Raw genomic sequence first — 72089 nt, forward strand, 5'->3', positions numbered from 1 at the left:
TATAGATAGATATAGATTTAATATATTAAATAATTATTTAATTTTTAATTTATAAAAGTAAATAAATATTTTTAAAGTATATTTTTTTAATTTTCAAATTGACACTATACTATTTATTATTTTATTTGTTTTCTCTATTCTATTTAAAAATATATAAAAGATAATAATTATAATAGTAAATTATTGTTTTTAAAAATCAATAATCTTTCATTTATATCACATTAAATCATATCAACAACTGTATAGTGAAATTAAAGTTTCAATACAGTTCAAAAATGTTAAGTGAATGTTCCTTAAGTGAATAAGATCAACGATGGTTGTGTAAATTGTGGGTTAAATGAACCATTTGGAGGCTTTAATCTATATAACTAACTTTAGTTAAAAGGTAGGAGTTTTTATCTAAATTCTTAATTATATGTATCAATATAGATTGTCATGAACTATTAAGCATGTAAATAAGTTGACATGCAGTTGTTTTAGTTTAACCATTGATCTCAAGTTTATGCCTTCTATATGTAGTATTTTTAAATATTTTTAAATATTTAGAGGAAGAACTTTATTTTTCACAATAATGATCCCATTGATACATTCATGATTGTCTCTTGTAAAAAATACCCAATCTAAAAAAAACTCATTGACATAATTGAAAATTTATACAAATAATTTATTTAAAAGGAATAACTATCCTCTAACCTAAACCCAGCTGGATTTGAAAATTAAACTCACATATCTTATGTTAAATATTAATTTTATGCTTGAACATTTTTTATTTTAAAAAAATTATGCATATATCTTATACGTAAAATATGTTGGTTAAGGGCAAATATCCTTACGTGGTAGTTATAGTAGATTTAAAGTTTGGGTATTGTACCCAAAGAATTAAGGGCAGTTAAAAAATAGTCCAATTTTGCGATAAATTAAACAATTTAATTTTGATCAACTGTTTGGAAAAAAAAAAAGGGTTCAATTTTTTTTGCAAGAAATAGAATTCAAAGAGGAAGCAGTTCACAAGTCAAGATAATAACAAATAGAAAAGCTTAGGGTTATGATTTGAATCATGCAATGTAATTCCCCAATTTCTTATTTCAATTGATTTCTCTTAAAATAAGAAGTTGCAGAATAATTAAGAAATCAATTAACAATCTCTTAAAACAATTAGCAGGTTCTAATCAAAGCTAGGCTATGTATTAACCATCTTTTCCCTAATTTAATTCTTATATGGTCATTTTGGTTTCAAATTGGAGAAAACATAAACACAGGGAGAAAAATTAAAGATTATTAATCTGGTTAGAAATTCATCAAATATGTTTGGACATTTGCTATTTTATGAACCTGATTGTTCTACATTTCCTTCAATTACTAGATGGTCACTTACAAATAATTAGAGTGATTAATGTATTAGAGTGATCAATTCTAAAATAATTAAAATCGGTATAGAACAATCCAAATTGATTGAATAATATGAAATCTAATTAAAATAAATCATTGGGGATTTACAGGTATAATTACATCATAACCTAGAAAGGGGAAAATTAGTCGGCTATAGGCACAAGATGGTACAAAGAGAGTAAGAAATTTTATAATCCAAAAACTCCATGACATTCTTCATCTTCATTCCTACCCTTTGAATCTACCTCAGAGTCACTCACTCTAAAGTATTCTTATTTCAAAACAGAGTAGAGTAAAAGATAAAATCAATTTAGCTATCTTGCTCATTAATGAAACTAGTGAGTTGGGCTTCCAAACAAGTGTGCCACCAACCTGGGCCAATAAGGGATAAAACGTATTAAAAATTTGGACTCAAAATTCAATTGTGACAACTACCATATTTATTTAAAATGATGGTATAGGTGAATAATACTTTGATTGGGATGTCACATTTATTTACCGGTGCGTGTTTTAACTAGAGACAGATACAAGCACGGACAAATAGAGGCTTGGCCCCTCGCCCTTTAGAATCCTTTGTTAGATCTTATCTCTAATTTTATCCATATAATTAATAATAAAATATTTTTGAAACTATTATTTATTAGAAGTTAAATATATAGATAATTATGAAAAGAAATTCAGCCCCTTATACTCTCTTGGATCTGTTCTGATTTAAACTGGTATGACATATAATGTTGCTGATGCATTGTCATTCTGGAATAATTTGTACCCAAGAATGGACATTTATGAAATAAAATTATTTTTTGCCTTGTTAAAAAAATTGTGTGAAATGCCTTGCTGGGCAAGCTCGACATTAGACAATGTCCTCTTTTTAATTTTTATTTTAGTTTCTTATACTTTCTGCTCCAGCTTTTGCTTAAAGATTGTGGTTCCATCACCTGATTAATCATTTACCCTTCACAAGCCAAAAAAGTCAAAGTAAATCATGCAATTTTAGGATAAACAAACACAGAAACATTAACTACATGAATTCTTCGTTATTGGTCCAATTTCTCATCCATTTCCTATGAATTCAATGTTAAAGTCACATGATATTGTCCTCCTATACATCTATATAAGAATAATACCCATAAATACAATGAGAAGCATGCACAAGAAATGTAGAAATAATCTATGAAACAAGCCAATATTTAACTATATTATTACTTATTTCAAATAGAAAGTTTGTAATTATCTCTATATAAGAAGACGTATCTTATGGTTAAATTTGTCTCGCTAGCTTATAATCCATCTTGTGCAATTGTGGAGTTTCAAATAGAATAATTATTAAAATTTATTTTATTTTGTGATATATTTTATATAAAGGAATTATGAATGATTAATAGTTATTAAACTTTAGTATGTGTTAAATTAAAAAACAACGTCATCTTTATGATTAAAGTTGCCTCATTACCTTATAATCAACCAAGCATGTGCAGTTATGGAGTTTTAAATAAAATAATTATTAAAATTTATTTCATTTTGTGACATAGTGTATAGAAAAGGAATTATGAATGATTTAATAATTATTAGTATTTTAACATTTTAACTTATATTGGAGTAATTATTACATGAAAGATAATGTACTAATATAGCAAAAATAAATTTCAATTAAATAATAACACAAATAAAAAGAAATTGTTTTTTTAATAAAAAATATGAATACTTAAAAATTTTAAAACTAAAAACATACTGCATAAATAAAAAAATCTAAAAAAAGTTACTAATACTTAAGAAACTAATCAAGTGAAATTATAGGACAGATTTATTATTTTTGAAATTATTGTAACTGATCGTGATTGATAGATTAATGAATAATGTAACAGGTCTAAAACATGTTTTAACTTTCTTTTATATATTTTTGTCTTTATAAATTAATTGTCGAGTTTGTCTTCTTGTTCCTAATTAATATTTTTAAAGTTTTTGGCCCTTGGACAAATATAAAATTTTTTGTTTCTGATAAATTAATTGGCGAGTTTGTCTTCTTGTTCCCTTCAAGATCATGCATGTCTCCCTCTTCCCTTTGATAATTATGATGATGTAATAAGTACTAACTAGTATGAAGGTGATGTAAGAGAGTTAATAGATAAGGATGTATCAAACATGAGAACCTTTTCTATCCAATGGTTTTTGTGTTGTGTGACTTGCATGTCAGCCTTATGCTTGTTAAGAAGGATCACATAAGATTACTTATCATAAATTTTGTTGATAATGGGATTTGATAAGATAATTATTTTTGTTAGCCCTTATTCAAATTCATTCAATTTCCCTTGGTGCTGTTTCTTCCCACTAACGGAATACTTATACTTAGTAGATACAAGTGCCATTAAATTTCTGTATCACTTTACATTTATTGAAAAGAAACAAAAATGAAGTAAAAAAAGATTTTATGCATGTAATGTAATTTTCTAGACTTGAATAAAAGAAAACTCCAATAAATTATAATAAAAAAAGAAAGAAAACTCCAATTTACAACATGACATTCTCATATTGTTCTTTTCTCTTATTATAAGTTCAATAAGTTCAATTCTCAAGCGTAGTTTTGTGATTATACAAAGCAATTGAGTGTTTGTGTTTCCATCTAATTTTCCACAACAATGAGTTAAAAATGACACATAACTTAAATGTTGTTAACATGATTAACTGAATACTGAGCGAGACCTAGAACCAATCTATGAGAAAATTTTAACTTTAAAATAGAAAGTTACATGTTGAACCTTTTTCATTAACATATGTGTTTATTTATTTGTTGAACCTTTTTCATTAACATATGTGTTTATTTATTTATTTAATTTTTTTAGTTTACAAAAAATAATAGTAAACACATTGTTGGTGATTAGCTTTAGTTGTTTTACATTTGGGTCAACAATGATAGTTAAGATGTTTCATTATGAGTGACTCCTGTTCCTTCTTTGAGAACTTACCAAACCAAGTCCTTTTTTATCACTACTACAAATAGTGCATTCCACCTTCTTTGAGAACTTACCAAACCAGGTCCTTTTTTATCACTATTACAAATAGTGCATTCCACGACGTGAATTCAAAGTCGGTTGTAGAAAACCGCTTTGATTTGGGAACGATGATATTTTTGTAAATACCAATAATATTTTAAGGACAGTTTTTGCGAACCCGTTCTTAAATAATATAAAACAAAGGCGGTTTTCTGCGAAACCGACTTTAACTCTGGGTAATTTTAAATTTGACTCTTCCTCTCCTCGCTTCCCTGGTGCAGTCTCTTCATGTCTTTCTCCTATTCCCAATGTCTCATCTTCCTAGGCTCTCGAGAAAACGAGAAGACGCGTCCACCTTCCAAACCAAACCCGCGGAGGCTTCTAGGTTACCTTAAACCGAGGCCACTCCCTCCATGACTTCAGCGGAACAGCCTCTGAAGAAGCGAAAGCTCTACGAGCCTTTACCAGAATCGCCATCGTCTTCGCCGCCGGAATTCAAAGCAACCCCTCCCTCTCCGCAAACCCTACCTACGCCGTCCACTCCCCCGCTGTCTTAGGAGGATATTCTCACGAAGTGGTGGAACAAGGATGAAATTCGAAGCGTGTAAGAAGGCTACAAGCGGATTAAGCGTTGCTTGCTTTGGAAAGACTCTCGCTCCTCCATGTCTGAACTCCAACAGAGTTATCTCACTCTCATCACTTCTTCCGGAGGTAATAACCTTCTTTTTTCACTCTTAGCTGATCAAATAACATTTCTTACTATTTTTTTCTCTACAATTTTACCTTTTTTTTTATCTGTTCTTGTTCACTCCATGCTTTTGGGGGGGGGCGGGGGGGGGGGGTCATTTTTTTTATAATGAAATTAACCTTTTTTTCACCACGAATCATGTCTAGCTTGAGCAGAATTGCCTTCCTCTGAGGATCCACGTGATCCGAATAAAAAAAATCCCTTTCCTCTTTTGAAAAGTGATGATGTTTGTTTGAGTTTGTTTAAGACATTGATCTAGTTGACGTTATAGCTGGATTTTTTGTGGTTGCTATTCTCTTTAATAATCCTGCTACCTCAATCTATAACAACCTCATTCAACAGGTTGATTGATGTGCATTTGTTGTTGATCACAAATATTTACATTCTTAAAAAATACATATGATTAACACAACGTTTTATTTTATAACAAAAAAATAAAATTATATTGTATATATATGAAGATAAAATGGTTTGATCCATTGGCCTTCTTCTGCAGGAGAATTATTTTATATTCATGTGTATTTATTACAGTATTCATATTTGGATTTTGTTTAAGATAAAAGTGATGAATTGGGAACAATGTTTCAATTTTCCTGTTGACATTCACATAGTTGAAGTGTCTGTCCATTTGTGTTCTGTCTTAAATGTTTTCATTTAATTTGGAGCTTGTCTTCATATTTAAATCTCAGCCAATGTAAAGTGATAAAAAGACTAAATTGTTTGCTTTTTTTTTCCGGTCAAAGAAGGCAAATCCTAAGGAACTGAATCCATATTTGAAGGATAATGGAAGTGAATCCATATTTGCCTCTCCTCCTCTAGTTGTTCCTTATGCTCTTGCTGGCACGGTATGTATGTTTAATTCATAATCATAATGTGTATATAACTTGTTTTTTGGTTCTTTCTTTTTCTATAATATTATCTGATCTTCTTCTCTCTTTGTTTTTTGAGGCCCGAGCAACAATTCTTAAATGAATAGATTTTTAACTTAGCATGTGAAGTGAAACTGATCACTAAGTTAATAGATTTTTAACTCAGCATGTGAACTGAAACTGACCATGCAGTTTGCCTTATAAGATTTTCTTGTTGTGTTCCATAGGATATAGAACAGGGTATAGGCGTATGTGTAGAAGCAACGCTTCATGGTGAATGTGATTCAAAGGTGTTTTGATGATAACAATGATGACAAAGGTGATGAACAAAAAGCTCAAAGATCAAAGAACAACTCAAGTGAATAAAAGAACATCTCAAGTGAATCAATAACAAGTCAAGAGTTCAAGAAAAGAATCAAGAAGAATTCAAGACTCAAGAAGAAAGCCTAGAATCAAGAATCAAGATTCAAGGTTCAAGATCTCAAGAATCAAGATCAAGATTCAAGAATAAAGAAAAGACTCAATCAAGATAAGTATTAAAAAGTTTTTCAAAACTTTGAATAGCACATGAGTTTTTGACAAAACATTTACCAAAGAGTTTTTACTCTCTGGTAATCGATTACCATATTGTTGTAATCGATTACCAGTAGTAAAATGAGTTTGAAAAAGTTTTCAAACTGAATTTACAACATTCCAATTATTTTCAAAAGGCTGTAATCGATTACAATGTTTTGGTAATCGATTACTAGTGTCCTTGAACGTTGAAATTCAAATTCAAATGTAAATAGTAACATCTTTTCATTTAAAAGCCTTGTGTAATCGATTACACTAATTTGGTAATCGATTACCAGTGACTGTTTCTGATAAATCAAAAGATGTAACTCTTCAAAAAGGTTTTTGACTTTTTCAAATTGGTTTTAAGTTTTTCTAAAAGTTATAACTCTTCTAAATGGTCTTCTTGACCAGACATGAAGAGTCTATAAAAGCAAGGCTTTGTTTTACATTTCAATAATCTTGAACACATATTCATACAATCCTTTGCAAGCCTTGGATCTCTTTGAACTTCTTCTTCTTCTTTGTACCAAAAGCTTTCTGAAGTTTTCTGGTTTTCCAAACCTTGAAAACTTGTGCTATTCATCTTTTCATTCTCTTCTCCCTTTGCCAAAAAGAATTCGCCAAGGACTAACCGCCTGAATTCTTTTTGTGTCTCTCTTCTCCCTTTTCCAAAAGAACAAAGGACTAACCGCCTCTTTTGTGTCTCCCTTCTCCCTTGTCAAAGAATTCAATAAGACATAGTCTGAGAATTCTTTTGATTATTCCCTTTCCCTAATACAAAAGTGTTCAAAAGACTAACCGCCTGAGAATTCTTTTGTATCCCCATTCACAAAGTATCAAAGGTTTAACAGCCTGAGATCTTTGTCTCAACACATTGGAGGGTACATCCTTTGTGGTACAAGTAGAGGGTACATCTATTTGGGTTTGACTGAGAACAAGAGAGGGTACATCTCTTGTGGATCAATTCTAGTGGAGGGTACATCCACTAGGTTCAAAGAGAACAAGGGAGGGTACATCCCTTGTGGATCTTTGCTTGTAAAAAGGATTTTTACAAGGTTGAAAGAAATCTCAAGGACCGTAGGTCGCTTAGGGACTGGATGTAGGCACGGGTTGTTGCCGAACCAGTATAAAAACTCTTGTGTGTTTGTTTCCTTCTTCCCTACTTTTTTACTTTCCGTTGTGCATTTAATTTCCGCTTTTACTTTTTGTTAAGTTTCTCTTCTACTCCTCATTCTCTTAACAATTTAGTAAAAGCCTTAAAAGAGTAATTTTTTAATCGGTAAAGGTTTAGGAATAATTAATTCAACCCCCCCCTTCTTAATTATTCTGAGGCCACTCGATCCAACAATATGGGCTTGGTTGATTGGTGAGTATCACACATATAGTTTTTAATTTGTTCAAATTTCTCATAGACTTCATAGGCTGGTTTAATATATCTGTATGAAAGGTAAGGGTAATTTCTAGTGAATTTATCTTTTAAATGTTATAGGCTGAAATTCTAGAGAAAATAAACATGGAAGCAAAGATGGCAGAGTTGAGTAATCTGGTTACTGAGAACTCTACCAAAAAGGACCACACTCAAACAAATAACCAAGTAAGATGCCTTTTGAAATTGGCTATTCATTTGTTCATTCCTTCCTGATTAATATAGACATTTTTACTTTTAATTTAATTTATAAATTTTGGACTTTTGGAACATAATACTTTAGTTTCCTATTTGAAGTAAAAAATAATAAATCAGGTGGGGCTCTCATAGGAGGAGTGATTATATTACCAAGCATGAAGGTCAAATTTCATTTCAAACTATATTTGAAGTTTCAATATGTTATAACTTTTAGGTTTTATGCTTTTAGATTTAAATATGTTTTATTTTTAATTATTATCGTAGCTTACTATGGGTACTTGATAGAACATTATGGCGGAAGTTGATCCATGTAGCCAACCCCACCTAGTGGGATAAGGCGTTGTTGTTGTTGTTGTTGTTGTTGTATTATCGTAGCTTACTATGCCTGTCAGAGATGCAATCATTAAATTATTATGCTTTAACTAGGAATGCTCATTTTTGACCTAGTGTTGAAGATGCAGTAGTAAGGAGCTTCAATGTTTGCTGTCATTTGAAAATGGCTCAACTGGTATGCTACAAAGGTAGATCTTTACAAGGTCAATTATAGTCTAAATGCTGTAATATGTTACAGAAAATCATGGCCAAGAGCCATTTCTTAAAATTATTGAATTTCATGATATTAGATCCTAATGTGGCATCTCTGTGTGCTTTCACTACTTTTGAAGCCATTTTATTTCTAACATGCATGAATGTTGTCCATTTGTGCCTTGAAATAGAATTTTCACATTATAGAAATTAAACATGTATATAATTATGTCAAACATGTATATAATTTTTATTCTCTTGTGTTCGGCTTATAGATAAGAAAATAGACCAATTAAAACAAATATCTTTATTCTTTGTCCTACGCGTATTCTTCGGGCCACATACCAAATCATATAAAAAAAAATAAAAATATAAATTAAGTACTTGTTGAAGTGCTCATATAAAAACAAACCCTTATTTAAAATTTCTGCAGCCGGATTGGATGGGTTTTGCTGTTGTGTAGGATGAAACAAAAATAACACATTACTCTTCTTATTTTACTGTGCTAGATAATTCCATACATTGTTGAGGTAATTTTTTTATTCTTTGAAAAATAATGTGCTAGATAATTCCATATATTGTTGAGGTAATTTTTTTTATTCTTTGAAAAGCAATATCCTGGTCTGGGTACTTCTGAGCTAGTTGCTGCTGAATATATATATAAGCCATTTAAAGCTTAAAAATTGAATATGCCCTGCAGGTGAATGTTGATTACCTTACAAAGCCTCTTGATGTTTTCAAGGAGATGTGCAGGATACTTAAACCAGGTGTACTGGCCATAATGAGGTGATAATCTTGTCAACCATTTCGGAATTATTTCATATTAACAGTTTTGTGAAATCTGATGATAATTGAAAGAATATTTTCCACAAATCATTTCCATATAAAATCACAAATTTCTTGGATATTTAATAATCTGAACTCAGCTAAATAATCCGTACTCATAAATTTTCTGGACCCTTCTAACCATCTGGTATCTAGAATGAATATTTTAGATTAAGAATTATGTTTAGAAATTCCCTAATGCATCTAGTATTATTAAAATTTTATACTTTTTATGAAGTAAATTTTATATATAGTATAAAATTTTAGATTAAATAATAATTTTAGATTAAATAATAATTTTAGATCAAATAATAACTTGTACTTATAATTTTATATTGAACCAATATATAATTTTAGATCAAATAATAAATATATTAGATCAAATAATTTTGTATTAAATAGTAACTTGTACTTATAATTTTATATTGAACCAGTATGTAATTTTAGATCAAATAATACATATACTAGCTTTGCAAATTATAATGTCTTTTAATTTTATATTGAACAGTTTTATATAAATTATGCCAATGAGAGGATTCAACAAGTGATGATTTAAGATATTTTTTAAATTTAAATCTTGAATACCATATCACATCAAATATTAAAAAAAAATTTGCCACTGATACCTAGTTTCTTAAAAAGACTCTTAACTGCCTCTATATAATAATAATAATAATAATAATAATAATAATAATAATAATAATAATAATAATAATAATAATAATAATAATAATAATAATAATAATAATAATAATAATAATAATAATAATAATAATAGCATTTGTTTTATATTATTAAAAATTAAAAATCACATATTTATAATAATAAAAATCACAACTGATGGCACAAATTCTGCTCCATGGGACTCTTCACGCCACTGTCTATGAAGTCGATAAGCTCAAAATTGGTGGAGGCAACTTTTTAACCAAGGTAAGCTTTCTTAAACTTCTCTCTATTTTTATTTTTATTTGGTTGGTTGGTTGTACACGGTTAGATTTTCTTTTGTAGTTAGTTAAATTAACTCTTAATTAATTTAGCATATGTGTTTATTGATAATCTTGCAATGGTATCAGCACTCCCTCTGTCACTGCCTTCTCCAAAGAGAGAATAAACCTAACTAACTTTCACACGTTAATTTCATGAATGGCGAATTAACTTACCTAATCTATATGGTGCTTTATTTCTTTATTTCTTTCATCGTTAACTTACCTTCACACGTGGATTTTAAGCTCCTAGAATCTCCATTTTTAAGCTCCATATAATTGATCTGGTTAGGAAAACAAAAAGTTTAACATAATGACAATGGATGAAAGCTAAGTTTTAATTGCTCTGATTTGTCATTCTTTCCGTGATTTGATAAAATGATGAGTGATGCTTAAAATGAATTTTAATTTTTTTTTCTACTTTAGATAAAGAAGATATATATTAGATTTTTTGTCAAGTGATTTTCTTTTGCTTTATAAAAGCTAGTAAAAGTATATACTTTCGGTAGGACTAAAACTTAAGTTTTACTTGTTTTATTATTTTTATTTCTCAAAAATTTTAGAGGCACGAAGTTCCTTTTCCCGGTGCTAATAATTTTAGAGTGGCATATGATGATGCTAGACGATAAATAATGTATAGTTGCTTGTGAGTTTTTTCATAATTTATTGAGTATTATAATTTAATATAGATATATAAGTATTTTAAATAAGAATTCACTCCAATACTAAAATTATTAAAATGAGTACTTAAATTAATATTATGAATCCTATCATTCTTAAAAATATATTATTTGTGATAATATATTATTAAATAATTTTAGTATGTTAGTTAAAATTAAACAATGTATGTAAACAATGTATGTTGGTTAAAATTAAACAATGTATTTTCACTCTTTCAGACGATTTCCCTTTATTTTAAATTTTAGTAGAAATAATTTTAGGCTATTAATGTAATTAGATTGCAAGTGTAAATTAAGTTTCATAATAATTTTTATATGTTGTAAAAAATTTATATTGAAAAACATATAAAACTAAATGGTGAGTGAAACTAATTTTAATAAAAAAAAATTAAAATAGATCCTTGGTTAGGTATATTTGTGAGTGAAACTAATTTATAATAGCCAATTCATATGATGATAAACTCCTCTAGAATTTCAGCAAGGACGAAATACATGACCACATTAAATCAGTCTACTATATAATATTATGGAACCAATGATTGATAATTCTCATTTTTGTTCTCTTTTATGAATAAATTATATTTTTGTAAACTACTATATAGCTTCAGATGCTGGGAACACCTTTAGGACTAGGAAAAAAGATGAGTGAGAAGTTTTCAAACTTAAAAAGAAGAATATCATGCTTCAAACAAAGGAACAACTGAATCCATTTTAAGAGTTATTTAGAAATCATTGCTTGATCTCCTCTATGGACTAACCCTCTATTAGGCAAGTTCTTTGATTCTTCCCAGCAAAATACATCACATTGGAGATTATGAAGCTTGTACAAACCAAAGAGACAGAGATATATAGAGAAAATCCAGCTTGTAGAAACCATAGAAAGAAATAATTTTTTTGAATTGATTTTTTTAGTGCTTTGAGTTGCTTACTAATTATAACAAAATTTCACTTCTTTCACATTTGTGCATTTGCTGTCACATGAAGGCTTGTCTGTTTGGCCTTATTGTGAAATATTATGGAGTACACTCGTTGACAGCAATTTTGTGTGTCAGCTACTCTGCTGTCATATAAAAACACTAAAAAGAATTTTGCAAAATACCATGAAGAGTTAAAAGATATGTTTAGCTTTCTACATCGATTCAGGCCAAAATCGATGTAGAATTCTAGACATTCTACATCGATTATTAGAATGACTGATGTTGAAATCTGACATTCTACATCAGTTATTTGAACGACCGATGTTGAAAATCTGACATTCTACATCAGTTTTCAAGACAACCGATGTAGAAATCGGTTATCCTGAAAATCGATGTAGAATGTCAGATTTCAACATCGGTCCCTTAACCGTCGTTGTGTTTTAACGACACCGGGTTACAATGACGCGTGATAACCGATGTAAAAAGGCATCGATAACCGATGTAGAAAACCTATTTTCTAGTAGTGTATCTTAATGTATGAAAATAAATATAAAAAAATGGGTTATACACTAATAATTAAAAGTGTAAAAAATTTTACACAATCATCTAATCACAACTCATAATATATGATAAATTTGTTTTATACTATTAGATTCGAACAAACCTTTATCAAGAAAGAAAAAACAAACCGACGTGAAAAAGTATTAAGATAAAACTTACTGTAGATAAAACTTATTGTGTTCTCATTTTTTAGCTAATAGTGAGTGCTGATTGGTTGGATGGTTCGATAAATGTAATCACTTGTGTGGCTGACTTATTATTTATTTTATGAAAAAAAATGTTTGTGACTACGGTTTAGTTAGGGAGTTTAGGTAAAGAAGGTTGAACTTTTTTCTTTCAAATATTAGTTTCTTAACTCACTATTAGGGAGCTTAATGCTAATTTAGGTAAAGATGGTTGAACTTCTTTTTTCTTCCAAATATTAGTTGCAAATAAATGTTCTAGTTAAACTACGGTTATAGTATTATATCAAAAATAATTTTGACGAATATTATGTGATAACATAAATTATTTTTCCAGAAGGTCACATACAAAATTACGTTACAAAAATTAAGTCTATCAAGATGATCCAAAACCTGTTACTGATATAAACATATTATCTGTGCTTTAAAAATAAATTATCAACTTTTATATATATATATATATATATATATATATATATATATATGAGCTTTCATTTTAAATATTAGGACATTAATTTTTTGTTGTATGGTCTTTTTCTTTATCACAAGTTACTTAAGGATCATTTTTTTTTGTTTTTATATTCTTTAAAATTGTCAAATTATAATTATAAACGAAATTTTCTTTTACACATCAAGATTTTTAATTGTTCCATTTAAATTTATTATTTATACTTTTAATATTGTATACATATCAAAGGCTTTGAGTGTGTTTAACAAGTCATTCTAACTCTAGTAGCTTATAAATGAATTTAACTAGTTTATAAGTTACTTTGGTACATATGAGTTTATTTTAATATCTTTTAGTATATTTTTGGAAGCTACTTTAACTAGCTATTAACTTATGAGCGACTAGCCTTTTTTCTTCTATTTTTGTCCTCACTGATTTACTTGAAATCCCTTCTTAATCCTTTTTATATTGATTATTGCATTGTATATTTTTAATTTTAACCAAAATATTTGGTCACTAAATAAAACTTGATAATAATTTAAAATTATAAAGAAAAAATATTTATATAAATATTTTTGTTTTTGTTTTGAAATATAGTTTGATAAACTAGAAACATTTCTAAGCTATGACCAAGATCCTTTTCAGTTGACCTAATCCATTTACCCTCCTAGTTAAATGAATAGGAGAGTAAGTCATTTGTTGATGTCAATATTTTAAAAGAAAACTGACAATTAATTATATTTAAATTTTAATTGATTTGAAATAATATTTTCTCTCAAATAATTTAAAACTTGAATGGATATCTTGTTCAAATCTTCTCCAAAAGTGATCTTCACGCAATAAGGTTGATCAAATTCAACCTGTCTCGAGATAGTCTAATGTGTTGAATTCTTTAGCAAGATCAAAAACTAAGTCAAATACTAGTGACGGACAAACCGAAATCCAACAATTACATAAGAAATATAGTAAATATTTTAAAGAGAAATACTAATAATAAATGCTCTAACACTCTTTTTTGAACCCTCGATTATTGATTAAAAAACATTTATTAAAAATTTTAAAATTTGACCAATTTCAATTTTCATTAATGAATTTCTCTCATTATTTTATTGTTTTCAATAAACTTTAACTAAAAATTGCATGTGTGTTAAAAAAGTTATTTAGAAAGTGTGCCACCACTCTTTTAATTTTTAAATAAGAAAAAGGTTAAAAAGAGCAGTGTGTCGCTCGCATTCATCTTTAAATATGGTTGAGTTGCGCTATAATAATTTTATTTATGTACTATATATGTCAGTATTGTATGAGCATTTTAGGCACTTTTAGTTGTATTTTTATAATTATGATTTTTAAATTTTATACGAATTATATTTAATATATTTTATTATGGTTATAGTGATTTATGTTCATTTTAAAATATGAATTCTCTCTTGTGATTAAAGTTTTTTATTCTCTCTTTTGTACTTCCGCTAGCAAATGCCTAGAACGTACTTCGAACTTGATGGATTTGAACTCGATCATAATAGCTATATTATGATGATTGAGGCTTTTTAGAGTTGCTACAACGGTTCTTTGTGTTGTAGCTAGGTTCTGTAAACTCCCCCATAACACTTTTCAATCCCTATTGCTAATTTAAATTATGCACAGTATTTCATAAAGGAAACACAAGAAAAAAGAGTGACTATGCCACCGGATTTTATAGAAGCAATAACTAGAGATTTTTGTACGTTTTCATCATGCAAAGTAGACTAATTGGGTTTGTGCGGGTCCTCAATACCAATACTCTGAGTGGAGAAAGTGAGTCACTGAAATTGGAAACTGCATTGTCAAGCAAAACAAAAAAACAAAAAAAACCCTTCTGTCTCCCACCCGTAAATAAAGATTAATAACTCACAACAAAAGGCTTATCCTATTAGTTAAGGATATGTTTGCTTTAAGTATTTTTTTCAGAAAAGAAGAACTAAGTTAATATTAGCTTATACATTAATTGGTAGAATCTCTTTTTTGATATAGTAATTTGTATAATCACTATCTTATTAGCTTATTTAAAAGATGATTTTTAATTTATACATAAAAATAATTTTAACTTATATAAAAAATATTTTATTTGTTTCTATTTTTCTCTCTTAGAATTACTTTAAAAAAAGTATCCAAGCAGATTCAAAATTGACTAATGAATCAAGTACATAAATTACATGATGTCTCACTTTAATTAAAGACTAAGATCATATTTTTGGTTTCCGATCCAACTTGCTGTACACGAATTTTGAGATTAAATAAAAAAAAATTACAAATGAAGTTACTTTTACAAACATTATTTTACCACCCACACTTAATTATTTGTAATGTAATGGATACTCAAAGATCTTATATATCATGAGATCATTAAATAATAACTTTCTTCAACATTCTTCTTTGTCTCTCTTCTTTAAAATTAAAATACAATCAACTCTCTTCAAAATAATATTTTGAGTGACATTTTTTACGCGTGTTCAAATCATCTGATTTTCCATCATTTTTTTCCCCTTTATTGGAGCTACACTAGTATATCCTTATATATAATTATTTCATACCAGTAAAAGAAAGAGCAAAGCAATCTAAGAAAAGAGTGGCATCCAACCAACCCATTACGTCATCATAATCTCCCCTATTCATTTTCATGCTTTCATCCTTCATTTTTCCACCTACTGCCACAACAAGCTCCTTAATCCCCGATTCCATTTCCATCAAAACAACACACTTTATTGAACCTTAATTGTTTCTCTCTCTCTCTCTCTCAGACACACACTTTTCTTTCATTCTTTGTGTCTGAATTCTTGGATTCATCTGACAAACATCTTCAACCTTCAAAAACATCATCCTGTTTACATCTAGAACCAGGTTTTAACTAGTCTCTGTTATTACTCATTCAACTAGGTTAGAAAACTCTGTTCAAGTTCTGTTTAACCCTTTACATGCTTTCTTTCTTTCCAACTATCCACTGATTTGAAGCTTGTTATTCAAATGAAATCAGGGTTCTGAATTTTTGTAGCTGATATATCCAGAAGAGAAATAGGAAATTGGAGAATTAAGTATCCTCGTTGCATGATCATTGATGAACTAAAATATCTATATCAACTCTGTTTGTGTTAATATAGAACAAAGTTTCAAGCGGTAACAACAGGTTAGAATGGATTCATTCAATCAGAGTCATCAAACTACCAGCTTCAGGTACAACCCAAACTCGAACACAGTGAATCATACAGATGATAATGACGATGATGCAGAGTTCTCAGGGATTCTTGATATCTATGTTCATCATGCTAGGAACATTCATAACATATGCATCTATGATAATCAGGATGTGTATGCTAAGTTCTCTCTTACATACAACCCTGATGAGACTCTCTCCACCAGAATCATAAATGGAGGTGGAAAACACCCAATATTCAATGAAAACTTGAAGATGAAGATAACCCAGATGGATGCTGTTCTCAAGTGTGAGATTTGGATGTTCAGTAGGTCAAGAAATCACTTGGAAGACCAGCTTTTGGGATTTGCTTTGGTCCAAATTTCACAAGTTGTTGGCAAAGGAAAGGTGACAGAAGATTATAGCCTTTCCTCCACTGATCTTTTCCATTGTCCTGCTGGAACTGTCCAATTAACACTTTCTTTGGACACATCATTCTCAATCAGTTCCACTGTGAATCCCATATCACAATCAGTTACTAATTCATCCATATCTTCAGAAGTTGTTTTGCTTGATCCAAAAGTTTCACAAGATATGTCAGACCCAGTTGAGTATTCTAGAATTGAATTTCCTGATGTTAGTGTGATGAAGGAGAACCAGAAAATGGTTTCTGAGTACTTCAATTTGGAATCTTATGGTTCTTATGCTTCAAGGCCTAATTACTCAGTGGGATTGCTACCATTTCTTCACCTCGGTGCTTCTCCTCAAGGTGATGATTATGAAATGACTGTGACTGCACCAGATGAGAATCATGAGTCCACTTCTCCAAATGAGACCATTCGGAATCCTGTGTTCCCTACCTCTACTACTACAAGCTTAAGTGATGAAAGAAACTCAGGTGATTCAGTTGAGGAAAAGAATAATTTGAGGGGTGACTCATCAAATTCTTTCAATGTTTCAATCACAGTTGAAGGTTGTCAGAATTCTGGTGGCAGTCCAGAAACCCCAACTTCCAAGAAAGAAAGTGGAGCTAGAGATGACAAGGAGTCAAAGTTCTCGTCAAGCAAGGAAAAGGAGATCAATAGTGATAGGAATACAGAAGCTACAAGATTTGGTCAAGTTTTTTCTGCTTCACTAGGGAACATCAACATGGAGGCTGAGCAATCAGCTATGCAGCAGCAAATAGTTACCATGTACATGAGAAGCATGCAACAATTCACTGAGTCTTTGGCAAAAATGAAGCTTCCAATGGACCTTGACAAACCTGAAAGTGAAGGTCAACTTGGTGTGATTCAAAATCCTAATAGCAGTAAGTTAGAAACTGATAAGAAAAAGGATGGATCACGTGTGTTTTACGGTAGCCGAGCATTCTTCTAGTTATATCTTGACGCAACATGTGTGGAGTGCCAAAAGAATGTGGTTAGGGATTTGATCTCCAGGATTAAGAGATGTTAATCCTTTTAATGGATCTCAATGCCTCTAATGATTAGTCTCCGGCTTTCCGTCGGAAATACTCCAGATTCACTAAAAAAAAATGTTTATATCTTGATGCTGCCTCCACATGAATTGTTTAGTTTATTGTAACACGGGGTACCTCAGTTTCTCTGATGATATTTATCAATTATGACAGATTTTAGTTAATCCTGTGTTGCTTAACCTTCCGTTTATAAAATCTTGTATTTTAGTGCACCACTGTACTCCAAAAAAGATGATACCTTCATGACTGTTTTTCTTTCTCTGTAATGTAGTCATGCGAATTCTTTTGTTAATTACCTATGCTGTTGAAATCATGGAGCATTTTGAGATGTGTTTATTCACTATATAGTATAAAAATTAGCAAATTCATTCTGTGATGATAGTAGTAGTAAATTGTTTTACGTGCTGAAGTAGATTGCAAGAAATTGTCTATTGTCATAACTAAATTCATCATTTTGCTCCATTCATAATTAACGGAGATTTAGAGTGAATTGAAAGGCTTTGATAAGGTTGGAAACAAGTTCAAAGTGACTTTGTTGAGGCCAGACTGAAGTTGTTTTATAGAAAGCATATTAGTAATTACTTGGTGGTTTTAATTAAGACTTAAATGTATTTTTTTTCCTGAAATTTAGTATTTTTTTATTTTCAATCTTATAGTTTTTTTTTTTCCTTTTAGTACTTATAAAATATATTTGTTTTATTTTTTTGATAAAAAATATTTTTTTACTGGTTAAAACATTATCTAAAATATTTTAAGGATAAAAAATAAAATAGACACATTTTATAAAAATTAAAACGAAAAAAATAACATTTTATAAGTAAAAAAAACACTAAATTATAAAAATTAAAAATATATTGAATCCTTTAATTAGCATATAGCATGCATGATGTTGCTACTCATCAAATAATTTCTATCAAACACGTCTCAATCTCCTTTTTGTTTGAGGCTGGTATCACCATCCTCAAGTCGTATATATAGCTACAAAAATCTTACCTGCTTTTTGAAAGTTTTATTGGATGCATTTGACAACACTGTTGCGAAGAGTTCCATGCTTTAATATTTTGCAATGATTGGTAAACCTTATTAGAGAAAACCTTGTTGTAACCCCTTATAATGGCACCTCTTATTAGAAACTGTAATTCAGCAAATTCTAGAATTGAACAAATTATGTGTTTATAAGTATTATTATATCTATAGCCTCAAATATGGGTCCCATGTCATGATCAAAGATTGGGAAATTAGAGCCGAAATTCGTATATTACATTGTAGTTCCGGTGGGTGGTGGGGCAGATTTACACCAATTTTGTCAACAGAATGTGCAACAGATTTCGAAATGAGTGAAAGAAATGAATTTCACTAAAGGAGGACAAGGAAAAGGAAACACAATAAGAGGAATCCGAAGAGCCACGTCCACATTGATTTAATTAGAAAAATGCTATTTACTTATTTTAATTTTTTTTATCACAAATATTAATTTATTAATTTTGTTAAAAATATTGGTCGAAATGTTTGAATTCATGACCTTTCTTTTCTTCCTTTTTCCTTCACCTTTGTTCAATCCCAGCCATTCAACAAATTTTATATCTCCTATTTACTTATTTATTAGATAGTACGTACCTATGCGATGCAAGGGGGAAATTTTGTTAATTATATACAAAATTGTATTAAAAATTTGATTAATTTGAAATTGTAATTTGATAATTTGAAATTGTAATTTTAAAGAAATTTGAAGATCATCTATTGAAAAAAAATATTAAAACTGGCAACCGTATTCTAATAATAATGTTTTCGCCCGGTTTTAATCATTGCAGTATCGTTCGCTCTCAAAAAGATACCTGCAACAAAAAAATGGATAGGTTGAATAGGGTGATAAATTAATTCTCTAGCCTAGGATATTTCAATTGTAACCTTCAAAACATTTTTCACCACATCTTAGAATTAAACTTATTCACCAATATTATTCATTAGTTATTAGCTTTTAGGGCTAAATATTCTTAAAGTATCGTCAACGTACATGTGAGTTCCGTGCTAAATTCGTCCTATTAAATATAGTATAAGTTGCATAATCTCATTAGTCAAAATTTACTTTTAATCAAATATATTTTACGCATTTTCTAATAAAAACAAAGTATTTGGATGATGTCATTTTGAATTAAAAATAATACTTAACTACGCAAACTTTAAATAAAATGAGTTACTGTTCAAAATTATCTTATATTTGTTTTTTTCTTTCTCTTTTTCCACTTTTGTTTCTCTCAAAGCTGCTCATGTTCATCTGAGAGGTAGTAAAAAGATAGAGAAATACATTAACATCCAAAAATAGACAAAAAGTATAGAGAGATAGATAGGCTCACCATTATGTCTTTTTTGGACGGTCTTTTGTAGTCCTATTGTCATTTTCTTTAAAATCTAGGTTTCACTTGTGCTTTTGATCAATCTTTGACAAATTAACTCTTGATTTTATGTGATAATTTGATTATAAATCTTCAACTAATTGAGCAATAGTCTATTGTTTCGTCAACCTAGGATATCAAAACAAAAGGAAAAGTTGAACACAAAACAAATATTAACAACAAAATGAGGGCAAAAAAAAGTAGAAATGACATTTAAAAAAAGGAAAAATGAATAGAAAATAAGCATCCTCACAGAGAAATACAAAAAAAGAAATAAGAATAGGGTCAAATAATTACTTGGCTGTAGAAGAATAGCATGAGAATGTCAGAAGAATGAAAGAAGGTTTTGATAAAAGGAAGGATGTGTGGAAGTGAAAGGGATTTCAGATTTACGAAACCAAATTGACGTGATCCATTGGTATTTGCAGCGATGTGTTAGGTTTTATGTAGACGATGAAAAAATTTAATTGAATTTGAATTTGAAGTGATAACATGCTGGAACGATAATAATGAGTTTAATTCAGGAGTGTAATTTAATTCTCCTAAAAATATGTCATCCCTAAATTAATTTCTTAAAATTATAAATAAGAATATTGAATTTATTAATATAATTACATTTAATGCAATAATAATTTGTGCATATAAAAGTATTTGAGTTTTTTAAAATTTAATGTTTCAAATTTGAATTTAATTAGCTATTGAATTTAAGTAGATAATTAGTTTAATTAGCAATATTTGATTTTTTTTCTCTAATTATGGTGACTTTAAGTTGATAATTAGTTTAATTAGCAATATTTGATCTTTTTTCTCTAATTGTGGTGAATTTAAGTAAATAAAATGAAAAAAAATATTTGAAATATGTTGATACTCTTTTAAAAGTGATTTAAGTTTTAAAAAGTATGATATATTTTTTAATTAATACTTCAATCCAGGGTATTTGATATTAAAATAAAATATATTTTAAATTAAAATTATCTTTAATTTAAATTAGTATCTATTTTAGGGAAACTATTGGAAAAATCCTTTAATATGCACCTTGTGGGAATTTGTTTTTCCCTAAAGTCCTTTTCATAAGGGAGATCGACAATGTGTTTCTTTCTATCCCAAAATGCATGTGGCAAATTAGAACAGACAGTTGATTCAATATGACTTAACAAGGATTGAATTCTTTCTTTTATTTGGGGTTTTCCCAGTTGTATTTGAGTATTATTAAAAGATACATCTTCTTTTAAGAAGTTAATTTGGTTAATCTTATTTTCTATAAGATTTATATTTCTGGAGATTGGTTTGGTAGAGAAATTAAATATAATTTTTCTTCCTAAATGATTTGTAGTTATTCCTTCGTTAGATATTTGAATGGGAAACATGGCTCTAATGAAGGGAGTTGAAGAAAGTTTGTATTAATCCCAAGACCTTGGTTTTCAATGATTGCATTGGATAGCTTGTAATTGATTTTTAATTGAGATCTACTTGTTGTACTTAGTTTCTCTGAAGTTTTTTCAAAGAATTTTGTGGAAATTAATCCCTCTAAAATACAATTTGAATTAGCCCCTATGTCAAATAGGGTCATTGTGCCTAAAACAAAATCATTAATAATAAATTTAATGTTTATGTAAAATTTTTGGATTTTAAACTTGTTGATTAATCCCATAAACATATCATCTTCCAAATTTTCAGTTTGGTTTTCTTCACTGTTTTTGACACTTTCAAAATCACTATCTTCCTCAAGTTGAGAAAGGATGATTTGGTGAAGTTCTTGTTGTTGTCGAAGTTCTTTAACTTCTCTTTTTAGATTATTAATCTCTGTTTGAAGATCTTGGATTGTTTTTGGTTTTGCTGAAGTATTTTCTAACCTTTTGAATATGTTGCTAGCATCAAATTTATTATTTGTAATAAAATCTTTTTGTCTGGGTTTATTTTCCAGGGTCTTTTTTAATTTTTCCAAAAAAACTTTCTTTTCCTAGGGATCAGGTACAAAATTGATTGCTTCAAACAAAAGATCTTGTTCTCTCGTTAGAGTGTTAATTTGCCCATCATCATTCGTTGATGATAGTTGGTCATCCTCTTGGATTATGTTGAGATTTTCTTCAGAGAGCATGGAGGATGAAGTTTTTGTTTCTTCCTCCGAAGTTTCTATGAGCAAATTATTTATTTACTCTTCGATAGCTGGTTCTAGGTTAAGATTTCTTAGTTTGTTCTTTAACCTACAATATTTGCTAATGTGGCCTTGTTTTCCACAATTGTAACATGTTATTTTTTATTTTAACTTTTGTCTGGGATTTTCCATTTCTTTACTAGTTGACGGTTTGTGCGAGTATCTCCTTCTTGGAAATCTCTTTTTGTGGACAGGTTTACTCTCATGGATTTCTTTCCTAGGGGTTTGTTTTTTCTTTTGTTTTGGACAAGCTCGTAATCCAAATTGTTCGCAGAAAGAACCTAAGTCCCTCTTTGTTTGAGCCTTTTCTTTTGCTAATTATCTTTGGATTTTGTCATCTTGACAAATTTTTAGGGCTACTTTTTGGACATAAGAAATCAATTGGCCGTAACTTAATGTTTCATATGGAATGTCTCCATTAGCAGATTGGCTATGGATTTTATCTCTAACCTTATCTCCTAATGATCTTGGAAGACCGGCTAGAAATTTTTCTTTCCCAAAAGGTTGTTGATTATCTTCTCTAGTGTAAACTCTGGTTAGGAAGGTATCTCTGTACCATCTAAAATCGGCTAAAATTCTACACTTAAGATTTGATAATAATTCTGCAGACCTATCTTTCCAAAGAGATGGGTCTCCAATAAAATGTTGGGCTATTGTGAATATCAGTGTATTAATAGCGTCAGGAATCTCCTTATTATCGTTATTAGTAATGACTTTTTCATTGAGATCCGTCTTGACTGCGTTGTAAATTTTGGATTTTTCTTCATTAGTGAGATAATTATCCCACCAACCTTTTAATTGTCCAGAAAATCCTGCCACTAAGATATCTATAATGGTTTCTTCCGAACACTCATGGGACATTTGGTAGGTTGTAGCTACCATGGTCATGTGTTGGAGTGTATTCATGATATTGTACTCCATTTGGGCATCTATGTTCCACTTATAAATGTTATTTGCACTAAAGATTTTAAAATTATCCTCACCTCTTTCTTCTAGTAGAAGGTCAGGGGCAGTTGGTCTTTGATAATATAACTTGGAGGGTGTTTTCCAGTGTTTGGAATTTATTGGATTTATGTCTTTTTCTGATACCGAACCTATCTCAGCTGCATTTTCTGACTTTTGGTCACTATCTTCATTGAGGACATTAATTAATTTGGAGGTACTTCTTGTTACCATTTTTGATGTTCCTTCTGAAGGTTGGGGAGTTTTGGGGATGACTTTGAGTAAACTATCAAGCTTGTTTAATAATTCACTATTATTGCCACCTACTCCTTCTATTAAGGACTTGTTTTTTCTAAGTTCCCTAATTTTTCGTTTAGCTTTATCGCTAATTTTGAAAGGCTTGAACAATGGTTTTTCAATGGGAATACTTGGTGAAGCTTCCTCAACTGATTTTTGTTTAGGAACTACTTTAGTTTTAATGGATTCTCCTAAAACTTGTAAATATTTATTGGTATAATTTGCCTGTTCCATTAGGCTTTTAATGTCTTTAGAGGTTACTTCCTCATTGACATTTTTTGTTTTGAACGGAATGGCCATGATAGGTTTATTGTTACTGTCTTTGACATTCAGTAACTGATATTGTGTTGTGGGAGGTAATTCTGATTGGACTAACTCACCATCTTTCATTTGCCAGTTCGTTATAACATTTGTTGTTGGATCACCTATGATGTCTTGCTTCCATGGGTAATCTATATCCTTTTTGATGGTATAAGCATGGAACCAATCAAAGAAAAGGACATTAATTTTGACTCTTTCGACAAATTCATAGAACTTGTCTTGGATCTGTTTTTTGTTTGTACCCTTATATGTTGGAACGAGTGGCCTCAGAATAATTAAGAATGGGGAGTTGAATTAATTATGAACGTGTCTTGACTAATTAAAAATTTATCATTCTTAATGTTACTAGATTCAATTAAGTTTTACTACTAAGTTATGAGAAAGTAAAGAACAAAAACAATAACTTAGACAAAAGTAAAGTGGAAATAAATAGTGCACAACGGAAAAGTAAAGAGCGTAGGGAAGAAGAAAACAAACACAAGTTTTATACTGGTTCGGCAACGACCCGTGCCTACATCCAGTCCCCAAGAAACTCACGATTCTTGAGATTTCCAATAACCTTGTAAAATCCTTTACAAGCAAAGAACCACAAAGGATGTACCCTCCCTTGTTCTCTTTGATCAACCAAGTAGATGTACCCTCTACTTGAAGCGAACCACAAAGGATGTACCCTCCCTTGTGTTCACTATTACAACCAAGAAGCTACCCACTTCTTACACATAATTCTCAGATGGTTAGTTCTTTGAATTCAATGTTTGGGCAAAGAATTCTCAGACGGTTAGTTCTTTGAATTCTTTTGGCAAGAGGGAGAAGGAAAGAAGAAGAAGAAAATATAATAAGCAGAAGTTTTTTCCCAATGAACTTTTCTTGACAAAACAAGTATTGAACAAAAACTCTTAGAAAGATGTTGAGAAATGAATCAGAAAGTTATCTTCTTAAAATTTGTGCCATGGTCACATATTTATAGCCATTTGATGACTCAAGTAAAAAGTTTGTGACTCTTGGCAATTTCTTCAAAACTAGTCACTTTAAAAGTTGTGACTTCTTTTGAAAAACTAGTCACTTTAAAAGTTGTGACTCTTTTGAAAACTAGTCACTTTAAAAGTTGTGACTTTTTAAAAAAATCTTCAGAAACTAGTCACTTTAAAAATTGTGACTTTTGGTAATTTTATTTTTCAAGATCAATCACTGGTAATTGATTACCATTATAGTATAATCGATTACACATCAACAAATGTGACTCTTCATGTTTAGTTTTGAAAACCAACATTTAGAAACACTGGTAATCGATTACAAATATTGTGTAATCTATTACACAAGTTTGAAAATGTTTTATCACAAGTTGTGACTCTTGAAATTTGAAATCCAATGTTTAAAAACATTGGTAATCGATTACTACTTTGTAAAACAGTTATAAACTGTTTGGGCATCTGGTAATCAATTACTGTTTTCTGGTAATCGATTACCAGAGTTGAGAGCAAAAACTCTGGTAAAAGATTTTTCTTTGAAAAATTCTTTTGAACAAATTGTGCTATTATATCTTTTCTTTTGCAAAAATCTTTTTATACTTATCTTGATGTTTTTCTTGAAGTTCTTGCATATCTTGAGTCTTCTCTTGAATCTTGATTCTTGATTGAATGACTCTTTGATTCTTGAAACTTGCTTGACTCTTGATTCTTGAATTGAGTCTTTGACACCATCAAAATAAACTTGGAAAGCTTTGCTTCCACATTATAATGCTGAAAAACCATCTCCTTTAAGGTTCATTCTCCAGAGAATAGAAGTCTTTCCTAAGGGTTTCCTTATCAATGCTAAAGTTGTTAGATAACATCATAAGGTTCTATAGAAGAATAGGTTGGGGACTGGATCGACTTTTGGTCGTCCTCCTGTTCTTGGTTGTAAGTTGTTCTAGGAATACTAGATGTAGTATTTAATCCTTGGAGATTTACAATAGGAAATTGGTTGTGTGACTCAGATCTGGTTAATCCTACTGGGATTGAATGGGTTTTAACCGAAAAAGACCTTCTGGCTGATTCATATTTAGACCTAGAGGCTTCTATTCTTGATGAAAAGGAATTTCTCCTATTAAAGGTTATTTCTACCTTACCAGAGTTATCCTATTTAATTTGTTGAATGGTCAGAGCGGGTCGGGGAACAGACGGTGTGGCCTTATCCATGACCCATTTTTCAGGAAGAGTTACCTCATCCCATTTTATTGTCCTTGGGAGAGAAACATTGACCTTTGTCATATCAGTGATAAACAAAGTTGTCTCTCCTTTTTGAGGTTTTAAAAGGACTCTAGACGCACAAGTATTCATGACCTTGTACTGTATCCTATAAATTAAAGTTGTTGGAATTGATCATTCTTTCATGTCAAGGCCATGAAAGTGGATGTTTAAGAACAAAGAGTCAAGAATGTTTCTGTCCATGAGACCACTGTTTTGTTTGGATAACAGTTGAAATATACTAGACCTTGTCCTAAGCTTGTTTCTACCTTTCCGATTAGGGAATCTTTAAATTTATTATGCCTAATATCTCTAAGGTACATCAAAACTGCTGCATCTATGCCCATATCAATTAAGGGCTTGATGGCTACTTGAACACAATCGATGTGTAAATGTTTGTACTTACGGCTATATTCATAAATTGATTTGTTTGAAAGTAAATGGAATTCTTCCCCTATATCTTTTCCTAGAGGAATATTAATTTCTACTGTTCTGATTATATAATCAAAGTTATGTTTTTCTTTAATTGTTTCAGGAACATACAGTGTATCCTGAGAGATTTCTGGAATGTTCCAGTCATCCATGTTTTGATTTATATCTTTGAATCAGACTTCCTCATCGAAGAGATTGTGTTTTGGGGCGACCTCGTGGGTCTTGTTTTCATGCTCATTAAGCAAATTGTTGTTTTTGGGTGAGTTCATTGAAGAAGAGGATGAAGACGAGTTGGATTTAAATGAAATGCGAGAAAAGGAACGTAAAAGGTGAGACATGATAAATTCATCCTCCAATATCTTTGTCATCATATGGTTCCATAGAAATATTTCTGTAAGCATATATGTAACTAAATTTCCTGGATCTGAAAAATTTAAGAAACCCTCTTTTTTTTTTTTTTTAAACATGCAATATAGTTTGAACGATACTTCCATAACCACCAGTATATTATGTCTTAACATTTTATTTGAACAATACACCTTAGTCTTACTGCCCTTCATCATCCACGGGTCTTACTGCTACAGTATTATTCAACTAAAATATCAGACTGTTGTGCTTCCAAAAAATACTGTTCAAACATATACTGTTTAAATTAAAATTACTGTACACAGGTTCAAATCCATGAAATTAGTTAACATATGTCTTTACGGACACTATTCCTACTTCCCCATCAGGCTCTGATACTAGAGATCAGCGAAAAAGGATACAACGGACAGATAAGAAGTAAGAATGCAGTATGATAAATGCAAATAGAACTAAAAAGTTAAAAACAGTTATCAAGGGCACATCGGAGACTGGCTTACAAATCCCAGATTTTCATAAACAGAGAAACCAAAGCGGGGGCAGAGTCACACAGGATCGGCAGAGACGAAGAAAGGAGATGAATGAAAAATTGGAATTTATTAAACTTGGAAGAAGTGCTTACAAAAGTTGTTCTTAAGCATATATATATATATATATATATATATATATATAAACATTTACAAAGAAAACTTCATGAAACAAGCAAAGGCAAGATGAAGATGGAATAACCCCTCCATAAAGATCCAAGCACATGATGAAGGAAAATGGACGTTTTAGGCTCCTTTGAACTCAAGAACTCCAATCTGTTAGCAAGCAACTAAGAAGAAGAATTTGGTGAGGGAACAAACAAAGAGCTCCACGGACAGCTCACCCAAAAGAAAAGCAGTCAAGGTTTGACTATGTGGTGAGGTATTCAAAATGTGAGGCAAAGTGGCTTAGTTAAGTTCATGGGTTTTTTATGCTGCTAGTACCATTGTGACTTTTAAGGCTGGATTAATTAGCATATAAATCTTTGGGTAATAAGCTGTTGGTGTTGGACGTGCAAGCCATGTCCATTGTTGGGCATTTTTGCTTTTCCAATTTTAACTTTAAAAGGTTAAAGTAGGATTAGCAAACAAAGTAAATTTGCTTTACTAAATCCGGTTAATCTCTAGTTAATTATTCTAGATAATTGTGCTAATTATCTAGAGTAATGTGTAATCCAAATTAATCTCACCCAGTACAAATCTGACACAAAGTAACTTTATAGAGTGTAAATTTACACAATGAAAATTCACACTTGATAAATTCTTTTGTCCTTAGATAATCTCTATTTTAAAAAAATTTTGGTCTCACAAAGTTAATAACACGATATTTTATAAAAATGTTAGGAAAACATGTAATTAAATTATATGTACACATGCAGTATAAATTTAAAGTGTAAAAATTTGATTTTAATTAAAGTTAAGTTTTATTAAGACTTGTCGCATAAAATAATAAACATATAATTCAAAATTTCTTTAATGAATTAAATTAAATTTTTAAATGTAATTATTTTTAATTTTTAATAAAGTTTCACTGGGTACACAAACATAGCATTTACTATTGTTTGAGTTGTAAATTGTTAGGGTCTTACATACAATCATGGAGAATGTAGAATATGATACAAATTAAAATTAGAGAAAAAATGGTAGATATGGCTTAAGAATCTATGAATAAAGTTGAGTTGGAGAAAGAACCCATTATTAAGAGAACCTATAGGATCCCACACTTGGAATATTGGAAGTTGGTTGGATCAAAATTGCTTTTAATGAGCTAATTCATTAGAATATGGCCTTATATATATATATATATATATATATATATATATATATATATATATATATATATGACACTCTTCTAACCTTAGATTTGTGCTATTTATATGTGTTGCATGAGATGTGGCCATACGCTACAAAATAACACAATTCAGGGTTGGTCCTTAGTGGTCACACCCTTCTAATTGCAACTAGCACAATACACATAGAAAACCGTAGTGTGAACATTGAGATGTTTGCTTGTGTGTGTGTACACCTCTAGAGACTGACTTCTTTGCCTCGTTTAGTGAGAAAAAAGTAACAGTTTTATCATATTTTCTTATTGTTTCGGTTCGTGTCATTTACTTGAATAATAAAGAGACATAATTTATTAGTTCTACTCAATTGTCCCATGTCTCAAACCTATCAAATCACTACAAAGTCACAATTTTTCTAGAACATTATCGCATTTCATTTTTAATCAAATTATGCTGTTCGAACGACATATCACTACTAAAATAAATAAGATTCAACTATGGTGATATGACTATAGTTTTATCAAAATCGTCATTGTTAAAAATTAGGTGGTATTTTTGTAAATATTAGTAAAATTTCAATGATGGTTTTCAAAAAACGACGTTGAAATCGAAAATGAAGACGATTCTTGGGAGATCATCCTTAAAATCACTAATTCAATGAAAAATTGTCTTTGAAAGTTAAGTGTTGTGGCTTTGTTTACTCATACTCATCAGAACCTTTCCCTTTCTCGTGTCTTTGTGTGTCTTTGCCTAGCCAAGACCACAATAACTCTTCCCCACTGATTAGCGGCATCGTTTCAGGTAAGGTTTAGCTTAATGTTTGGTTCTTGTCCGTATTACCCATTTCGGTAGATTAATGTTTGATTCTTGTCATTGTTAAAGTCGTCGTCATAGTGTATCGTGCACCATTGCTCTCTCATCATTGAAGTCGTCGTTGTTTTCGTGGGGGTCGTACTTCACATCCAGGAGGGCAATGCAGGAACCAGATCGAAGCGAGGTTCTGGGAGGTAGGGAGGTGTCAGGGGGACAACGAAGGTGCTTAGTTGATTGACTTTGTTCTCGATGTTGTTAGGAAAGAGGCAGAAATATGTGACTGCCTTCAAGGTATAACTTACTCTAACCTCCTCTCATTACGACTTTGTTTTAGGGTTTTGTCTTTGTTTTTAGGGTTCTTGTGTTTATGCTATTATTATTTTGGTTGGAGTTTGTTTGTTTGTGTTTGAGAGTTGAGCCATGTTACTTTTGAAGTACATAAGGTGATCTAAGAGTTTGAGATCGTAAAAATGAATGGTCTTAACTTTTAATATGCATTTTTTTGGATTTTGTGTCCAACTTTATGCTGAAAACCAATATGGTACATATTTTTACAAGTGTCTGAGTAAATTGTATTTAATTGATGATGTTGTTCCATCAAAATGGCATCATATTTTGATATGCCCTTTAGTCAATTCTTATTTCATTTAATAAATGTTTGGAATGTCATATCTTTATCTTTGTGGTTTCTAATTGCCTTGAAATTTTGATTAATTTCTATCCTTTTTTTCATGATGGAAGTTATCATTAAAAAGAATTATTTTGGTATAGAAACCATGGAAGGGAGAACGTGACTCTTGTTTCTTGTTGTATTAGGTGCTTGGGCATGTGATGCAAGGGAACTGGTAACTCTGGCACTTCCAGTAATATTGCTCATTAATTTCATTCTTGCCTTTCTTTGCTTTTTATTATCCTGCTTAGGAAGACAATATAGTAGAGGCATGTATTGTACTTGATATTTTAAAATTTTAGACCCCCATTTATTAACAAGTTTAGGTGAATGTGAAAAATTTAAGGATTAGCAAGTTATTTATGCATAGATTTTACCTATGAACAATTAAAAAAATGAAGGAATTGACAACTAGTCAATTGTCAAAAAATCATACTAAAATAAAGGGTGGTTTGAAAAGTTTATAGTTTGGATTTTGGAATTATTGAGGTTTACCAATTTTGTGGGATAATCTCAAACCAGACACTGTTGATTGAATAACTTTGACCATTTTCCAGAGGCTTTTCCCTTCATGGGATTGAAGCTCCTGGTCTAACATTAATAAGTCATTTCTTCTTCTAAGCATGACTAATAATTTTGAATTTTATCAAAAGCTTTTTTTTTTTTTTTAATCAAAGATGACATTTTGTTCAAATCTTTGGAACTTTGCTTTGAATGATTTTCTGTTAAATATAGTTTAAAATACAAATGTGACATAAATAATTTTATGCACTACTACAAAAAACACTTTCTAAGTCGATTATTTTGTGCATTTTACATCGGTTATTAGCCGTCGGCGTAGGAGAAAGTCTACACTTTCTACGACGGTTACCTAGAGAGCTGTCTTAGAAAAATATGCTATTTTAAAATGATTCTTAGTTAAAAACCATTTTAGAATGATACCTTTCTAAAACAGTTCTTTAGAGAACCGTAACGTTTTAAAATGGTACACTTTCTAAGACGGTTCTATGAAAAATTGTCTTAGAATATTATTTTTTTTATCGATTCTAAAACAATTTTCTTAGAAAACCGTCTTAGAATGTGTAATTCTAAGACGATTTTTCAAAGAACCGTCTTAGAATGCGTTTTTTTAATAAAAAAACAACGTGTACATACTCAAGGTACATTTTGTTGTTGGTGGCCTTGTGCAGCCACGTGACTACCCATAACAACTCATCCATGTATCCCCTCACCGACGCATAATAGCTCTTTAATTACCACTTCAACACTAGCATCATAATTTCCCCTATACTTGTCCCCGAACTCAAACAAATGCAAAAACACACACTAACTATTTTCATTCCAACAATACTTCTTAAAAAATGCTAATAAATGTCCTAAAGACAAGACACCATTAATTCCTAGAAAAAAAACATTAGAAAAACCTCTAGTGAAGTAAATACCAATGAAAAAAAAGACATAAACTTCCAATCTCACGAAAATTAAATGGATTTTAAATCTGCTGTGCAACCAAAAAAATTACAATATATTTTCAATTTTTTAATAATACAAAAGCATGTGAATTTTGTGAATGTATAGTGCAAATAAAGCCTTTTTTAATGCAAAAAAAAATCATAAAAGGATAATACTTTTTTTATAAAAAAAATGTTTAGTTCCTCGTAATAAATTTTATAAATTAATTAATTATTTTTTTATTTTTAAAATACTATTAATAGATAAAATTTTTTGAGGGATCTGAAACGGTCTCTCTCTTGCTCGATGGTATGACGGCAAAGCAACAATTCAAGCTCATGTTTCAATGAATAAGATTTTTTTTTAAAGAAAAACTCCCTTGTTGAGTTGTCAAAATAATTTATTGGATCAAGGCACATAAAAAATGAAAAATTGAAGAATTGGAAGCATACCTCGTGCATGTGCCACAAGGAAGCATGCCAAAGAGCTCTATGAGCCCATCTTGCCTAAAATTCCATAGCCACCTTAAAATTAGACATACCCAATTGAATTCAAGAGGCAAAATTGAATTATATACCCAATGTCATAATAAATAGATATAGAAGTATAGGACTTACAATGGCACCAACAGAGAGGGAAAATGTGCATAGCATTTCAGACTAAGGAACATCTCCACCCTATGCCAACACAAACTCAATATTTAGATGAAAAAAATAGCATAAACATAGACCAATTGAACTAAATAAAACTAAAATCAGTGTGAATTAATATACTTCCATTTGCCAGGGGAACCTATAATAAACGACAAAGACTGCCATAAAGGTTTATTTTAGCAGAAAAAAGGGGCAATATCAGAAGCCAATACACACACATAAATAGACATTTGTCACAACACTACAACATTTTCCCTTGATGCTCCACAAAAAATACAGCCCCGCATTTACAACACTTAATGAGTGAAATCAATCTTAACTACCCTATAGACAAATTATAGATACATGTAATTTGCTTCCAATAATTTTAATTATATATCTGTTTCTAGATCAACTATTATTCACAATGAACTCAACAACAATAATCTCAAGCAGAAACGACTTCCATAAATTAACCTATGGAAATATGTATTTTTTTTAGTTTTTTGGAATTTAAATTCTAAACAATTGAAATATTTCATCGGATGAAAATTTTATATACTTTCAAAATTTAATTCCTAGAAATATGAAACCAATATAATCACTTGTTGCTTATTAAAAATAATATATATAATGATTTGAAATTAAAAATTAAGGTGTGAATAGGAAAGAAAACTGTTGAAAGCAATAGTCCTTCTCTAATTGGATTAGTGGGCTAAGCTCAAAGATGGAGGAGTACCTAGTGAGTATAAAATGCATGTGGCTCTCGTGGTTTGGCGCCGGTGCTTAAGAAATAACAATGGCTTCGAACAAAAGGCATTTCGTGGAGGAAGGCGATGATACTCACCATAAACTACATAGATGATGCTAGTACAATAACCACCTTTTTTTTTTTTACTAAAATTCTTCCTAAATTCCATTTGAAAATGAAAGAAACTAAACCTTTATAAGATCCATTTGTTAAAGTAATTACAGCAAAAAACTACACGTATGTCATTGTATGTAAAAAATATATAAAACTTTCAGCTATTAATTAAGTGAAACTTGTTATAAAGTTTTAATAAATAAAAACTTGTTATGGAGTTAAATTCATATTCCTTATACAATTAGTAACACTACTTTTTTTTGGCTAAAAATTAATAGTGGGTGGGCTAACTACAACTACTGACATTTAAGCCTAGACATGTATTTATTACACACAAAGGAATTATAATTTAAAAAACATGTTTTTATAGTAATATGGAATGTTATTAAGTTTTATGCTTAATTTTAATTTCCTAATTTCATTAAATAACAATCATATTAAAAAAAATCGGTGAAATCTAGAACTTATTAACTTTGATAGAAATAAGGCTTCTTATTAACTTTAAATTGAAAAATCTAAAACTTATTAACTTTGATAGAAATAAGAGGTAGAAAGCTAGGTGTAGAGATAAAAATAAAAGGTGCCAAACCTTTTGCTTTACGCTGTGTGTATGCATTAATTCCTCTGCTCCAAGCCAACTATATGATCAGTGTATTAAATATGAAAAGTGAAACTCAACCTTCACTTTACCTCTTCTATTCTCCCTACACACAAAGGAATAATACTGTTATTGCAGGCTTTCAATTAAGGGTTAAAGACATGCAAAAACTGCACCTAGCTAGTGTGTAATAAATATATGCCTAGGCACGTTAAATGTTGAAACACTAGAGTGGCTACATGCACTAATAGAGATTTTGTTTTTTGTTTTTATGTGAAAGTACTACTACTACACTAATAGAGATGCTTTATTGATCTATAAAATATCCTTTGAAATCACGCTGCACTTTCAAAAGATGAATCACATAGACTAATTCCCCCAAATAAGAAAGAACCATCAAGTAAGACATACCCCAAGCATGGTAGCCATATTTGGGTGGATCATTCCAGAACCTTTAGCCATTCCCCCAACTCTGACCTTAGTTCCTCCAACCTAACCAACACCCAACATGGAGGAAAGCTTAACAAAATTATGGAAAGCTATCATATCAGTGAAGCCGTAGGTTTGTTTTTTAAATTAGTCCTATAACTTTTGGCTGTTGAGTGCTGACCCTATATATATCAACAATTCATTCAAGTGAAATAAACAAGGCAATTTTATGATTTATCCGTAGGACTAAATGCATCCATACATACAAATGTCAAATGTGTGTTTTATCTATATTTGTATGTGTGCTTATAAAATAGTTACATACAAACTACTTGTATCAACTAAAAACAAGTGAGCAAAAAATAGTAAGTAATTGCCTTGTATGCAAGATCTGTCGTGGTGATTGCCATAGCTGTATAATCTGCCCTGTATGCAAGCTAATAAGATTTGATGAACAAAGGATTGAAAAGTAAACACAACAAGTGTTGTTCAGACTTATATACTTCTCAAGGACTAAGAAACTAAAATGCCGAAAGGAAGGCAAAAAAAAAACTACACAAATACAAAGGTCATATAATAATCACACAAAAAAAACCTGTATCAATGTTACCTGTATGGTAAAGTCGTTATAAAGTTTACCTATATCAATGTTACTGATGATTGTATTTTCACCAAATCTTCTCTTTTGCCATGATATGTTCCTACCATTTCTTTGCAGTCCAAGAAACTTCCATGAACGAGTAGTGTGCAGTTTATGCTCTTTGCTCAAGAACATTGATACTACGCTTGGGTTTTCGGCATAGTGGAATCATTGTGTCAACTAACTAACTTAAAACTAGATTATGATAAGAAAAAATTAGTACAAAAAACACTATTGATTTTCTCACTTGCAATATCTGCAGTTTTTTCCTCTTCAAGTGCTTCCGCAGAGCCATTGATGTGTTTATTATATGAATAAATAATTGTTTCCTTGTCCTTTTCATGGCTGTGAATGATTAATATACACAACACATTTAATGATTAATATCCTCCAAATTCCATTATTACACCCTATCTATAAAATCATCAGCTCATTTTCAAAGTAGAAACCTCATAACAATATACAAACGAGAAACTAATTAACAAGCAAAATAATCGGCCTACCTTTTACTGACATAGACAACATTCAGAAATAAAGGGAAAATAAAAAGAGATGAAACAATAAGGTGAAGGTAAAAAATGGAGCGACCCATTCTTTTCAGCTGGTCTTTGGAAAGTGCTTAGCATCGCACATGGCCTCTATGCTACTTCATATCCTTATATAATGAAGGACACATGTAAAGGCAAATTTTATAATAATTAGTTGGAGACTGTGCTCTAGATTGATTTTATTCCTATAAGTAAGAAAATAAAACTATATTTATCCTTAATTTAAAGTACATCATCATTTTAATATACTAAATCTCATTTTGGCCTTCTTGTACACAGAACCATATATAACAAACACAAGCACCAAGCTAGAAGTAATAATCCCCAAAATATACTTATAACCCATCAGAATGCTTCTTAATCAAATCCTTCAATCGACACTCCTCAAGGTACTCTAGCTTATCTTCCTTGAGGAAAAGAGTGATCTTAATACCCCTGCCAAGAACCTCACCAGAGGTATCACTGGTCACAGTGAATGAATCTCCAGCTCGGGACTCCCAAACGTACTGCTCATCATCATTGTGCTTGGCGGTAACAATGAACTTTTCGGCAACAAGATATGCAGAGTAGAACCCCACACCAAACTGTGCAATCATACTAACATCAACACCAACAACCAAGGCTTCCATGAATTCCTTGGTACCAGACCCAACAATTGTACCCAAGTTGTTCATCAAATCTGAAAAAAAACATCACAAAAATCAATTAGAGACTAACCGAGTAAACAAAAAGATTGGTCCACAAATATCTCAATAAAAGAACATCTCAACCTACCAGCTTTGGTCATGCCAATACCACTATCAATAATGGTTAGTGTATTGTTAGTTTTTTTAGGAATAATATGAATGAACAACTCTAGCTGAGCATTGAGCTTGCTCTTGTCCGTCAAACTCTTAAATCTAATCTTGTCCAAAGTCTACAATTTTACATACAACCACATAACTAATTAATCTGTCAGAACAAATAAACTCAAGAAGAAAACCAATATTAACACAACCACACATCACAGTAAAAATATTCAGCGGCAAAGTACATCATTCCAATCATATTCCATCTCCAACATAACCAATTTCACTCCTACAAAATAAATTAGATATCACTAATTCACTATTCACCATTAGAGTTTGAGCAAAACACCAATAAAGAGCAACAATAATTGAATCCATTACATATCAAAACCTAAAAAATAACCTAACCGCAACGAACTTAGATCTAATCCACCATCTCAATGTTGAAGGCCTGGATGGCGGCCATGGAGAAATCGTTGGTGGCAAACTTTCCAATGTCGCAGAACCAAAGGAGGTCTTCCTTGCATTCTCTTCCGGCGGTAGCATTACCAGCGTCGTCATTGTGCCTGAACGGCTTCCAACAACGCGCGATAAGACTCATCAATGCATGGAGCATCCAACATCTCTCACAAATCCTAACCCTAGGCCCCCAACACCAGAAACTCTTTTCCTAAAGAGAGCATTTAGGAACATGTCATAGAGGAGCGTCGATAAGAGCATGGAGTTACAGAGCACTGTTAGACCTTGTGGCCTCAATAATCTTAAGAGGGATAGGCTTAGAATGCAAAAGAAGCAACAACAATCAATTTAACAATGTTCTTTAAACATGCAAGACATAATTGATTGTAGTAAAATAAATAAGATACGGGAAGAGAGAATGCAAACACAGTTTTATACTGGTTCGGCCACAATCCGAGCCTATATCTAGTACTCAAGCAACCCACTTGAAATTTCCACTATCTTTGTAAAATCCTTTACAAAGTCTGAACCACACAGGGACAACCCATCCTTTGTGTTCATATGCTTTACAACAAGAGACTCACAGTCTCTTAGCCAATCTCATTGAATAAGAAGAATGGAAGAAGAAATCTCTCTTCAAGAGAAGAATATTACAATGAAGATATGTAAGAATCCTTATAGATTTTGCAAGTGTTTGGTCAAGGATTTCTTTTGAGAGAGCATTTGACAATGAAGTTCTTTTGGAATCTCTCTCATTGTCTTTTGAGAGGATAAGACATTTTTGTCAAGCAAAACTCTCTTAATCTTTTGAGAGGATAAAACATTTTGATCAATCAAAACTCTTTCTTTAATTCGTGCCCAAGTCACCTATTTATAGGCCTTTGATGATCATTCACAAATCCAATGAAAAGATGTGACTGTTGGCAGATTTTCTGAAAACTCTCCACTAGTAATTGATTACAATGTTTGTGTAATCGATTACACAGTTATAATTTGAAGGGTCATGACTTTTGAATTTGAATTTCGGAAATTTCGTTGCTGGTAATCGATTACAGACATATGGTAATCGATTACATGTTGAAAATTCAAATTCAAAATCCTTTTCAAGAGCTATTGCTCAACCTTGTCTTCTGGTAATCGATTACACTTCCTGGTAATTGATTACCAGAGCTTTGCATGTCTTGAAAGCACTTTGTTTTAAGGCAAGACTTGGTCTTTAGTGAATCTTGAAACAAGGCTTTGTTTGTTGAAGCAATCTTGAATTATTCTTGAAGAAAATGCTTATCATTTGAAGCAGCCTTGTTAGATTCTTCTTTGACATCATCAAAATCATGTATACAGACATTCACATTCTCCCCCTTTTTGATGATAACAAACATGTGATTTCTTCTCGACATCATTAAAGCTTGCAAGATTCACATTCTCCTCCTTTTTCAAGCAAATTCTTCTTGACATCATCAAAATCTTCATGATTTACATTCTCCCCCTTTTTGATGATGACAACCACTTGTAGGTTAGGAGCAACAACAAAGAAAAAATATCTATTTGCATATAGTTTACTCCCCCTTGGTTTTGCAATGTTTGCTTATATGAGACAATTGAAGATTTCATATTTTTCATATATAAAAAGTTGTCTCATAAAGAATAGAGAATTTTTCCTTACTATTTTATCTTTTATCTTTCTCTCCCCCTTTGTCAACATAAAAAACAAATCATGAATAGAGAGGAGAAAAATGTTACCACTTGTTGTAATGTATAAAAATCAAGTGATACCAAAAGGCATTAAAACAAACTATTTTGCACTCACAAAAACACAATCAATCAAACACACAATCAAAAGCAATTAACAAAACATAATCAAATACAATTATCAAAGACAATATCAATCATAATCATCAATGACAATAAAAAATTTAAACAGAAAACAAGCATCAAAACTCAATCAAAAGTTAACAATCATAGACAAAAATCATCAAAAGTAATCAATCAAAGATAAGTGACCTGTTGGTATCATTTGATATTACTTGTTGGGCTTGTTGATCAAGTGGCCTTTGCTTGTTGTCTCCATAAATCACATATTCACTTTTCTTGGGGAGAAATGTGGCCTTCGTTTGTTGTCTCCATAAATCACATATTCATTTATCTTGGGCAGAAATTAATATGAATAAACTTTGATGCATGCCATGTGTTTGGAGAAATTGATATCAATGTATCGACTTTGTTCTTCTCCATTTTCATAGTCTTTCATCATGATACCCAGACTTATGATTTTCTTCTCTGAATCACTTGAATAATTCATGACATTATCTTCGCAAGTGATATATCCTTTCTTTTCTTTCATCTCTTTGAAATTCATCTTGTCGGATTTTTCCATTCTTCTTTTAAACATAGGACAATTGAATCTCATGTGCCCAAGTTGATCGCACTCAGCATTTTGGGGCTAAAGAGGAACCTTCTTCTTTCTTCTTTCATCATCATCTTCTTTCTTCTCTAGTTTTTTTTATGTAGTTGCATTTCTCTCTACCATTGTAGGAATAAATGAATCAAATTCAATGGCTTCCCATATCTTTAAATCTATGGCTTCTATAAAGATCTGCATTCGGGTTTTCCAATAATGATAACCCTCACCATTGAGCATAAGATAGATGAGACCATATCTATTCTTGAAGTTTCTAAACTTTATACAAGAATCCTGCTCTGATACCACTTGTTAGACCTTGATACTTCAATAATCCTAAGAGGGATAGGCTTAGAATGCAGAAAAAGCAACAACAATCAATTTAACAATGTTCTTTAAACATGCATGACACAATTGATTGCAACAAAATAAATAAGATAAGGGAAGAGAGAATGCAAACACAGTTTTATACTGGTTTGGCCACAACCCGTGCCTACGTCCAGTACTCAAGCAACCCACCCGAGACTTCCACTATCTTTGTAAAATCTTTTACAAAGTCTGAACCACACAGGGACAACCCATCCCTTGTGTTCAGATGCTTTACAACAATAGACTCACAGTCTCTTAGTCAATCTCATTGAATAAGAAGAATGGAAGAAGAAATCTCTCTTCAAGAGAAGAATATTACAATGAAGATCATGTAAGAATCCTTATAGATTTTGCAAGTGTTTGGTCAAGGATTTCTTTTGAGAGAGCATTTGACAATGAAGTTCTTTTGGAATCTCTCTCATTGTCTTTTGAGAGGATAAGACATTTTTGCCAAGCAAAACTCTCTTAATCTTTTGAGAGGATAAAACATTTTGATCAATCAAAACTCTCTCTTTAATTCGTGCCCAAGTCACCTATTTATAGGCCTTTGATGGTCATTCACAAATCCAATGAAAAGATGTGACTGTTGGCAGATTTTCTAAAAACTCTCCACTGGTAATCGATTACAATGTTTGTGTAATCGATTACACAATTATAATTTGAAGGGTCATGACTTTTGAATTTGAATTTCAGAAGTTTTGTTGCTGGTAATCGATTACAGACATATGGTAATCGATTACATGTTGAAAATTCAAATTCAAAATCCTTTTCAACAGCTATTTCTCAACCTTGTCTTCTGGTAATCGATTACACTTCCTGGTAATCGATTACCAAAGCCTTGCATGTCTTGAAAACACTTTGTTTTAAGGCAAGGTTTGGTCTATAGTGAATCTTGAAACAAGGCTTTGTTTGTTGAAGCAATCTTGAATTATTCTTGAAGCAAATGCTTATCATTTGAAGCAGCCTTGTTAGATTCTTCTTTGACATCATCAAAATCATGTATACATACATTCACAAGTACACGAGTGAAGATTGAATGGGAGAGAAGAGATCAAGAGCAAGCTTCACAGACTTGAAGCTTAGTTTCTTCAGTGCCTGTGGCTCACGGGCCACCTTTATACTTGCCCAATCTATGATGTCGGTTTGGAAAATAACCCTTGTCGTATTGAATGGTTCATGTACCCTTATTTACGAAAATGCTATCGATCATTTGTTAAGGATGGTTTTAATAGAGTCATCCTTATTCACGCGTCATAAAAAGCTTTTAATTCAGTGGTGTTGACCTATCTTCAAATTGTAGAACAAAACATAAAATCGTATGTGTGTGCACTTTGTGAGGAATATATTACCAAGGCACTTGATTACCAAAACATATGATTATCTTATTTTACACTTGTTTTTTCAGTCCCTTGATTTATTTTTATTCTAATTTTTAGTCCTTTAAGATTTAATGGCAATTTTTTTTATAAATTTTAAAAAATCTTTCGTCAAATATAACAGCGGTTATAAACCTCCGCAGTTTGAAAATAAAATATTTATTTCATAAACATTACGGATGTTTAGAATCGTTGAAATATGAAATTTTAAAAACTAACACTATTAGAAAATATGCTTTCTACATCGGTTATTTATGACTTTCAACATCGGTTTTTGAACCGATGTTGAAAGTACCGACGTTGATAGTATTATCGTTAACATCGGTTTTTTAAAAACCGATGCTAACGTAAAATTACCAACATCGGTTATATAAATAACCGATGTTGCTAATATGAATTACACCCAAAAAAATGTATATTAATGTTGAAAGGTAACATCGGTTTTTTACAAAAAACCGATGTTAATGTATGTGTTAATGTTGACAGTTAACATCGGTTTTTTCAAAAAATTGAATGTTGACAGTTAACATCGGTTTTCTGTAAAAAAATAAACTGATGTTAACGAATGTGTTAATGTTGACAATTAACATTGGTTTTTTGAAAAAACCGATGTTAACGAACGTGTTACTGTTGACAGTTAACATCGGTTTTCTGTAAAAAAAAATCGATGTTGTTTTCAAAAAAGCATTGCACGCATTTGAAAAGTCTCCTTGCGAAACCCATCAAACACTAAACTCTCCTCATCCCACAACTTTCTCAGGTCTTCAATCAACGGACTTAGATAAACATCAATGTCATTTCCTGGTTGTCTTGGGCCCGATATCATCATAGACAACATCATGTATTTTTGCTTCATGCACAACCAAGGAGGAAAATTGAAAATTACTAGTAGAACTGACCATGAACTGTGTTGAGTGCTTAAATTGCCATTTGGATTCATTCCATCACTGGCTAATCCAAGCCTAAGATTTCTTGCCTCTTTGCTGAAATCTGGATACAAACTATCAATCTTCTTCCACTGGGAGCAATCAACTGGATGACGGACTATTCCATCAGATTTTCTCCCATTTGCATGCCAGGTAAGATCTTTTGCGTCGTCCTCATTAGCAAATAAACGCTTAAACCTTGGAATGATGGGAAGATACCACAACACCTTTGCTGGAGGGCCTTTCTTTGAGTTTTCATCAGAACTGCAGTCCTCATCATCCTTCACCTTGTACCGTGACGCCCCACACCTAGGGTATTTCGACATTTCTTCAAATTCATGTCTGTACAGTATGCAATCATTAGGGCAAGCATGAATCTTCTGATACTCCATACCCATCGGACACAATATCTTCTTGGCCTGATAGTAGCTTTTAGGCAATGTGTTATCATGTGGAAGCAGATCGTGCACTATTTGAAGCAATGAAGTAAAACTTTTGTCACTCCATCCATATCTGGCCTTGACATTAACCAGACTTAACATCGCCGACAATAGCGTCAAGGAATTGTTGCACCCCGGATACAAAGGCTTCTTTGAGTCACTCTGCAATCTTTCATACACAGGGGCATGTGCTTGCTGGAAAGACTCTTGTCTAAGGTCACGAATCTTATCCTCCAAGTGATCTCCCATTTCTACATCAAACGGTTCGGATTGCTGCCCACTCTACATGTATGTGATTTCACCATGCCATATCCACGTGTATAATTTCTCTTAATTCCATCACACAATAGATGCTCTCGTATGTCATCCAGTATTCGTAGTCTTTCGTTCAAACAATTGATGCAAGGACAATAATATTTTCCATCTTCATCCGGTTGACCTCTTTCTGAAGCAAATTGTAAGAATTGCTCGAAGCCTTCCTCATATTCTGGGCTGATGCAACTTTCATTCATCCAACTTCGATCCATCTAAGTAATAACTTGGTCATACTCTCAAAGTTATTCGATGCATGAAAATCTCACTTTTTTATTATAGGTGTGGCCCTATCCCATTCGGGAAGACCGTCTTTTATGGTAGCTTCATACATCAGGGTTAATTCTATTTTGTTAAATTTGACAAAATTTTGGTAGTATTTCGCATTGGTCTCCAAGTACACGACATGAAATCGGTGAAATTAATTTCCCGATAATCAAGTATGCACTCATAGAACAACTAGAAATGCATTACTGAAATTTCATCAAATTAAACAAAATAATTTTAACCTTACCACATGAATCTACCATAAAAATATCAGTCTCCCCAAACTGTCCAAATGGACAATTCAAGATTGAATACAATGATTAATGCAAACTATCCGCAAGAATCATTGCATCCAATCTCAATGTAATTGCTTAATAACTAATTAAACCTCTATAGTATCGACTCATGTAATTGCTACTCAAAGTTAGTTTAGTTGCTAAGGATATAATTCATATTTCATAAAATCTATAAATACCTACTTAAGTGAACTTTGAGTCCTGACATCATGTGTGTGGTAGTTGGTTACGGTGTTGCAATCCATTTTAGTAAATTGGAATAAGATTATGTGTATGGTAGTTGTTTACCATGTGTGCATTTAATCGAGAGCTAACTTCCTTGAATTTTTGCTGATTAAAAAAAGACTCATGTACCATACATATATAAACTGTAACTAGTTTTGCTTGATTGAACAAAGCAATTAATTAGCATTGCTCAAGGCCATCTTATTGTTTACTACGACTTCGTGGACTGCTATGACTAAACTTTGACTAGCTAGCGTTGTTTATAATAATAAATATTTATATGCAAAAGGAATTGAATAAAGAAAGCCATACAAGTGCTTTATTGCTGAATAGTAATAAAATAAATAAATGAAAGGAGTAATTGTTGGAAAATAAAACAAAAAATGAAAAAAAAAATAAATATGAAGAAGATGCACAGTCTTGAATTAAATAACGAAATAGCAGTAGCAAATTAAATTTAATTGACAACGCACGAATAATTCATTATAACATACAATAAGCACAAGAAAGAAAAATTAAGGGAAGAAAGATATAGCCTGGGTTGAAGCGCGTAAACGCTATCCTTAGAGAGAAAACGCCCCCACTGCACGGGTAAGAAATTCTGATTGCGCTCCTCTCCCAAGATACGATAACCCGTTGGTTCCGATCGTGTGCAGCGAAAGGATCCCCGAACCTTATGAACACCAATGCTCTTGCTCTCACAAAAATTAAGTTTTGTATAGGAAAAGAAAGAGATAAATTGTTGGCAGAAAGAAACCAGAGCTCTCAGTCTATCTCTAGAAAAGAGGAAAGAGATATATATATATAGGCATTTTGCAACAACAAAATATGACCGTTAGAAATATGACCGTTGGAAAACCAACCTATAGTTGTCAAAACAAATCTAACAAACTAGTTTGACTCATTAAAACAAAATCTTAAAAAAATCTAAAATAAATATTTTATTTTATAAAATAGAATTAATATATATTTATAAATTTTAAATTAAAACACAAATATTTATCAACATTCCCCCACATAATTTAAAATTTTAAAATATATTTTCTGAAAGATAAAAATATAAGAGAAAGAGCATGTGATATTGTATTTCGGTATAAGGAACCTTCCGGGTTTGAGCCTTATACCTAGTGTTTATGAACTTCCATCCGAGAAAAATGTAGTGACTTGATTGTCTTGAACTACATATTCTTTAACCGGACTTTAGTACACAACTCCTACAATATTGATGTTCAATTAGGTTCTAATCAGTGGTAGCGCGTTACACGGCCTTGCGCTTGTATCTTGTTTCGTGAGTGTTACTTAGAGATTAGCCCATATCTCACAGTGGCGGCCCCACCACCACACTCACTAGGTGAATCCTCAAAGAGTGAGTTGTGACTCTCACCCCTACAATAATTGTCATCGGATTCATTAAGAGGTATTTTTTTTTTTCATCAAAAATACACATACATAAATACCTCAACCTTAATATTGCCACAATTTATAATACACCTCGTCATAGGAATGAGAAACGGAACAGCTCCGTCAAATTTCATTTTGGTGTACTTTAGTCAACAAACAATTTCGTTGTTACCCGTTGAACTCCATTCATGGGATCACCAATCACACGGAGACGGGTGTCCATTGTTGTAACTAAATAATGGGCTTTAATCCCATTCCCCTCGACGACTCAAGTACTTGTTGACGCGTCAACCCTTTTGTAAGCGGATCCGCAATATTATTTTCTGACCTGACAAAGTCAAGAGAAATGACACCATGAGAAATCAAATTTCTGATAGACTTATGTCTCACTCTTAAGTGTCTTCTTTTTTCATTAAAATTTTTGCTAGTAACTTTAGATATAGCAACTTGACTATCACAATGCATTGGAATTGGAGGTATAGGCTTATTCAACAATGGTAGATCACATAACAAATTTTTAAGAAACTCAGCCTCACTAGTAGCAGTATCTAAAGCAATAATTTCTGCTTCCATAGTAGAACGTGAAATAATAGTTTGTTTAGCAGATTTCCATGATACTGCACCACCAGCTAAAGTAAAAACATAACCACTTGTTGATTTTGTTTCATCGGAATCAGAAATCCAATTTGCATCACTAAACCCCTCAATTACTGCAGGAAAACATGTATAATGAATGCCATAATTGATGGTTCCTTTTAAGTATCTAAAAACTCTTTCTAATGCAATCCAATGAGAATGATCAGGATTATTAGTATACCTTCCTAATCTACCAACTGCATATGCAATGTCAGGCCTAGAGAAGTTTGTCAAATGCAACAAAGAACCGATAATTTGAGAATATTTATGTGAAGAAATTCCTTTACCCAAATTTTTCTTTAGCTTGATGGATGAGTCATAAGGAGTAGAAACAGGTTTCACATCAAAATAATTAAACTTCTTCAACAGCTTTTCAACATAGTGTGATTGGGTTAAAATCATGCCATCATTTTTCTTTATAAGCTTAATACCCAAAATCACATCTACAGGACCAAGGTCCTTCATATCAAAATTTCTAGACAAGAAAGACTTCACATCATTTATGAATTGAATATTACTACCAAATATCAATATGTCATCCACATACAAACATAAAATGACACATCCATTATCATCAAATTGTTTCACATACACACATTTATCAGTATTGTTGATTTGAAAACCATACGAAAGAACAACTTGATCAAATTTTTCGTGCCATTGTTTTGGAGCTTGTTTCAAACCATATAAAGATTTAACAAGTTTGCAAACTTTCTTTTCCTTCCCCTGTTCTACAAAGCCTTCAGGTTGGTTCATATAAATTTCTTCTTCTAATTCACCATTTAAAAAGGCAGTTTTTACATCCATTTGATGAATTTCTAAATTAAAAACACAAGCAAGTGCAATTAATACCCTAATGGTAGTAACTTTAGAAACAGGAGAATATGTATCAAAGAAATCTACACCTTCTATTTGTTTACACCCAATCACAACAAGCCTTGCCTTAAATTTTTCTATAGATCCATCAGTTCTTAATTTCTTTCGAAAAACCCACTTACAACCTATACTTTTACAACCAGGGGGAAGATCAGTAAGAAACCAAGTTTTATTATTTTTAAGAGAACTCATTTCATCAATAATAGCTTCTTTCCAAAAAGGTGCATCAATAGACCTCATGGCCTCACCATAAGTTTTAGGATCATCTTCAAGCAAAAAAGAGCAAAATTCAGAACCAAAATCCTTAACTTTTTTAGATCTTTTACTCCTCCTAGGTTCAAACACAATGTCCTTATTAGTATTACTACAAGTAGACAAATTAGAACAAGAAGTATCACAAACAGATTTAGACAATTTATTTTTCAAAGGAAAAATATTTTCAAAGAAAGTAGCATCTCTAGATTCCATAATAGTACCATTAGAAATTTCAGACACTTCTGAATTAACTACCAAAAATCTATAAGTAGTACTATGCATAGAGTATCCAACAAAAACACAATCAACAGTTTTTGGTCCAATTTTCCTTTTCTTATTAATGGGAATGTTTACCTTTGCTAGACACCCCCACACTTTAAGATATTTCAGGTTTGGTTCTCTTTTTCTCCATAGCTCATAAGGGGTTTTTTCAAAATTTTTATAAGGCACTCTATTAAGAATATGACATGCAGAATACAAAGCTTCACCCCACATATTACTTGGTAAACCAGAACTTACAAGCATAGCATTCACCATATCAAGCAATGTACGATTCTTTCTTTCCGCAATACCATTAGATTGAGGAGCATACGGAGGTGTCACTTCATGAATAATACCATGCATTTCACAAAAATTACTCATGTCTAAAGATGTGTATTCTCCACCTCTATCGGAACGTAAAATTTTAATTTTTCTTTCTAATTGATTTTCTACTTCTGTTTTATATACTTTGAACTTATCAAACAATTCACTTTTGTGATTAACTAAATACACATAACAATATTTGGAGAAATCATCAATAAAAGTAATAAAATATCTCTTACCACCACGTGTTAACACATCATTACTATCACATACATCACTATGAACCAATTCAAGCAAGTTAGTTTCTTTTTCAATACATGTAGTAAAACTCTTTCTAGGTTGTTTTGCTTGAATACATGTTTCACATTTTTGTTTTAAATCAATGGAAGCCTTAGGAATAAGATTAAGAGACATCATTCTTTTGATAGAATTCAAATTCACATGTCCAAGTCTAGCATGCCATATATTAGAACATTCAACATTTGCAACAAAAGAAGAAATATTGGATATTTTATTAATAGAATGAGACATAAGATTTAACTTAAACAAACCATCACAAATGTAGCCTTTACCAATAAAATTACCATGTCTCGTAATAACAACTCTATTGGATTCAAAGACAACCTTGTACCCTTGTTGGACTAACAAAGAGGTACTTATTAAATTTTTCCTAATATCAGAAATATGATAGACACCATCTAAAACAATAAAGTTTCCCGAAGATAGCTCTAGCTTCACTTGACCTTCTCCTAACACATGTGCCATACTCCTATTCCCCATGCTCACAGTACTTGTGCTTGATTCCTGATATAAAGAAAATAATTTTTTATCAGCACACACATGAACATTAGCCCCGGAGTCTATGAACCAATCATTTGAGTTAAAAACACAATTTAACTCAGGGCTAGTGACATGGTACCTGTCAGATGGGGAATCAGAGGCAGCACTGGTGGTAACAACATTAGCCTGCGGTTTAGGGAAAGACGTGGGCTAGCGATGACGTTGAAAACAATTCTTAGCCAAATGATTAGCTCGCCCACAAACAAAACAAAAAATTTCATTCCCCGAATTTTTATCCTTAGGCTTATTGTTGTTATTAAAAGCATTGTTCTTATTTTTAGAAAATGAAGGCTTTCTACCAAATTTATTTTTGTTAAACCCATGCCTTTTGAAGGACTTAGAGAAAGGTTTGCTAGAGCTCTCAACAAGATAGGCCTTAGAGTGAGAATCAGATTTTTGCAAGTGTTTTTGAGATGAACGATGTTTATCCTCAATGCGGAGACAGACAAGCAAATCATCAAAGGTAAAACTTTCATGTTTATGTTTCAAGCTTCGAGCAAAATCAGTCCACGAAGGAGGCAATTTTGATATCATGAAAGCCACAAGCATAATGTCAGGCAAAACAATTCCTTTCAATTTCATGTCATAAACAATGTTTTCAAATTCATGGATCTGATCTGAAATAGATTTTCCATCAATCATTTGAAACTCAATCATTTTTTCACAAGAGTAACGACTTAAACCTTTTTCAGCAGATCCATATTTCAATTCAAGTGCTTCCCATAACTCAACACAAGTTTTGGTATGACAAAAAATCTTATATATGTTATCAGCCAAAGCACTTAAAATTCGTCCATGACATAAAATATCTTTATCAGAAACATCATGCTTAATGGTTGCATCAGTTTGAACTATATCAGTAGAGGAAGTTGAAGTTTTTATTTCTCTTTTAGAAATCACAGAGTATAAATCCAATTCAGTAAGCCAGAATTTCATTTGTTGTTGCCAACAAAAAAAATTTTCACCCGTAAATTTTTCAGGCTTACTGGAAAGGGACTTAATCATATCCATGGCGGACATTTTGATAAAATAGGATGCTACTGCAAAAAGACTATGCAAGAAGAAAGTGAAAAAATAAAACCCTTTTCTCTCTAAGACTGTTGGAAAATAAAACAAAAAATGAAAAAAAAAATATGAAGAAGATGCACAGTCTTGAATTAAATAACGAAATAGCAGTAGCAAATTAAATTTAATTGACAACGCACGAATAATTCATTATAACATACAATAAGCACAAGAAAGAAAAATTAAGGGAAGAAAGATATAGCCTGGGTTGAAGCGCGTAAACGCTATCCTTAGAGAGAAAACGCCCCCACTGCACGGGTAAGAAATTCTGATTGCGCTCCTCTCCCAAGATACGATAACCCGTTGGTTCCGATCGTGTGCAGCGAAAGGATCCCCGAACCTTATGAACACCAATGCTCTTGCTCTCACAAAAATTAAGTTTTGTATAGGAAAAGAAAGAGATAAATTGTTGGCAGAAAGAAACCAGAGCTCTCAGTCTATCTCTAGAAAAGAGGAAAGAGATATATATATATATAGGCATTTTGCAACAACAAAATATGACCGTTAGAAATATGACCGTTGGAAAACCAACCTACAGTTGTCAAAACAAATCTAACAAACTAGTTTGACTCATTAAAACAAAATCTTAAAAAAATCTAAAATAAATATTTTATTTTATAAAATAGAATTAATATATATTTATAAATTTTAAATTAAAACACAAATATTTATCAACAGTAATTAATAGTATTACCATGCTTTATATCATGTAATAGTCAATATTCGAAATGGCTGACTGTTGCTTTTCTCAATTTCTCCTAGTTGCAAATCTACCGCCTAAAGCTGCTGCCATTCTAAATATGTTTGAGTAGACAAGTAGTCGTAAGGTTGCTCTTGTAAGCAATAATTATGAGTTGGGACCCAAATGATTTTAGAACAGAAAAAAAAAAATCTGTAATCAAATAGATAAATACAATAAACATAAAAAAATTACGTAAAATGATTGGATCCAGAAAAAAAAAAAAAAGAGATTAGTCTTTATCTAAAAAATATAGTACTAGCTTGTATAAGCTACTTTAGAGCAATACCTTCAACTGAATCTTTTCATATCACCTCCCAATTGTGTTTGGCATAATTCAACATCAATTTGTGCGAGACATGTTAAAAATCATTTGAGCAGTAACAATCTGAGAGTCACAAGGGTATTTCTATTTGTGCTATTCTCCACAATTTAATACTCTTCATGCATAACTTTAGTCGCTAGATGTATTCCATTGATTCTAGAGCAAGATTAATCACCTAAGTAACAATGACCTATCCAGAGTGTGTCTTTTAATTTCCCTTATTAGCTATTTTCCCTAAAATTAAAAGACAGCAAATTTTCCCTAAATAACATTATAACCCTGAACATATAACCTAGAACGATACACATAGGAGGAATTCAAAATGGAAAAGATAAACAATTTGTTATGAGATAAGATGGTTTGAATTGAAATTAAAGAGAATAACCATAACCTTTGAAAGGGCAGTTGGAGCAATGGAAGTTTGGAAATCATAGAATTGAGACTCTAGCAGGGAGCTGCACGCATAAATCGAGACATCATTCAGTGTGTGAAAAAAATAAAAAAGAAACCCTAATTTGGTGGAGATTGTAGGAAGCGTAAACGTAAACATACTGGTGGTGGTAGCCATGTTTTAAATCCACGGAAAGGAGCGAAGAATCTGCGATGGAGTTTGATGGAGCGTAAACGTAAACATACTGATTGGTTTGCTTACAATTGGGCTCAAATAGTCCACACCTAAAATTATTGTTAGCCCAATTTTCCTTTTGTATTAGAAGTAGAAATTTCCAGTATATTCAAATGGTAAAGGGCACCACGTGTGTTATACGAGAACCATAATTAGTAATGATGCTCATAAATTGATTAATTTAATTAAATAAAAACTACAAAAAAAATAAATTAAAAAACACTGAATTGAAAAATAAATCATATATTTGATATTACAAGAAAATAGTTTATTAGTGAAAAAAATGTTGTAACAAAAATATAACTTTTGTCACTAATATTAGCATCAGTAAAAAATTTGTGACATTTTTAAAATTACATGTAAATTGCTAAAATTAATTTTTACAATTTTAATTCAAAACAAACTAAACTTATGAGGGTACATGATTTTATTTAAGCTATTAACTTCTTACACGAGACTGCGTATGAAATTGACCATTTAAAAACTTGAGCGTCACGCTTGACATCACTATGTATACTTTATATTTTAATGTAAACTTTGTTTTAGATGTAAACTTTGTTTTATCTGTAAATTATGTTCAAATGATAAATTTATTTCTTCGTTAAAATTATAATTTCTCTGAAAAGTAATTTTTAACTTACTTTTTTTAGTTTTTAAAAAATATAAAGAAAAATATAATCATAATCATATAATGCAAAATTAAATTTCATTTATGCAATTATTTTTCTTAAATTTTTTTAAAAATGGACTTAAGAGGAATAAAATATTTTTTTAATAAAAAAAAGTCTAGTTTAGTTAGTGAGAGCGGTGTGAGCGCAACAAGGGCAGTTTAAATGGTTTGGTGGATGGGGATGCCTTTTGAAAGGGGTTCGTGGCCTCACTTTGGCTCGCATAACTGAGGTTAAATCACATAGTAGCTAATAAAAGGCCCTTTTCATATATTTGGGCCACGATTAATTTACTCTAAAGTTAGCTTTCCTTTCCTGGTATTTTAATTGGATAAAACAAAACTAGTAATAGGCCCTCCGTTTGAAATTTTCTAATTAAATGCAACGTATCCGTGAGTCAACTTTATGTAGAATTTTCATCACAACATAATCAATTTTTAGATAGTAATTTGGATTAGCATTTACAAAATTAATTTTAAATGGAATTAGTTTTGTATATTTGATTTTGATTTTGGGTGATATAATTCATGTTTAGAGATTTTTATTTTTAACACAAGTTAATAATAAAATTCAATATATTTTTTTTTTATCTAATGCAAAACGACCTAAGAACATCTACTGTGTTGAATTGCTTGCTTATTGAGTTGTTGAAGTAATTTTTTAATGGGTCATACACATTACGCTACACTTAAATTTTTTTATTATTATGTTCTCTCTTTTTTTTAAGCAAACTATTATGTTCTCTAATAACATACAATTGTGAGTTTCTTAAATAATGGGTCTAGTTGAAATTATTTATTGAAAAATAATTTTAAATATTAGAGAAATAGACCTCATAAATAATTAAAAATAACATGTGATAGTCTCAATGTTTATCATAATATCATTTTGTCAAACAAATAAAGTTGATGGCAAAATCTAAAGATAAAGAAAAGTTTGAAGACTTTGACCAGCCAAATATTTGTTCAAATATTAAAATTAGAATTTTAAAAAAATAGAGACTGAAAATAATTAATTTGAAATGTTTTTTCTTTGTTTCTTCTTTCATAAATGAGTATTAAAATATATTTAATTGAGTATTAAAATAACTTTTGACAACAAAAATTCATCACTATCTAAATATAATTCTTTTTCTTTGTTTCTTCTTTCCTAAATAATTTTTTTATTAAATTTATTAACAAAAAATTCACATAATTAACAAATGAGGTTAAAAATAATAAAAAAATGACAAATGTAATAAAAATAAATTACATATGAATTATAATTAACTCTAAATTTAAAGACTTAAAACATAATTTTTGTGTCTCATGAAAATATTTTTATTTTTGTTCTGAAAAATTTGTTTAAAAATAATGAAAATATCATTTTTTTAAATCCTACAAATATATGAGATAATTATAATTATTTAAATTAAACCACTGTAACATATATTTTCAATAAATCAAATTAATATATACAAATATTTTAATTTACTTTAAATTTAAAGATAATACGATAATATCAATATAGTAGGATTTCATAGAATTTTTAAACAATATTCTCCATTTACCTTTCTAAGAAGAAAAAAACAAATTTTTATTTTTATAATAATTAAATAAAAATATATTAATAATAAATTTTAATTTTTTTACGATATAATTGTTTTTACTAACATTCTATAAAAATTTAATAAAAGTTAAACTCTATTATTAAAAACAGTTTTTATTTTATTTTCAAATTAACTAATATCACATAATTTATATAAATGTGTGTTATATTTAAATGATAATCATGAAATAATAAAACTAAAATTACGAAATTCATTTTAAAAATTTAGTTTAATTTTTAAATGCTTACCTTTTAGATTTATTATTGTTTATTAATTATTACATTTTTTAACTAAAATATAATTAATAACGCAATATTTGATTTTTAAAAAAATATATAAATAATTAAAAAAAAGTTTATATTAACATCGGTTATTTGAAAACCGATGTCGTTAAGCACTTATAACATCGGTTTTCAAATAACCAATGTTAAAATTGAATTTAGTGTGATTTTAACATCGGTTATTTGAAAACCGATGTTGTAAGTGTTCAACGACATCGGTTTTCAAATAACCGATGTTAAAACTGAATTATTTTAACATTCGTGATTTAAAATTCGATGTCGTTGAACACTTACAACATCGATTTTCAAATAACCGATGTTTATAGGGCGATGTTAAAACTCATTTTTTTAGTAGTGTAAAATGGTAGCATCTGTTAAAGCTGCTGCAATTTATAAAAGAAGAATTTTTTAATTGTGCATTTTTTTTAATTCAATTTTCTAAAGACCTTTTTTGGTTCATTTTTGAACCTGGTTAGTAATTAATGTTAAATTTATTAAGTTAGTAGTTAATTTTTAATATGAAACTTAATAAAATTATAAAACAAGCACTACATAAATGAAACATGGTAGCTAGTTAATATAGATAATCAATAACTCGACACAAAATTAATTTCACATCCATAATTCAAAGTCATTTAGCAAAATAACTGTAAATAGATGCATAAGACATAGGTCTCTTAGTCTTAACAAAAAAGTGAAATCAAAGGTCCTAGTTCATAACAATAAAGGGAAACAATAGGTTTCTTGGTATTGGGTAATCAACACTCTCACATATAAAATTACTCACACTTACAAAAAATCGTGAGAACATAACAAAGATTACACCGTAGGAAAAATAATAACACACAAGAATTTAACATGGTTCGACACCTCTTGCCTACGTCCACGGAACCGTCTCAAATATTTTAACTATCACAAAAATGATTATAAGATTGTAATCCACCCCAAATAGTGTATCACTACAAACTAGAATACCTCACTCAATGGTTACAATAAATGATAACACTTTCACGCAAAGACACTTTTCTCCCAACAAAGTGATTTTGTTTCACAATCTCTCTTCTCACACACTCTCTTCATGTGTAGTGCTTCTCCACTAATTCTCTTCTCTATTTATAGTAAAGATTGTCACCAACTATAATAAATAAGCTCTTTTGGAAGTTGAAACAAAAATAACTTCCAATGCATCCATTCAACTAAGGTTCATATAGTAAAATGCAATCTTTCACTTTACATTTAAGCCACCTAAACCTTAGTGATAAAAATCCAATTTCCAATATGCATGCACCTTATCTTTTGGCTTGAAACTCTACACTTGGTTCATAACAAAATGTTGAAATTAAAGGTCACTAGGTGGTACGACGAGCTGGTGTTGCTTGATCATCTTCAGGGACATGACTAGACTCAGAAGAGCGTCTTGCTCCATGCAGTGAATCTAAATCAGCATGCTGAAATAATAAAAAAAATAAAGGATTAATTAAGTTTAGTCCTCAAACTATGGAGTTTTGAATTTTTTGTCCCTAAACTATTTTTTTTTTAAATTTGATCCTAAAAGAATTTGTCATTATTACTCTATTAAGTGATGAGTTATCTACTTAAGTGGTCACGAATATCACCATAGATTGTAGATGGGGAGGATGAATTGCTGCTTCAGGTCGTAGATCTCCTCATGGGTAATTGTTGTACGTTCATGGGTGCTTGGAGAGTTAGGGTTCATCAATGATTTTTCTCTTTTCCTTTTGCATTTTAATAACATAATATTCTAATTATTTACCTAAATATAATAAAATTTATGTGACATACACGTAACATTTAATTTGACTTGTTTTATTACACTTCATTACTTAATAGAGGACATTAACGACATATACTATTTTTAGGGACCAAAAATTAAAAAAAAAAATAGTTTAGGGACCAATTTTTTTTTAAAAAAAATAGTATAGGGACCAAAAATTCAAAATCTTATACTTTCAGGACTTAAAAGCCAATTAATCCAAAAATAAATTAAATAAGAATCACAAATTACATATTAAAATATTGTTAGTATCTAACAAGTAATTTTATATGCAACTACTTTACCTACATATATTTGCCAAAAGGCATTATATATTCATGCTTGCTTCATATATATTCTGTAAACATTTCATTCAGTTTAGAATTTATTACTATTGGGGTAGATGACCTTAAGAATTTAAACATGTAAAAATCATTTTCTACAAAACTCTAAGAATTTCATGTTTTGGTCTGCAAGTTAATCAAGTTTCAGATATTTGACAAATTCAGTAAATAGTATTGTAGTCACGCGAATATCCTTTCTACTATTTAACTTTAGAACTAAATAATGTAATAGAAAATAAAGGCATTAATCCAGCTCTAAGGCAATATAATTCCTGAAATCATTATCTATAAAACAAGAATATATATACTAGTGTAAAAAATAGATTTTAGAACAACTTTTACGAACGGTTATAAAAGCACTATTTTTTTAAGGTAATAACAATTTTGTAAATAAAAATAAAGTTTTTAGATTGGTCATAAGGAAACCGATTTAAAAAGTCAATTTTAGAACAGGTTAAAGTTAAACCATTCTAAAAAGTTACCTTTTTAAAACAATTATAAGTTAAATGGTTTTAAAAAGTTATGTGGTAAAAAAAACCCAAGCCACCACCATGTGCCTCTGCGCTCCCTACCTCGTGGCCTACATGACCCTTTCTCAACATTTGAGTTTAAAAGTTTCTGCCAAGATTCACCTCATCAACTACGATTCTCCTTATTTTCATGTTTCATTATCACCTTTTTCTTCTCTGATTCTCTTGGTGTTCTGGTTTTATACTTCTTTATTTTTATTTTATTTTATTAATTCCATAGGTGTTGCATAGGTTTAATGTGGGATGTTGGATGTAGTGTCAACCTAATTGGGATTGTAATTAGAATTTGTTGCATTTGTGCAGAAGATTAAGGTGTTCAAAACACACATAGCAGAATAAAATGATCTATTTTGTATTTAAATTAGATTATATACAGATAACGTATTAAAAAGTGTACCTGTTGATGAACTCTTGAAGCATAAATTTTTTTTTAATAGTGTGAAGATTCTATGTGTATCCACCGAGACTGACCTCTATTCGTTTTGACAAGTGGAAAAATAAGAATAGAGAAATGATATTGGGATTATTTCAACGTGCAGCCTGTAGAAGCAAAGCTTCATGGTGAATCAAAGGTGATTCAAAGGTGTTTTGATGATAACAATGATGATAACAAAAGATGATGACAAAGGAGATGACAAAAAGCTCAAAGATCAATCAAAGAACAACTCAAGTGAATCAAAGAAAAATTCAAGTGAATCAAAGATCAATCAAAGAACAACTCAAGTGAATCAAGAACAATTCAAGAGTACAAGATAAGAATCAAGAAGAATTCAAGACTCAAGAAGAAAGTTTAGAGTCAAGAATCAAGATTCAAGGTTCAAGATTCAAGGTTCAAGATCAAGATTCAAGAATCAAGGGAAGGCTTAATCAAGATAAGTATAAAAAGTTTTTCCCAAAAACTGAGTAGCACATGATTTTTCTCAAAACATGTTTATCAAAGAGTTTTTACTCTCTGGTAATCGATTTCCAGTAGCAAAATTGTTTTGAAAAAGTTTTCAAATTGAATTTACAACGTTCCAATTAATTTCAAAAAGCTGTAATGGATTACAATGTTTTGGTAATTGATTACCAGTACCTTTGAACGTTGAAATTCAAATTCAAATGTGAAGAGTCACATCCTTTCACATAAAAGCTTTGTGTAATCGATTACACTGATTTGGTAATCGATTACCAGTGTTTGTTTCTGAATAAATCAAAAGATGTAACTCTCCAAATGGTTTTTGACTTTTTCAAATTGGTTTTAAGTTTTTCTAAAAGTTATAACTCTTCTAATGGTTGTCTTGACCAGACATGAAGAGTCTATAAAAGCAAGGCTTTGTTTTGCATTTCAATAATCTTGAACACTTTTCCAATCAATCTTATACAATCCTTTACAAGCCTTGAATCTCTTTGAACTTCTTCTTCTTCTTTGTATCAAAAGTTTTCCAAAGTTTTCTGGTTTTCTGAACCTTGAAAACTTGTGCTATTCATTCTTTTCATCTCTTCTCCCTTTGCCAAAAAGAATTCGCCAAGGACTAACCGCCTAAATTCTTTTTGTGTCTCTCTTCTCCCTTTTCCAAAAGAACAAAGGACTAACCGCCTGAATTCTTTTGTGTCTCCCTTCTCCCTTGTCAAAGAATTCAAAACGACACAGTCTGAGAATTCTTTTGATTCTTCCCTTTCCCTTATACAAGTGTTCAAAGGACTAACCGCCTGAGAATTCTTTTGTATCCCCATTCACAAAGTATCAAAGGTTTAACCGCTTGAGATCTTTGTCTTAACACATTGGAGGGTACATACTTTGTGGTACAAGTAGAGGGTACATCTACTTGGGTTTGACTGAGAACAAGAGAGGGTACATCTCTTGTGGATCAGTTCTAGTGGAGGGTACATCATATTTATAGCACTCTAAGGATACATACTTTATTTATAGCACTCTAAGGATACCAAATTTCTGATCAAATCAAAATCATTATTGTTAATATGCTTTTTTAAGCTATATTATTTCTTGTTACCTTTTATTGCTAACCATTTAACAATTAAAATTGAAATAATAATTGACCAAGTCAAACTTGTATCTAGCCGTCTTTTCAACCTAAATTCCAAATACAAAATCATAAATGTTTGTTTCTCTTCTTTCACCATATCTTTCATATTATTTATATATTCAGTGCTAGCAAAAATATAATAATATTCCACGTTTTTGAAATCAATTAATCATTTGATCATATTAAATTCTCTAATTTAATTAATTGTCAAATATTAAAACAATTTCTTTAAAAGAGATTAGAACACTCGTTTGTGTATGACCCCGTAGGTTCAATACTAAGTCGATAATATATTAATCAAATTAATATACTAATCAAGGTAGGCGTCTAGTAACACTCCTTAACATTCGCATAGCATGAAGTAACATTTTACTTTCAAGAACCATTAGAAGAGTAGTGTAATAATTTCATCCATCTTTACAGCTCTGGGTTAACTCTAGAGTATGGTATTACTGTCAAACCTTTTTGAGTTAACTCATAATGACTTAAGAAACTCATTTCTTCTTTCATTTAGTTTTCCTCGCCAGGATATAATTTTATTCATAGAGCTCAAACTCATTACCAAGAGTTGATGGATTTCTTCTTGATTAATCATTAATTCTACAGGTATTTAATCATATTCAATATTCATTCAACAAGTGCTCTAAAGCATCAGGTTTCCGGAATCAAAATACAACAAATAACCTGTAAATTACAATGACAATCTCATGTCAAAGAAAGCTATTATACCTCTTCTTGAGAATTTTTTATTGACAGTTTATGGTAAATTTTAACCATTAGAAAATTTCAATTGAGTCAGTTCAATGATCGCATCAACATGTGACTCATCTATATATGTAAATTAATAAATGAGATCTATTAATATTTATCCAATAAATACTATCACATATATATTAATCTATCCGGATTATTGGTATCCTATTTACAATAATCCTATGACCAAGAACGGTTTAGATTAAAATTACAACAAACTTGTTTTTGATTATCATAATTGCTATTATAATAACAAGTCTTTAATTTTAATCAAGGACATTATCAAATGGACCATTTAATCAAATAGTGAAATATGACAATGAAAATAAAATAATACTTTATTATGAAAATTAGAATTGATTACATGATGACTTGGATCGTGGGCATACAAATTTATTCCCAACAATCTCCCAGTTGCCTAGAGCCAATCATTCATGAACTTCATTCCTAATTCCCATTTGTGTTTGTCAAACTTTTTTGTGCCATGCACCTTGGTGAAGGGATCTGCTGCATTCTCTTTTCCGTCTACCTTTTCAATCTTAATGTCACCATGTTCTACTATCTCTCTAATCAAGTGATACCTTCACAAAATATGTTTGGACTTCTGGTGTGATCTTGTTTCCTTTGCTTGAGCAATAGCCCAATTATTGTCGCACAATAATGGGACCGACTCTTCTATTGAAGGAACCACACTAAGTTCAAATATAAACTTTTTCATCCAAACAACTTCTTTAGCGACTTCACTTGCTACTATATATTCTGCTTCAGTAGTTGAATCTACTATCGTAGCTTGCTTGGAACTCTTCCAACTTACTGCAACACCATTTAAAGTGAAAACATGTCCTGAAATGGATTTGCTATCATCTTTGTCTAATGCAAAGCTTGCATCAGTATAACCCTTCAGTTTCAATCCAGAGTCTCCATAAATGAGGAATTGGTCTTTAGTTCTTCTTAAGTACTTAAGTATGGTCTTAACTACTTTCCAATGTTCCTCACCAGGGTTTGCGTGATATCGACTAGTTACACCTAGTGCATAAGCGACATCAGGACGTGTACAAGTCATGGTGTACATGATAGCTCCCACTACACTAGCATATGGTATTCTACTCATGCGTTCTCTTTCTTCAGGAGTTGTTGGACAATTCTCCCTACTAAGAGTAATTCCAACACCTACAGGCAAATAGCCTCGTTTGGAATTATCCATGTTATATCTCTTTAAGATAGTATCATTGTACATAGATTGGGAGAGTCCAAGCAACCTTTTAGATCTATCTCTATAAATCTTTATAGCTAGAATATAGACTACTTCTCCCAAATCCTTCATGGAGAATTGTTCTGATAGCCAAATCTTTGTGCCTTGCAATGTTGGTATGTCATTTTCAATTAGTAATATGTCATCTACATATAACACTAAGAAAATAATTGCACTCCCACTGATCTTTTTGTAAACTCATGGCTCTTCCTCACATTTAACAAACTCTAACTTTTTTATTGTCTTATTAAAATGAATGTTCCAACTTCTAGAAGCTTGTTTCAATCCATATATAGATCGTTGCAACTTGCAAACTTCATTACAACCAACCAATGATGTGAATCCTTTAGGTTGTGTCATGTACACATCCATTTGCCATATCCATTAAGGAAAGATGTTTTCACATCCATTTGCCATATCTCATAATCATAGTATGCTGCTATGGCAAGTAGAATCCAAATTGATTTGAGCATTGCCACAGGAGAAAATGTTTCGTCATAATCTATTCCTTCCTGTTGACGATATCCTTTAGCAACAAGGCGAGCTTTATAGGTCTCGACCTTTCCATCTGCTCCAATATTTTTCTTTACCATGGTTTCCTTCTACAAGAAAATCTCTTTCCAAAAAGGTTGCTCCTCTTGCCACAAACACTTTATGGTTAGAAGGTTGGTAGAAATAATATCCCATTGTTTCTTTAGGATAACCAATGAATCTACACTTATCAGACCTTGCCTCAAGTTTATCTGTTTGCAATCTTTTAACATAAGCAGGGCAACCCCAGACCTTGATGTGTTTAAGACTTGGTTTCTTTCCTTTCCATATCTCATATGGAGTTGTAGAGACTACTTTTGTAGGAACTTTATTTAACAAGTAGGCTGCTACTTCTAAAGCATATCCCCATAAGTTTAATGGAAGATCGGTGAACCCCATCATGGATCTAACCATATCTAGTAAGGTTTGATTTCTTCTTTCAGATACACCATTGTGTTGTGGTGTTCTCGGAGGTGTCCACTGAGAGAGAATCCCATTCTCCTTTAGATAGTCAATAAAGTTATCACTAAGATATTCTCCTCCTCTATTAGATCTAAGCATTTTGATACTTTTACCAGTTTGCTTTTCAACTTCACTATGAAATCTTTTAAACATTTCAAATGATTCAGATTTATGTTTCATAAGATACAAAAATCCATATCTAGACATATCGTTAGTGAAGGTGATAAAATAAGAATATCCTTCTTTGGCTTGAATCTTCATGGGCCCACAAACATCTATATGAATTAGTCCCAATAACTCAAAAGCTCTTTCTCCACTTCCAATAAATGGAGATTTAGTCATTTTTCCTTTGAGACAAGATTCACAAGTTTCATATGATTCATAATCATAATTATCAAGGTAAGCTTCCTTGTGCAACTCGTTAATTCTTTTCTCGCCAATGTGACCTAGCCTACAATGCCAAAGATATATTTTATTTACTTGATTATCTCTTTTTCTTTTGAAACTAGAAGAAACATGCATAATCGAGTTATGATTCACATCGAGTAAGACATAAATGCCGCGTTGGAGATTCACATATAAATCATCATCATGATAAATTGAGCAAATGTTATTATTGAAGATAATGTGAAAACCTTGCTTGTCCAACATGGAAATTGAAATAATGTTTGAAACAAATTTCAGAACATAATAGCAATCTTCCAATACTAGTGCTTTACCAGTAGGCATTAATAAAGAAACTGATCCTAAAGCTAAGGCGGCAACATTTGCTCCATTCCCTACTTGTAGATTTATTTCTCCTTTCTTCAACCATCTAGTTATCTATAGTCCCTTGTTTCTTGTTTTTCAAAGAATCAAGATACTTCTTGCAATGTCTCTTCCAGTGACCTTTCTCCTTACAGAAGAAACATTTAGCATTAGTTTGGTCAATCTTGTCCCTTTTGTTCTTGGGTTTGGTCATACTACCCTTAGGTCCAAGATGCTTCCTTTTTGGTACTTTGCCTTTCTTCTTGGAGCTCTTGCCAACTACCATGATAGTTCCTTTCTTCTTCTCAGAAGCAATTTGATTCTTGTAATCAATAAGCAGATTAAGCATCTCATGCAAGTCACAACTCATCTTATTCATGTAGAAATTCACAATAAATTGTGAAAATGAATAAGAAAGTGATTGCAGAATCAAATCTTGAGAAAGCTCTTTGCCAAGAGTGCACCCCAACTTCTCAAGTTGTTCTATGAGATCAATCATCTTAAGAACATGGGGTCCAACCTTTTCATTTACAGCAAGTGAGGATGCCTTAGATAACTGAAATCTAGCCATCCTACTTTGACCACTGTACATCTTCTTAAGATGTTCACCGATCTCATATGGGTCCATGTCTTGATGTTTCCTCTGGAGTTCTGAACTCATTGATGCCAAGATAATGCACTTAGCAGTAAGGCACTCATCTAAGTACTTTTGAAAAACCTTGGTTGCTTCAACATCACTCAGATCAGGTGCTTCCATGGGAGGCTTATCAATAATGTCAATAAGCTTCTCATGCATGAGAACAATTCTCAAGTTGTGGTACCAATCATCATAATTGGCTCCAACTAGTTTTCCAGATTCAAGAATACCACGAAGCGATAGAGAAGACATACTGGTGATTAGGCACACAACAAAATATAGGTATGTCAGAGCATAATTTTTCAAATCTTTTAAAAATATAAAAATATTAATGATATTTCCACTAATTACAATAATAATATAGTAATGTAAGAAATACTTATTTCTTTTAAGTGGATCACATAAAACCTCTTAAAAATTATAAGCGAGCCATTTGGTTATCAAGTTGTTTCTCATACACATTCTAAGACAATGTATCATATACATTTTCAAATCAAAATAAGAAATATCATATCACATAAGTTCCTGGTTGTTAGGCCAATCCTATTGATATCAATAAATTAATTTTAATACTTCCCTAGGTTGTCTAGGCACTCAGTATATAATTAATTTAAAAAACATACATCTTATGTGAGAAAAAAATTATTAATTATAAGTCTCCTGTTCGCCAGGTCATTCCTTATTATTAATCATAAAAAAAAATTACATCATATGTTTCAATTTATCTTTTTTTCTATAAGTTCCCTGTTAATCAGGTCGTTCCTTATGATTAAACAATTTAATATGTAAGATAAATCAGATGACAAATCTATTTATCATTTAGATATATAACAATACACACATAACATAAAAAAAATTTCTCAAATAATTGAACAGTGCTTGAAACGCATACCTCTTTGATATCACATATCCTAATGCAACATCTTTCCATTAAATTAATATCCAGCAATTTGAAAATAAAAGAATTAATAACAAATTGCTCAAAATTGAAGGAAAGGTTTAATCTTTTAAAAGGAATCAAAATAAAATAAAAAATCTTTATTCTCCTTTATATAAAAATACCAACGTATATGATATAGAACACCTCCATCAAATCAAGCACCGCATTAACAAGCAATTGTAAACATTCCACCGATTCAAAACAACATCCACGTTACAAGATTACAAATTGCACACACAAAAAAATAATTTGATTTGACAATGTAATCATGCAATCATAACAAGCAACATTACGTGTAAGTAAATAAAAATTGAAACTTTTTCAAATATAATTTAAATACAAAAGATCCATGGCTCTGATACCAATTGTAGAAGATTAAGGTGTTCAGAACACATATTGCAGAATAAAATGATCTATTTGTATTTAAATTAGATTATAAACAGATGACGTATTAAAAGTGTACCTGTTGATGAGCTCTTGAAGCATAAAAATTCTTCAATAGTGTAAAGACTCTACATGTATCCACACCGAGACTGACCTCTATTCGTCAACAACTTTGACAAGTGGAAAAATAAAAATAGAGAAGTGATATTGAGATTATTTCAACGTGCAGCCTAAGGCTCTATTTATAGTATGCTAAGCACATCAAATTTATGATCAAATCAAAAATCATTATTGTTAGTATCCGTTTTTAAGCTATATTATTTCTTGTTAGCTTTTATTGCTAACCATTCACCAATTTAAATTGAAATAATAATTGACAAAGTCAAACTTGTATTTAGCCGTCTTTTCAACCCAAATTCCAAATGCAAAATTTTACATGTTTGTTTCTCTTCTTTCACCAAATCTTTCATATTATTTATATTTTCAGTGCTAGCAAAAATATAATAGTATTCCACCTTTTTTGACATCAATTAATCATTCGATCATATTAAATTCTCTAATTTAATTAATCATCAAATATTAAAATAATTTCTTTAACATAGATTAGAACACTTGTTTGTGTGTGACCCCGTAGGTTCAATACTAAGCCTGTAATATATTAATCAAATTAATATACTAATCAAGGTAGGTGTCTAGCAACACTCCTCAACATTTGGATAACATGAAGTAACATTTTACTTTCAAGAACCATTAAGAGAGTAGTGTAATAATTTATTCCATATTTACAGCCCTGGGTTAACTCTAGAGTATGGTATTACTGTCAAACCCTTTTGAGTTAACTCATAATGACTTAAGAAATTCATTTCTTCTTTCATTTAATTTTCCTGGCCAGGATATAATTTTATTCATAGAGCTCAAACTCATTACCAAGAGTTGATGGATTTCTTCTTGATTAATCATTGATTCTACAGGTATTTAATCATATCCAATATCCATTCAAACAAGTGCTCTAAAGCATTAGGTGTCTGGAATCAAAATACAACAAATAACCTTTTAATTAATACAACAATCTCAGATCAAAGAAAGCTATTATATCTCTTCTTGAGAATTTTCTATTGACAGTTTATGATAAATTTTAACCATTAGAAAATTTCAATTGAGTTAGTTCAATGATCACATCAACATGTGATTCATCTATATATGCAAATTAATAAATGAGATCTATTAATATTTATCCAATAAATACTATCACATATATATTAATCTATTCGGATTATTGATATCCTATTTACAATAATCCTATGATCAAGAATGATTTAGATTAAAATTAGAACAAACTTGTTTCTCATTAGTCATTATCATAATTTCTGTTATAATAACAAATATTTAATTTTAATCGAGGACATTATCAAATTGACCATTCAATCAAATAGTGAAATATGACAATGAAAATAAAATAATGCTTTATTATTAAAATTATAATTGATTACATGATGACTTGGATGGTGGACATACAAATTTATTCCCAACATATTCACCAACAATTGGTTGAAAGAAAACACATAAAAGATTCTTTTGATTTGTTAGCAAAATTTGATATCATCACTTGGGAATAATTTTGCTTAACTAAGAATTCCCTGTTATATATATATATATATAAACAAATTAGTTTCAATACTATTCATTGTTTGTACAAATTTTGAAAAAACCTGACAATTTATAAGTAAATAATATTGATTGAAATAAATTATTAGATAAAACCTAATTTCAAATTAATAATATAAATTTTTGCATTACAGTGGGAAAGAAATCGAACTCGTACCATTTCCCAAAGAACGTTTCAAGGACACTCTATTTCTGTATACACCCAAGAGAGAGAAAAATAAATAGAAATACTAATATGGTAGTAATAAAATATTTCTTTTGGATACATAAGTAATATAATATAATAAAATGTTACCAAAAAAAAATATGATAAGAGAAAAAAAGAATTAAAATATGTATCTGAAATTGAGAAAACTTGTAAATATTTTTGCCGCTTTTTGCGGACAAATCACAATCACACTCCACGGGAAAAATAACACTTGTCTTTTTTGTATGTTTTTTTAATGCCCTACTAGAGAGTCGCCCGTGGCGATGCACAGACTCATACTAATATTTGAGATTTCATAAATATAAATTATTACTCATATACACACTTATGTAATTTTGTTTATTTGGATAATAATAATGTTTAAGTATTGGCAGAAAAAAATACATTAAATAAAATATGAATTTGAAACTAATCTCATCCAATTGTAGATCGTTTTGGATGGTATTGTTGTGATTATTGTTAGTAACTTGTTGTTATAGTGAATGAGAGGCTGCACAATGAACAAAAATGAATGAATTGATTGCATATATAGATAAGAGTAGTGAACATTTAAAAATCTCAAGCGGGACGTTACTACTTTATACAACAATACTAACGTAAAAAGTGGTAAATTTATATGAATATGCTTTAGTGGGAGTGATGTAATACAATCGTACATGTGCCAAGGTCTGTCATGTAGACTTGTTAATGGTCATTGCAAATGAAGTCATGAATGAAAACTGTCTTCCAATTAGTTTGAATGACCAAGGAGAATGAGAAGGAGACATATTTATTCTTGGTATAAACATTCACTTTTTTTTATCAATAGTGTTAAAATTCATTATGAAATGGATGAAAAATTATTTTATTTGGATGATAATAATGTTTAAGTATTGGTAGAAAAAAATACATTAAATAAAATATGAATTTGAAACTAACCTCATCCAATTGTAGATCGTTTTGGATGGTATTGTTGTGATTATCGTTAGTAACTTGTTGTAGTGAATGAGAGGCTTCACAATGAACAAAAATGAATGAATTGATTGCATATATAGATAAGAGTAGTGAACATTTAAAAATCTCAAGCGGGACGTTGCTACTATATACAACAATACTAACCTAAAAAGTGGTAAATTTATATGAATATACTTTAGTGGCAGTGATGTAATACAATCGTACATATGCCAAGGTCTGTCCCGTAGACTTGTTAATGGTCATTGCAAATGAAGTCGTGAATGAAAACTGTCTTTTAATTAGTTTGAATGACCATGGAGAATCAGAAGGAGACATATTCATTCTTGGTATAAACATTCACTTTTTTTTTATTTTTATCAAGTGTTAAAATTCATTATGAAATGGATGTAAACTATAGGAATTTTATCAGTAGCACTGTAACTTGCTCGTTTATACCATTTTTGTATGACGTTTTCTACTTTCCATGGGTTTTGTGTGATTTGTAATCATAACCCTTCACTTACAAAATATAGAAGTAGTTAACAAAAGGCATGTCATATCACATACAACTTGTCTTGGTCCATACAGAGTAACACGTTTATTGGCATATTCATCATTCATATTCTCAGTGGTCATTTGGGATCATGTTTAGTAGATTGAGATAAGGAAGGCTGCAAAAATGTCATACACAGTGCATTATCACTCTTTGCTATTGGGTATGAATCATAGTCACTCAATAAATAAGTTGCCTAATAATATTTTATCCCATATGAGTTGTACCATCAAATGGAAATAAAATCATCGTTCCTATACAATGGAAATAATAATATAATAATTAATAATTTTATCCCATATGAGCTTTTGAATTAATAATTTGCTTTACCATCAAATCAACAAAAGAAACTCATCGATGTGGGTGCAGCTGTCACATCATCATTTCTATACAATGGAAATTATTAATAATTAATAAATATATAATAAAATATATAAATAAGTAAATAAGTAAAAGCTGAAGCATCATTCACTTCAGTCTCATTGGAGCCGCATTTGCGTTTCTTAGAAACGTACATTCATGGCAAAACGAAGCGCATTAAACACAAAGATAGATAAAGGTTTAGTGTAATTTTTTTTATCAATTTAATTATTTTTTTTATTTGAATAAATTAAATTTTAAAATTTTAATTTTAATCTTTTATATATTTAAATTATATTTATTAATTATTTTTTTTTTCATTTGAAACATTAATCTTATGTTAAGATTTAAATTTTAAAATAATTAATTTATTATAATGACAACTAAAAGTACCATGACAAAAAAGTGTATTGGAAAGGCAAACGTCTTGGGAACAAAAAAGCGCATTGGAAAGGCAGACGTCTTGGGAATAAAATATAAATAGTTAATTATTACATATTTACATTTACAATGATAATAAATTAATAAACACATCGTAACTGGAGCAAAAGCAACACAAAAGACAAAAAGTATTAAATGCACAATAAAATTAATAAAATTCATTAATATTAATTAATAAAAATAATGAATACAGGTTGACAGTGACATTTTTGGGCGGGAATGAGGCCCTTGCATACAATAGAGATTGTAGTGTGAGAAATCAGAAAACAAAATAAAAATATTTAAGTTTTTGTATTGTGAGAAGTCACAAAGAAAACGAATCTGTACTCATAGAGTTTTGAGATAAAAATTGCAGCTTTAGTGTGTTCTTCCACCAAGAACACGGTATAGAAATGCAAACCTGGAGAGGAATGCAAATACGATATCATTGTCATGAAATTTGAGATAAAAATCACAGTTTTGGTGTTAAAAATTGCAGCTTTAGTGTGTTCTTCCACCAAGAACATGGTATAGAAATGCAAACTTGGAGAGGAACGCAAATATAATATCGTTGTTGTTTTGGCCAACAAAAATGGAACCGAAACGAAAATGGAACTAAAATGGAATATGGAGAGGAATGAAAATGGAAGATGGAGAGGATGCAAATGTGAGTGTATCACGAAAACCCTTCAAGTTCACTTAGTTCAAAAGCAAATTAAAAATGCAAACGTATTTGGAAAATGCAAACGTCTCAGGAACAAAATTGGTGCATCGATAATGGTGTCACATTTAATTACAAATTGACAAAAGCAATAAATGGAAATGAAAAAAATGGAAATGCGCAAAATAATTAATGCATGTTGATAGCGATGTTTTTGGGCGGGAATTTGGGGGCCGGAATAGATGACACGTGGGCACTGCGGTGGGTGTCAGGGCCTTGTTTGTATATTATAGATAGATTAGTAATTCAATATCATGAGTGTTGCATTAGTTGATATGTAGTACTAATTATTCTCTTGTGGTTTTAGCACAGATAGACAACATCTTCAAGAGGTCTTCAGTGATTGATGAAAATTTAAAAGCAGATATATAGTTATTGTAGAATATGGGTTCAAAGTAACCGAAAGACATACTTTATCATGCTTCGGAGGATATTGTATAACGGCATCCCATAACAACAATGATCCCAACCTTTTGTGAATCATGATAAAGTTTGCCTTTAAGTTACTTCAAACCCATTGTGTAAGTATATACCTGCTTTCAAATTTCTCATCAATGATCCTAATCATTGAAGACCCTACTGAAAATGCTACCATTCCACACGAAAACCACAAGAGAATAAACAATACTACTTATCAAATAATAATCACATAGTCTTGATATTGAAATGGCAATATGTCATAAAAAAATTGTATAAAGTATAAAAGATCCTTCAGTTTCATTGCTTTGGTAGCAACTCAGGTGGTTTAGTTGCAATTGTGGAGGAAGGAGTCCCCTATATATAAATAATTTCACACATTGACCCTTACACATAGAGATTATATATATATATATATATATATATATATATATATATATATATATATGAATCAGGTTATGAATTTTATTTTAATAAATAATAATATAAAAATATTTTTGTTGGTAAAGAAGAATCTTGAGTATTTAATGCTTGACTTTCTATAAAAAAATATTAAAAAATCCTTTCTTCCAACAATATTTTGGTAAAAGAAAAACAATATTTGAACATAATAGCCAAAATCACCATCTTCAAGGCATGTTTTATATGATAAATGAATTAATATTTTCTATTGAAAAAGGTTTATAATCATTATTGGTCAAAGCAGTTTGTTACCATCCTTAAAAGCTTATTTTAAATACACATTGAATCCCATTTGTAAGAAGAAGGATGGAGTTGTATAGTGCCCCACTTCATTAGAATAAGTTAAAAGCTTAGAAAGAGAATTCTAATTAATATTATATAGTCATATATTGTTAGTGTATTTTACATGGGATCATCCAATTAAAAATGACTTATAATATGGGTTTTAAAGTAATGTTTACAAATAGAAATACTAGTAACACCTTCTACCATACATTTTTTTTTTATTACACTTTATATTATTGGATGAACTTTATTGAAAATTATAAATTTTGTGAGTATTATTTTATATTCATTGATAGCCAAGCTCATGATTTTATAATTTAGTATAAATTTTAACTAATAGTAGAGAGTGTGTCAAAAGTATGTTAAAAGGTATGTTACAATCACGTCTAACTGTTATACAAAACTCAACAATCTTACTATTTAAGATAATTTATAATTTAATGATATTTTTTTAAATACATCACTATTGTACTCTATTTAAGTTCATACAAGAATGTAACAAAATTATCTTAGTTGAATGATATGTAAAATAAAAACTTCATATTGAAATAAATATTTAAATATTAAATTCAAAACTAAAATTTAATTTAAATGCAAGATGTGATCACATTGAATGGGTTAGTCAAAATTAATTCTACATGCAAGTTGTCATCCTTTCTTCATTTTGTTTTTTCTACCTACCTCTCCTAAATAAAGAAAGTGGAAGGGATCGTGTTATTATTAGTCAAGTTATGACTTTTATTTTAATAAAACACTAATATAAAATAGTTATTTTTGGTAAAGAAGAATTTTCAGTATTTAATGATTTCCATTTTTTAAAAATAAGAAAATCATTTCTTACAACAAATTTTTGGTATTTTTTTAACCATAATAGCCAAAATCACAATCTTCAATGCATCTTTTATAAGATAAATGATATAATGGTTTCTATTGAAAATTGTTTATAATTTTTATTGGTCAAAGCAGTTTGTTACAATCCTTAAAAGCATAATTTAAATACCCATTGAATCCAATTTGAAGGAAGAAGAATGGGGTTGCATAGTGCACCACTCATTAAATAAAGTTAGAAAGGAATAAAAATTTATAGAGACTTTTTTAAAGTGAATATAATTCATTTTTCATCTAAAATTCATGTTATATTATTATGCTTTCAAGGAAAATAATTCTTTTAAATTTATTTTTAAAACATTGTTTTAATTATAAATAAATTATTTTAAAACTATTTATTTTAAAATCAATTATATTAAAATTTAAAATAATAACACACATTTTTAAATTTGCATAAATATTTATCAAAAAATTCATGTACCTTAAACAATAATATTTGAAATATTTATAAAGTTAGTTTCCATGAATTCATGTACCTTAAACACATCGTAAGTTTACAATCATGCATCATGTAATTGATTATATGATGAATATAATTGATTATGTGGTGGCCCCTGTTTCTCAAAGTTTAGAAAGGCGGGCACTAATTAATCAATTATTATCAGTAAATAATCCATTATATGGGGTTGAAGAATTTTTGTTGTCACTGTTGATCTATTAAATGGTGATGTAATAGATTATGTGTTCTTTATGTTGTCTAAGTGATGTTAAAAACAAACTAATCGATTATGTCAATGATATAATCAATTATTTGTGTTCAGACTCTAAAAAAATGATATTTTGAAGAGAGAGTCTCGAGTGACCTCTATTTTTTCAAATTTTCATTTTCTTTTTTCTCTGTGAGAAAGCTTAGAAATCTAGAGTTTCAACACCTTTTTGATCCATTGACGCAAAACATTTTCTTACCTTGAGAATTATTGGATCTTTGTCATGAAATCATGAAGAGCAGCTGATTTTACATTAGGAAGTGCATTAACTATCGTTACTCAGGTTAACTCTTTCCATAAATTGTGATTGCAATTTTTTTTCTTTAGTGGATTACTCAAGTTGTCATTCATGTAGTTGGTTTCTACATGTAGAAAATTTTTTCTTGATAGGTTATTAAGAGGTTTGCATGTGTGGTTTTCATGTGCATGTGAGTTTGTATGTAAAACTTGGATTGTTAGTAGAAAGATCAAAGCTCGAGTTGCTTTAGATCGAATTGAATGTAGATTTTGTAAGATTTAATGTCTCATGTGAGAGACATATGACTTATTAAAAACTAATAAATTAAAAATTAATGGTTATGAACTAAATTAAATTGGGTCTCGAGCTTAAGTGAAACATTTTTTAGAGATAATTACTATTTGATTGGAGTAGTGATTTTAAAGGATTAATACTCACAAACGTGAAACAATGTCTCCATCATGATCTAAGAGTATTCTCTCAATCGTAGCCACCATCACAAAAGAGAGAGAATAGAAAGAAGAGTTAAGTGAGAGAAATCTTGTTTCCTTCTTCTCTTAAGGAAATCAAAGCACGACAAAGAT

The 72089-nt window shown here is 30.5% G+C and overlaps 2 protein-coding genes across 6 annotated transcripts; one reads left to right on the forward strand and one right to left on the reverse strand.

Annotated features, from left to right (window-relative positions):
- The first annotated feature begins 15894 nt into the window (after positions 1-15894).
- On the forward strand, positions 15895-18182 carry LOC114402439. 3 transcript variants are annotated; one of them, XM_028365009.1, is made up of 2 exons: positions 15895-16503; positions 16600-18182. In XM_028365009.1, exons 1-2 carry the CDS (start codon positions 16463-16465, stop codon positions 17837-17839), a joined length of 1281 nt encoding a protein of 426 aa, XP_028220810.1. In that variant the 5' UTR covers positions 15895-16462; the 3' UTR covers positions 17840-18182. The 3 variants fall into 3 exon arrangements, with proteins under 3 accessions (XP_028220810.1, XP_028220808.1, XP_028220809.1); XM_028365007.1 differs by having other exon boundaries at positions 15895-16209; positions 16307-18182; XM_028365008.1 differs by having other exon boundaries at positions 15895-16173; positions 16307-18182.
- A 17533-nt stretch (positions 18183-35715) lies between these two features.
- On the reverse strand, positions 35716-50774 carry LOC114402394 (heat shock protein 90-2-like). 3 transcript variants are annotated; one of them, XM_028364944.1, is made up of 5 exons: positions 50658-50774; positions 50497-50560; positions 49736-49824; positions 36302-36443; positions 35716-36206 (listed from the first exon to the last, which is right to left on the reverse strand). In XM_028364944.1, the coding sequence occupies exons 3-5, from the start codon at positions 49736-49738 to the stop codon at positions 35863-35865; spliced, it is 489 nt and encodes a 162-aa protein (XP_028220745.1). In that variant the 5' UTR covers positions 49739-49824; positions 50497-50560; positions 50658-50774; the 3' UTR covers positions 35716-35862. The 3 variants fall into 3 exon arrangements, 2 of the variants coding, with proteins under 2 accessions (XP_028220745.1, XP_028220743.1); XM_028364942.1 differs by having other exon boundaries at positions 49736-49933; XR_003664429.1 differs by lacking the exon at positions 36302-36443 and having other exon boundaries at positions 36074-36206; positions 49736-49933.
- Between the last annotated feature and the right edge of the window lie 21315 nt (positions 50775-72089).

Source organism: Glycine soja, chromosome 20 (assembly GCF_004193775.1).
Source record: "Glycine soja cultivar W05 chromosome 20, ASM419377v2, whole genome shotgun sequence".
Taxonomy (NCBI): domain Eukaryota; kingdom Viridiplantae; phylum Streptophyta; class Magnoliopsida; order Fabales; family Fabaceae; genus Glycine; species Glycine soja.

Bases quoted from the DNA above. Each gene is read 5' to 3' on its own strand.
- LOC114402439 (XM_028365007.1), top strand. From the start codon at position 16,463: ATGGATTCATTCAATCAGAGTCATCAAACTACCAGCTTCAGGTACAAC.
- LOC114402394 (XM_028364944.1), bottom strand. The intron at 36,207-36,301 runs GTAGGTTGAGAT...GTTTTTTTTCAG, and splicing joins TATTGGCATGACCAAAGCTG to ATTTGATGAACAACTTGGGT.